The sequence below is a fragment of the Azolla caroliniana genome, unplaced genomic scaffold, assembly GCF_043228905.1.
Source record: "Azolla caroliniana isolate FFs.n. ecotype wild unplaced genomic scaffold, voAzoCaro1.0.p SCAF_10, whole genome shotgun sequence".
Lineage (NCBI taxonomy): Eukaryota > Viridiplantae > Streptophyta > Polypodiopsida > Salviniales > Salviniaceae > Azolla > Azolla caroliniana.
Window position 1 is genome coordinate 21,870,298 of NW_028230445.1, and position 70,470 is coordinate 21,940,767.

The following is a 70,470-nucleotide window of genomic DNA, read 5'->3' on the forward strand; positions in this document are numbered from 1 at the left end:
TTTAGATTTCACACTTGAATATGTGGGTTAACGGCCCACTTTTCATATCTCATCAGTCATAACAACCATGCTGCATCACTTACTATGGAAAGGGTAATACTGAAGTATTAAAGCAATCGAACACAGTTTCTTCCGTCTACCTTTCTTTATCTTTATGTGGGTTTTAATGCACAAAATGTTTTTACATCTCATTCAAGATTCATAGTTGAATGGGTGAGAGTGATTGACTCTTCTCGCCTCTCATAACAACCATAATAAAACATACACTAGGAAAATGATAATGTTGAATCATTAGATGTCTTTTTCTGGTTGAAAGCTCCAAAATAGGGGATTGTTCTCTTTCACAATGAAAAGTCCAAAACAAGAATAAAAAAGTGAACTTTCTACAAGAGAAGCAAAATTAGATGAACGGACCTTGAAAAGTGTTATAAACTAATAGCATACTTAATTTGTAATGTTAGTGAGGTATATTTGTTATAGGGGTTTGCTTGCTCCATAAAATAGTGTTAATGGGATTGTTGATTTTCTCGCCTCCCTCTAAATGACCTTAAAATGCAAATTATGAGTTAAAACCAAGACTGTGTCCCTCGATTTTCTTGAGCTACTTGGTTGGAAACATGCATGTGATCAAAATCTTCCCAAACGAGTAAAATTCACATGAGAAGAAGACAATTTGAGTTATATACATTATTCTATAAAGTGTTGGGCCACTAATTCATGGTGACCACACCCTTGAGTCCCATGACAATTCCTATAGTTCTTTTTATATGTTGGTGTCATGGGCATTCTAAGCTTGCCATGATTCATCTCTATTTCTCTTCATATCTCTCAACTCGAGCCTGTCATGAATGTGGTGTTTGTTCATTCCCTGGTGATGTCCTTTTATAGAGAAATCATTGTAAGCTTGGAGAGACTAGCTACCATTACAAATACAAACCAATAGCACTTACTTAGGAGTGGCAAATCATGAGCCCATACCCTAACAATGGTTAGCATGTCCTCTTTGACCTAATCTTTGGATTTTACTAGATCCTAATGTGTCACAATTTAGTTATTGGATGTACTGAAGAAGCCTCCATCTTTGTGTGAATACCCAAAGGATAGTAAAGAATGTAGAGAATTGTGATGAAGTGCAAGGGACAATTAGACCTATCACAATGTCTCTTAATGTGAACACAGGGAGGTATAAAAAGATAAGGGAATTAAACCTAGACCACATGAATATTGGGAAAGCATAGAAATAAAACACAATGAAAAGAAAGGGAATTAAACCTAGACCACATGAATATTGGGAAAGCATAGAAATAAAACACAATGAAAAGAAAGGGAATTAAACCTAGACCACATGAATATTGGGAAAGCATAGAAATAAAACACAATGAAAAGAAATATACAAGTAAATTCCAACATTACCAAGAACACAACCACAATCCAGTGGGAGGACATGCACTCTGGAAGACAATTTGAGCCTAGGATAACTTAAAAAGGGAGATTCAATCTCATCAGTCAACTAATTTAATAAATTAGGGCTCCAAATCAAGAGGATGTCTTATAACATTGAAATGGAAATTTTACTGGAATTGAATGAAATTGATGACGGATGCTGATTGGAAATACAACAAATAGATAAAGCCATAAGCATCATTAAGAAGACGTATCAAGAAGGATCATCAATGGCATCAATATCCCTATCTCTTCGGCGTTCTAACAAGGGCCGGTCCACTCTAATGCGTTTGCTGGGGAGCACAAGGTAGATCGCACCCGCAACAAACCCTACGACAATCGGGAGCGAGTTGACAACAAGGGAGGGGATAACAGTATTGGAAGTAATGAGGGCAGTGATTTGAAGGCAGCTTGAGACTTCGGTCCTCACGAGTGCGGACGCGAGAAATATGGCGAGCGAGAGGAACGCGTGAAGGAAATCGATAAGCCGGAGGCTGTACTCGGTCCGCAAGGTTTGTTTCGCGGCTTCCGTCAATTGGTGCTCGCACACCTTGGGCAACCAGAGGCCCCAAGGTGTGACAAGCCCATGGTAGACCTTGCCATTGCTGAGCTTCACGGAGTCGGTGAATACGAGTGCGAAGGAGATAAGGGAGAAGAGGATGAGGAGCAATAGAGTCAAGATGGTGTACACATTGACGGGGTCGTCTTGGAACGCATTCCCGCAGCTGCCGCCATTCGAAGCCAACGGAAGAAAGAACTGGAAGATGAGGTATGTGGCGGCGGGTAGAATCCTATTGACAGTGCCGGCCACTTTCACCGCGTAATTGAAGGCCTTCACAAGGGGTGGATCATCATCATCATCATCACCCGCGTGTTTCCCGCCTCCTGTGTTGGCCGGAGCCGGCGGCTGAGATGATCCACCACCACCACCACCGATGGATTTGTCACTGTCCTCCACATCTAGCAATGGCTTCTTCATGACATAACTCTCCTCCTCTCCCATTGAAGAAGGGCTCAACTCTATTATTGGATCTTTCTACCACAACCTCTTCCTCTCTTATAAGGAGTTCACTTATACATAATGTAAACGTGTGGTACCATACCCACATCTTCCTCTCTCTTGTCTCTTCCCCGACCTTTACGAATAAAAGTCAAAAGGTTCAATCATTACAAAACGTATGGGCAAAGCTATATGTAGAGCGAGCCTAATTTGTGAATTAAAAAAGAAATGATTCAGACAAACTCCATTAAATTTTCATTAGTAGAACCATACACATACTGTATACACACAACATTGTTCATTATAAATGTATTCGAGACTTTGCTCCCCCTTACAAGAAGGCAACAGCAATCTCACAACACGCAAAACACGTGCTCAAGCCCCATCCTCACATTGACATTCAGTAAAGAAAGCCACAATACAATCGCCTCCTCTTTTAACCTTAGGTAGGGATTGCGACATTAAGATTCAAAAAGCAAAAAAAAGACACATCAAAAGCAAAGTTTACATATACTTGTGGGACTAGTGCAATGAAAGAAAAATTCTTGGATGTGCAGTATGCTAGGGTGGGTAGGCTCAAGCTTTAAGATTGAATATTAGTGTGTCATGCTTGGAGAAAGTTTCTCCAACAACACCCTTTAATAATATCGTTACAAAAGCAAGACTACCACGTGAAACCGAATGAATGAATGAGATAAGGGTTTAAATGTAAGAGACAAATCAACTAGATACCATTTGCTTGGTGGATCCAATTGTGAGAGAATGCCCTTATTTTATGTAGAAAGAGACTTGCTTTAACTTTGCGCTTGAGTACGCAATGTGTTCTTTTCAACCCTAAAGCTACATATGATACGCACGTGACGTCAAACTAAAAATGCGATGAACTTTTATAGTGAATCATCGATCGAATGAGTTTTGGTGGTGCACACAACATCAAGACAAACTACTCGAGACTTGGCCCACAACTAACCTTTATGACTTAGCAACGTAAATTTTGTGAATATCATAGTGCATCGTGTTTAATCTCCGGGCTTCATGGCACATAAATTTTGATTTTCCTTTGGTGACCCACCATTGTAGTTGATGTGTAGGAGACGTACAAAAGCCCAAATGATTGCAAACTAATGAAATTTTGGGTTTTATCGATTCATACAACCTTGTGATTGTGAAAACAATAATTCTACCTCACCACTTGCTATTTTTTACTAAATGGAGTCAACATGGCAATGTAGCAACCTAGTAGAATTTGGAACAATATATATTTCAGCCCTTTAATAGTCTTTGACAATAGAGCGTGTTTTGTGTAATTGGCAATTGAATAGAGAGTGTTTTGAGGACTCGTAGCATCCTTTTGCTACTTCATGATAATGTTGCCAATGTGACTAACTACCATGTGGAATGCGTATATATTTGTCCAGCCATGAGAAAGATTATATAAACTAATCTATTTTCTCCAAGTTCCAACAAATGAAGTCAAACAATTTAGGGGAATCTTCAAATCAAAACAAATGGATGGTTTGATATAAGATATAAGGATTGATGAAGGTAGATGGAGAGTGACCCTCACATTTGCTTCATTACTTAATCAAAGTGTCTATTGGCCCCATCATTAAGCAAATATATATGAATGATCCAAACTAGTGAAACAATATTATTTACATGTTTGGACATACACCTGAATGGTTGGAAACTTATATCTAAATTTGAGAGCTAGGTTTTTTTTGTTCATTGAGGCGCTCTAGCAAGGGGCGGTCGAAGCCACGACGTTTGGATGGGAAGAGTATGCAAAAGAAACTCGCCATAAACCCGACAACTAATGGTATCGAGTTTGACATGACTAGTGTCAAATTAGAGGACGAAGTGTCGTGGTCGTCTATTACCGTATTACTTATACTTTTGAGAAGGCAATCGGAGACATTGGGAGTGAATAGGGCCGATGCTAGGAACACCGAAAGAGAGAGAAACGCGTGAATAAAGTCTATTGGCCGGAGCCGATAGTGTACACGCAAGTAATTGGTTGAGGCCGGCGATAATTTCACATTGTGTCCAGCGTTAACCAACCAGAGGCCGCCAGGTGTTGCGAACCCATGGTAGAGCTTCCCGTCATTAAGCTTGACGGTGTCCGAGAAGGCTAAAAGAAAACACGAGGCGGCACAAACGAGAAGTAGCGAGAGTGTGAACACCGCGTTAATGTTCATAGGATGTGGGCCATGGTTTAGAATGGTCATGCCCCCATTGTTCACATTGGTGCATCGGCCTCCATTGGATACAATGGGGAGGAGGAACTGGAAGAAGAGGAAGGTTCCCGTGGGTAGAAGGTTGGTTAGGTTCCCCGCGCTTTTTACCGCTAAATTGATCGCGCTCACGACACGTTCCTCCTCTTCCTCTCTCATTTCCTCGAACTCGGCATCGGTTATGGGCTCCTCTATAATCACATCACCTTGCACACAACCCATCTTAGTCGTTGACAATTTCACGGCCTTCTCATCGTGATTATCCAATAATGGCATCTTCGTGTAATCATAGCCCTCATCATCCTTGGAGCTAACAATTTCAGTCATATGCGAGGAACCCGGCCTCACCATTAGGCCGGGAAGAGCAGAATTGGTGAAAGTGTAGGCTTGTGTTTGGGTCCTTTGTCCTTTGGGACCTGATGTATGTATGTATGTATGTATGTATGTATTTGGGTGTAATGAATGTGTTTATGAAGTGTGGGTGGGTGAATATGTTTTCCTTAGGGTGTTTACAATGTCTCTTTTTCTTCACTCCATCCCAGACTTAATGTTAACGTACTCAACTTCTTTTGTTTATGCTTCAAGTCTCACCCATACGTGTTTTATTTAACAATACTCTTCTCCCTTAGGCTACGTAACAATGTTATTGTTGCTACATTTTTCTCCTAAAAACTCCTCATCATGTGGTATTCAATACACATATTTCTTTATCTAGTGGCCACCTTAACACAAATCCAAAGTCAAAGCTTCACAACTCATCGATTAATGTTCGTAGATAACTCTAAATTGAATGTATGTGGCACTTAAAACACACTATAATTGAGACATAAATGAAAGTAGTTTGAGAGAATGAACAAATTGCCCATTCAGGAGGGCCCTATATGATCATAAATGCCAAAAGCTTGGGAATGTGCCACGCAATCGTCTTTCATAAGCTCTTTATAAATCGACTAGAAATACATAAAGTCATTTGGGCCTAACTCTTATGGAGTATCCTTGTTTGAACCTAATTCCTTTATTTGATTACTTTTGACATCATTTTGTGTTCAATATAATTTCTATCATAACTACTTTTCTCTCCCACAAACTTAACCTCACCAAGAAGCTCACCAATGCCTTATTAAGCTTATTTGTTAGACGATGTTGATGTCGTTGTTGGGCACTTACAACAGTAAGCAAGTACTTAACATTCTCTTGATTCAACTATCACTTTAACTCCTCATCTAGTAAACAATGAAGTAATAAACATATTTATGTGCTTTATCGTCATGCCTAAAAAAACACACACTTTCTAGCTATGTGATTGTAGTGGAGGTACACATTTGATTTTCATGTACCCCTTGCTCATCTAATTCAATCCAAACATATATTACTAATACAACACTTGCGGGGCTATTCCTAGGGCAAATATTGCAACTAATTGGAGGGAGATCACAAAAGAGTAGTGACCTACTTATCTTGGCCATGATTTGACCACGGATTCAAGGATATGGAACAAAGAAATGAGTATGCTAGGTGATTTTTGCTATACATGTAATTCAAATTCATCAAGTGGTACAATTCCTTCATTAAGAATATTCCAAGTTGATTGGTAAAGGATAACATTTTAAAACTAGTGGCCCTATGAAGCTACTTTATTTTGATGTTCATGGCAATGTACATGTGATTTAGTAGCCTAATGGTAGTGTGCGATTTCTGAATTCATGAGTGTACATACAAGACATTATAAAATGCTAGTAAAATAATAAAAGGGAAGTATGATTATGATGCCCTCCTTCGATTGTTATTGAACATTGAAATGAATGATTTTCTAACTATCATTATGATGCCTTCCTTTGGTTGTTATTGAACTTTGAAATGAAGTTCCCAATCATTTGGGGTTGTGTTGGTTTTTCCTTTTTGTACTTGCCTTTCATTGTCCTTATTCATTTGTTAAGAAAGCCCTTTATACACACATATTGTATAAACGAGTACATGATTCTAACTTTCAACATCCCCTAAGATATTGAGCAATAGAAGCATAAAATTGAATTATAATCAATATAGGCTTTATTGCCTTATAACAATTGATTGTCAAATGAAACAATTGATTGTCAAATGAATCTCCGCCTTTTACTAAAACCTATTGTGTACATGCGTGTGATGCATTTTAAGGGCATTTTTTGCATTTTCCTAGAAGATCATGTATTGCACTCTCAACTTTTTAAATCACATCACGAAACAGAACGGAAAAAGAACAAGCCTTACCATTTGAGCACGACAAAGGAAGAACTTACATGTGAAGTTATATAAATCTCCAAACAAATAAAGCCCCAAACCAATGCAAAGGGCCAGATTAACCATAATTGGAAACTTATATTAAGATTTACCCCAAGAAAAAGCTCATTTAACTCGAAAACCAGAGCAAGCAAAAAGAAGGCCTAAGGTATAAAAAAAAAAACACTTCAAAGCGAACCAAAACTATTGCATGGGATTTATCATAGATAGGTCTTTGTGTCATGAAAAGGATTAAGACCAAGTCTAGAGCATCTCGAAATAAGAAACGGTTGTAGAGTCGCCTCAAACTTTGTACTGATGTGAAATGCCTCATCACCAAGTTTGGAGCATTTCAGCACAAGGTTTAAAACATCCTCAAACCATCTACATAGGAAACATTTCATCAACAATGCGGTAATGGTATCCAAGAGGTTCTTGAGGTTGAACACTAGCAATGATGCATTGTTGGTCCCCATGGAATGAACACCTAAGACAGCTAAAAGGGTTAAACACTCGGGTGTGTAACAAAGCGATATGTTGACATTTGTTGCAAGCAACACAAACATCCACATACTGTATCCACATTATTGGTAAAATATCTCTTAATCACGTGTTTAACAAGTCATAGACTATTTGCTAGTGACATATAGACGAACCAAATTCACATAATTAGTCTCTCCCGCTTTCTTTGCTCCAACCTCGATATACAATGGAAGTTCACTATCTCAATGACTAAATGAATAGTGGCAAATTGGCTATATGCTTAGTTCCATCACTTTCCCATTCATAACAATCAATTATAATACAATATTTTGCCTATTCTCAAGGCTTTGGGAGATGACCAGTTTTATGAAATGTTTTGCACCTTGAATTAATTGATGCAAACATGTAACTCTTGGACCAAACATAATAGACCCACATAAGCAACAATGATGCAAACAAGCACACAAGAAAACCAAAAAGAAGAGAACTCGAACCAGGGTACCAACGTCTAACACTAAGAATCATTAGGCCTCAACAAATAGAAATGCTAGGACACAACACAAATGAGGCTCTAGGGAGACAAACCCACCAACAGAAATTACCAACATGCCAATACATACAAGGCCAAGCAATATAAGAACCATATCCCAATAGGTAAGCAAATCAAGGTAAAAATAATGTGGCTCTTACTGAATTAAAAAGATGAAAAGAACCCCAACCTAGAGGAAGTTCCAAAAGAAAACCATCATCAACCTGTCAAAGACTGAAACGAGTTTTCAAAAGCAATGTACCATAACTAAACAAGAATGTGCCATGCATTAACCATAGTGCGTGTACAGAAATGGTCAAGTAGGGAGTGAAGAAAGATGTTCCCTCCTATCAAACTCTAGTCTACAAAACCAACATTATTAATGGTAACCAGTGTAAAGGTTAGTAATTAGGAAAAATGGCATTAGGAGTTGACATTAATTATAAATTGGTAAAAGAACAATATATGTAATAACAAGTGTGGCAAGATACACCAATCTAGCGATGTCTGAGAGTGTCCTTGAAGTTCCCATTCCTCTCTTGTAAGGAGAGAAAGAGAGAGTCACTAAGGCCTTCTTCTGGATCCAAACATAATTATTTATGGCAACATTACACCTCATTTTTTAGCTTATTAGTTTCTTCTTCAGCTATGCTTTTAGATAGTCCTATTGCAAAATACACCTTAATCTCTATAATCTACAATGTTCATATATTAGGTGCAATATATATATAGATTTTGGCTTTCCTAGAAACCCAAGGATAAGTAAATTGATGGATTCAAGCCATGGAATTGTTGGAGCCAAGTAAATAATGAGGTTGGGTTCTACCAAAAAGACATCATCTTCCCTCAAGGGCTTGCAAAGAATAGGAGGAGCTTGTCGTAGACAAGAGTTCGTGCAGACAAACCAAGGACAAAGTCACCATGTGCATACTCTGGCACAAAGAGGACTTCAGTGACACTTGGAAGGTCCTCAAGCAAGTGTCGAACATCCTCCTCATCTGCTAGTGCATCTTGTCCACCATGTGCCATTAGGAATCTTAGCCCACTGGGGATGCTCGATAGATCGTATGATGGCGGGAAGAAGTCTCCATAGTGAAATAGGTTTCGGAACCACCCATAATCATACATGCCAAACCTACCTGTTCGCAACACTGAAAAAAAAAAAGAATCATAAATAACGTTGATGTTAGTTTTAGGGTTTCCATTTACCAAAGCAGTTGAATGCATAGTAAGAGATCTTACATTGTGCCATCTGAGCTAAGTTCCTCATGGATGTCGTTTGAAGCTCGAATTTGTCATAGTAAGAAATCAATGTCTTGTCGATGCAACAGTTGGGACCTATGAAACAAACGAAGAGCTGATCGGATTGACAAATTTATTCACACTAATGACGAATGTATCCATGTAATCGATTCCTTAATTAAGTAATAAGATGTCACTACTTCTGCAAGTAAATACCTGTCACAAGGCTCAAAAGATCGCTGTAACAATTCGGCCGATTTACGTTCTTGCACACAGAGTTAATCACCTGCTTTCCACCATCGCTGAACATTCATTTTCAGAATGAGTTCATCGACCCCACGATTAACAGAAGATTAATCACTGATGTAATGAAGAAGAAGAGAACAACACATACTCTGAGATGTTGAACTGATGAACTCCTGCCGTGAGTAAGACCTAAAATCGACAAAAAATTAGCGACGAGAATCACTGCCTTCAAATATTTTCAGGATTGGCAAGGATGCTCTTCTGTTGTGGCAGGCGTTTTTCTGTACTGCTAAGCTAGGGGTATTCTGGCCATTTAGAATGTTATGTTTATGTATTATGATTTATCTATATAATGAATGTATAATATGTATAATGTATATGTAATCAGGGTTTAGGGTTTAGGGTATATGTACAATGTATAATGTATATGTAACCCTATATCCAGTGTATTATCTATATAATGTATAATGTATATGTATATCATATATGTATAATGTATAATGTATAATGTATAATGTATAATGTATAATGTATAATGTATAATGTATAATGTATATGTAACCCTAAACCCTGGATATAAAGTAAAGGTGGCATGCTAAGAGAGAGCCTCGGAGAAACCCGAAAATAAAATATTTTAAGGTCTCGTTGTTAACATGATTGATGTTATACCTTGTCGAGGAAAAGCCAAGCAACAGCCGCTGCAACAGGTGAGGAGACATGGTTAAGATATGTGATGGGGCTCAACATGGCCGCCCGCTTGATGAGGCCCGACACATCGCTTCGTGTGAATGCGGCAAAACCCGTCATAGTGCCCTAATGCATCCATCATCAACGTGATGTATGTGCAATGTTGTCAGAATGTCACTTCTCATAAGCACTACTACTAGTACGAATACTAATACAAAGAAATCCACCAAGTCATTCCAATGGTCCTAACAACTATTGACAATAAAACAAATTAGTCTAATACTTTAAATACCATTGTAAATACAAGGTAATCCAATGGTCCTAATTGCTATATCTATAATATAAGTACCCAGTTTAATAACTACCAATATGTAAAACTTAAATATTAAGACACTTTTCTTCTTGCGCTAGGACATAAATTGTGCTAGGGGACACGAGGAGAAGTTGGGCCACTTTTGCCCCACTAATATGTAGAACTACTATTCGATGATATTGATGATGATGATGATGACGACGACGACAATGATACCTGTGAATAGCCCACAAAGTAGATGGGTTGCATGGATTGTGTGTGTACGAAACGTAGCATCGATGGCAAATCTTGTGATACCAATTCATCCCAAGCCCAATTCCAATACCCCTACAAGTTTAAGAACACATTTTACCTTCATCTCGTATTTTAATGAAATTTGGCCTTACAAAGATTCGAGTTAATTGAGATCATCTTAGTGGAGACCATGAGTACAAATATGTAAAAACCATGTATGACCAACCTTGTGACTCGAGGTCTATTCTAGAAACAAACAAAATAAGACTAAAGTAACAAAAAGACCAAAACAACTTTACTCTTTAAAAGAAGATCGTACGCTAGAAAATTGACGAGAAAAGAAAAAACGTAAAAATAAGTGACTTCAAAGTTACATACCCTTGGGAAAACATGACTCTCGCTATAATATGAGTGGTGTAAATAATAAATGGGGAGAGACTGTGTGTTAAATTTTAATTAAAACAAAAATAGAGACCTTGGGATTGGGGAGATAAATTGATGGTCGCTAACATCCATGATCTCTTGGTCCTAGAGAAAAAATGCATGGGAAGGGCCAACTTGTGTTGGAACTCTTTTGTTCCACATTAATTGAAAATATATTACGATAAATAAAGGAATAGAAGTAACTTGTCGTCGAGTTTTCCCGCATTTCCCATCCTAGGAATCACAAACTTTTAAGCCTCGTCACTTGAGCTATATACAGTTCATTTTATCGTTACAATACAAAGGTTAGGACTTGCATCTCACAACATATTGCACGTTGCTGTAAGTGACAACATCTTAGACGAAGGTTCAGACTAGCCATAAATAGTAGGGCCTAGGTCCATAGAACATGCCTATAGGACTAGATAAAAACTTTTAAGACGATTCAGGTCTCTGCATCACGTCCCAATCTTATTGGGTCATCTAAACGGGCTCTATTTCAATGACAAGTTATCAATGGAATGGTCTATGGAATAGCATCAAGTTATCAAGCTATATATATATATATCACACACCTTCCCTTCATTCCAGTAGAATAGGAGATTTGAGGTTGTGAATCATGCATGATAAAAGGGAACAATGCTGAAGTTCCAACAAATATGTATAATGTGGCAATGGGTTTGAGATGCATAATGAGTGAGTTATAGTTAGTTAGCATGAGAGAAACAACCAATTTTACCGAGTCGGATCGACGATACGTAACATGGCCATAGCTGAATTTGGAGGATCTAGTGCTTCCGAGCCACACCACATATCCGTTATCCGCCATGACAAATGCTAGAGAGTGTTGAGGGCCATTGAGGACCCATATATCTCCTCCCTACAAATCTCATTCCATTTGCATGTCAGGATATTAGGAAACATGTATGTATTGTTACCACATTCCATCTCATGGCCAATATGCTATAATTTCATTCCTTTTAAAATACCTGCATCAAGCCATGGTAGAGAAAAGCCGGTCCCTTCACTGGGTGGACCACCTTGCTTGTTATTCGTTGAACCGAGAGCAAGAATCCATCGCTGGTAGGCACCTGAATCCGAAACAAGAGACACCAGTATGCATGAATTTGATGGGAAGGAGGGGGACCTTTTATGCATAAGGAAATAATCACTCCCTACCACTATCCAAATCTACTAAAAACCCATCCAAAATTCTAACCAATGCATTAAGCAGCATTGTAAGTTTCCACGGGCATCATCCACCCTCGAGAATAAAAATCCAAAGATGAGCTCAACTAGAAGAGAAAAATGGCATGTGGAACTAAAGGGTAAAAGCTCATTTAATTTTGATTTTTTTCTTCTTTGGAACTAAGCAGGATATTGGTTCATCTTGCCTCTGCATAAGCTCATAATGTTAGGTCCTTAAGTAGCTATTAACAACATTGACTACATACATAGTTAACATATAAACATGCAATTTAAGTTGAGGAAAGTAAGGTCACTTGTTTATAATCGGTGGTTACAACAATACCTTGAATTCTTGGCAGTTGTATGCTGCATGAATGAGGACTAAATTCTGGCAAATACCGTCCGGATTGGAGCTTATTGGTTGAGCTTGTAATTGGGCCGTTGGGGCGGCACATTGAGTGAAGATTCTATTACCATTGCAACATAATATTAACACTAGCAAAGTTATAATGAATGGCATTTGATCAAATCCTCTGACTCCTTGCTTTCCTAAAATACAATTTAACAAATTACTCTTTGCTGCAACGCATTAAATATGTAAAGGAATTTAATAGAAGAACAAAACGGGGGGGGCTCTATATTAGGATCATATTTAATGTTCTGTGTAATATATTATGATACCCTATATACGGGCATTTTTATGTATGCATAAAAGAATAGTAAAGATAGTTCACCATAAAGTCTACAGAAGAAGAAGAATATGTATGTATTATGTAGAATGTGTGTGTGTATGTGATGCTTTTGTAATAACAGATCATTAATCTTATCATGCTATAGAGTAGGGTGATATTTGTAATTTGTAAACAGTAAAAAAGAATAACAACAAAATTGCTTCTTGATAAAAATATTCAGGGAGTGCAGATGGGCATTTAATGCCCCTCTTTTAATTTCTTCCTCTGGTTTTTGACAGACTTCGAGATGTGCTTTTATTGCTTTTTGGATGGAGTCACATCCCTCATGGCAATATGTACCACTAACTACACCACACATTTTCGTGGGTCATATTTGCATCACAAGTTAAAATCCATCCTTATGGTTTATATCTGTGTACACTGTATATACATATTTTTTCACTTCACCATAGAGATCAATCTCCTTATCGAGGACACGACATAAAGGTTTGCTTGCGTGTTCACAACATTCGAAGGTTCCATAGGAAGTGCGATCTTGTGACACGTCATCACACACAACATAATGGGACAATAGAAGCATAATACACGTTTATGAACATGTATGAATCTATTTTTCTACTATCGTTACATTTTCATAAGTATGTTCGTTAGATATGTTCTCTCTCTCTCTCTCTCTCTTAGAGAACTTTAACCAAGGGGTAAGTCATATTTTTATTCAGGAAACCCATCTATTTCACTATTTCCCCAAATAACTGTTATGTATGTAAGCATCCAAAGCATGACCTTCTTGTCTCCGCCGTCCAAACTTTACCAATTAATGTACTCCCCTTTTCCTCATCTCTCTCTTATGAATGTCCTTGCTATGATAACTATTTTGTCAGGCATTTGTAATATTATATTCTTTTTGCTTTAAATAACCAAGGTATCTCTCCAATTCATTCATTAAGTTTTAGTAGAAGAGGAGGGCAAGAGTCAAGGAAGACGATTTTAAGTTTAATGAGTAGTACGAATATTGATGAACAACTTGAAGATCGTAGTCATTCTTTTATCCAACTAAACAAAAACCAACCTAAAAATATTCTTCTCATTCAAAAGTTGTTTAACAATTGGTTTAAATCCATCAATATGTTGCACGCATATCCTTATGAACCATTTTTAAAGGCTAATATTGATGGTTTTAAGGGTAACGTAAGTGGGAAACTGGTTATCCTATCACCAAGACCTAGGACGCATGGAAACATGTGGCAATTCAAGCATAGAAGTCAATTATATAAATCCCTTCAAACACATATGAATGAGAATGTCATTAAGGCAAAGCTATTATATTTTGGACATGTCAATTGGCCAACTTCAATGCAAGACATAAGGCCATCTCCATCTTAATTGCATGGGACATTGACGAGGTTTTTTGTTCATCTCTTGCTATTTGCTCAACATGCTCAATGTGGTTAAGCACTCTTAATTGATTCTTCTCCTTAATCTTTCATAGAGAGAACATTCCTTAATGATAGCTCCCAAACCAAACTCTATTGATAAACTTATGAAGACCTCAATCGTGATGCTCATTATGGCAATATAGATACAAGCATTTTCACCACGATAACATCAACCAATTTTTTTTATAGTATATCATGCCAATCACAAGAACCAAGAAACCTCATTGATATTCAAGTGTACGGCACCACTACCCAAAGCTTGTCATTGGGATCTATTGTGTCAAATTAGTGATCTCTTACCATAATGATTTCCAATCAATGTTGTTAACATATGAGGTTGTTTGTCTAATGTGCACGAGATTTAATCTTTGAATATTCTTTTTTATGGCTGCCTCTTTCCAAATATAGCATTGCAACTCTTTATAAAAACCAAACTTCCCAAACATAGCATTCGCAATCTAAAACCAAATGCATTAACCATATGTATTTAGAAACATCATGTATTTATAAGAGCTTTAGTATAAGAATTCATTTGGTACATGATTTGTTATTCTAAATTGGCACATAGAAATTGTGCCGAGATAATAACTTGATACATGACTTCTCATCTGGCTGAGATTGATTAGCGATGCCCACTTTATGGATTCCGGTCATGGCCATTGAAGAAACGATTAATTAATGTAACTCAAAAGAAAGATTTCTAGAATAATCACAAGAAATGATGCATTGAAAAATGATATTTCCTTTTGGCTAAAGCTTTCCAATTATTCAGTCTTCATTATAGACAATTTGACACAGTATAGAAAAATAGCAGGATGGTGAATGCACAAAGAAGCATCATACTTATTTTTTTGCATGCTCCCAAGAATTATACTTGACCCAATCACCGGCAATAGGACCAAGTAATGAGCTAGGAAACCCAAAAGAATCTACAAGAGCCAAACAATGTGGACGAATGCTCGCACATAGCTCTATTATCACCTTCTGAATAGCTTGAGATTGCTCTCTAGTTATGTAACCATACCTATATTAAGTGATCCCAAATATTTAAATTAGCTGAATTCAATATATAAAAAATGACTAATTGGTTTACATTCCAGTTAGACACTCACCTTAGGAAAACAGGGGTTTCATCAATAATAGTCAACACATAAAGTGACCTCAGCAAGCCCATTATATACTGCAAAAGGAATGGAATTGCAAGCCTTTAACAAAGCAGCGAAAACATGTAACCCAGAATGATGAAGATAGTGGCATAGAGATCATATGAACACATAAAAAGGTCAAAAAATACCTTTGCTGAAGGAGCACATTTCCTTTCTTCTACATCAATAAAGGTCTCAAGTACACGCCTTTCCGAATAGGAAAGTCCCAAATCCTGTGCAAGAGGATATTCCTATACAAGAGCAAAATATGAAAAAAGCAACCAGATTGCACCTCAAGACATGAAATCATGATAAACATTGAAGGCTTTAATACATACCGTTAACAATGCATGAGACAAAGGTGTCCCCTTAGAGGTGTTGTCAGATAGTGCAGCTGCTAGACGTTGTAACAGATCCCGTTCACGTAATTGAAACAAGGCAAGCTGAAATGTTATTAAAAGCAATATTGAATATTTACTCGTGGAACTTTTTTATGCTTTATGAAAATACAAGCGAGAGAAAGCGAGAGACTTGGAAATCTTTGCTCAGTAGAACAGATGTTGCCAACGAAGTTTGGAGAGTTGGATTGCTCCCATTCATATGTTCCATACCAAGTGTCTCCATCGGTTTCTTCTTCTTCTTTGCAACAAGGTACTCCCCAAGCAATGCCTTGCTCACCTTCAAGGAGAGAAGAAAAACAATGATTTAACTTTCTAAAAAGGATCCTGATGTATTCAGTATGATGACATCAATATGTTACCTATATCTATCTATGAGAGTCTTGAGCAAAAATAATCCCAGAAGTGATATGTTCCAGATATTTCATATCCATGAGATCACACTGGAATTTGATGTTATGTAGATAAGGCAATAATGGTATTCATATCCAGATTTATATGTTTCAAATACTAATAAGAAATTAGTAGGAAGGATGAAAGAAATTAATGGATTCAGCATGCTTTCAAACCCAATCAGTCCCAAGTAGAGGGCAAGAAATGAATACAAAATCCCATGGACATCCCATATTACTGTATATGATTCGGCAGCATTTGAAATTTTCCCACAAGGAAAATGTGGTTTTCTATTATAATCACAAACTAATGATGAACCACCAGTTGAAGTGATGAAAGAAACGAATGGATTGAGGGAGCTTTCAAACCCAACCAGCCCCATGCAAAGGACAAGCAATGGATACAAACCCTGGAGTCCACCAAAACTACAGATCTAAAATACAAGAGCTTTGCCTCACCAACAGAGGCTCGACAACATCTCTGAGTATGCTACCAGATCACCAGGTTTTCTAGATCCTCCCTTCTATATCATTGACCTTAATATGCTAGCAGATCGCCAGGTTTTCTAGGTCTTCGGGGGTTAATCGGATTCCCACTTATCCTACCCTTAAATCCATAAGAATTAGCTTTTAATTTTGGTCCCATATTAATATCCATATTGAATGTAGCAATGAACAAAGAAGCAAGAGAGGATAGACGATAAACAAGATATATTTAAGAGATGCAATTTAAAGGAATGGGATCTATTGCGGAGGGGCCCAGTGAAATTGATCGGTACCACTATCGCTGGATAAATCAGATTGTTCCATTAAATGATTTTTCCAAGACATGATGCTATGTTTTGGTGGCATTCACTGCATTTTCTCACTAACATTCTTGTATCGAATCTTCTCCTTCAGGACCTTGGGATCATTAAGTGTGGAACCCAAATTTCCAGATATCAACCACAAGATTTCCCTGTATTACAAGTGGTATTCACTTGATTTTCAAGGTATCCACACCTTAATGTTATTCACTTAGAAACATGGGGTTCAAGTTCTATGGGCTTTCACTGGATTTTCTCGTTACGCACTTAAATCCAATATGGAGGACCACATTTCTATGGCAATTACTGGATTTTCTCGTTTTGCACATCTGCTTGGGCTTTAGGTTCATAAAAAATGAAAAGGCAATTGTATTAACTCGACGAGAAAGAAAGAAATAGAGATATATTAACGTCTTTTAAGAGGACAAAATGGCCTACAAGACCAGACAAGGGATTACATCGTAAGTGTTGTCTCATCTTTGAGAACAGAAAATCAAAATAAAATAAATATTACTCAGTAAATATAAAAGTAAATATGATAAAAAGAGACAAAAGAATCTGGTTTTCGGCACATGGGAGATTCTGAAGTTTGATATTATAACTTTTGTCTTCGAAAGATCTCTAGCACAGGTCGATCCAGAATGGAGAGAGAGAGAGAGAGAGGTGTTAATAATTATAACCCTGTACCAAAGGTAGAGATGCTAATACTAGTTAATCATGTAATACCTGTTGCATAAGGACATTGTTGTCACCCTCAAATGTCAGCTGCACATCATATTCTGCCTTCAATTGGCCTATCCGATTCTCTGTTTTCAAACCTTGACCACCACAAGCTTCGCGACACTCCTAAAAAGGGTAGTAAAGAAATATTCTAAGCCTGCTCATAACACAGGCAAATTGGATTAATACAGGCAGGACAAGGAAAGAAACCTGGAGAGTTCTAATGCCATGCCATGAAAGCATTGCCTTGTAACTACTTGATAGAACATGTATCATCTTTGCATCGGCAGGTGTTCGATATGCATACAAACTTATCAATTCATTTCCAGCAAAACTGATACCATACCTACGATCCATTAGTCACAAGTCAGTACAGGGATAAATTATATTTAAAAATTAAATGGATTGAGATTCCATTTCACAAGAAGTACAAGCAGTTATTTAACTAATTGCTTTGAATTCAAAGCTTCATCCAATCTAAACACACCTCCACTCTCCTAATTGTTTGAAAACATAGTCCACGTAAATCAAAGCATTATCTCCATCAATTAAGACTCAGAGTCATATTGATAATATTATTCTAGGAACTAGGAACAGCCCAAAATATTAAAAATCCCCTAACACTATGAGATCAGCGCAGAGCTTTCTGGATAAATAGAAGTCCCAAAACTACATAATATGAGTATCATTTTAGAAGAAGACAGAAATTCTGAGAAGTCCTAACACTATCAGATTAAGGCACACATTTCTGGATCAATAAAGTTTCACATGCTATCGCAGAAGTATCATTCTAGAAGCAGCCAGAAAATGTGAAACCCTCCTACTCTATGAGACTAGATCACAGATATATCGACAAATGTATCTCTTATTAACTACATAGTAAAAGTATATTCCAAAAGCAGCCAAAAGATTGAAAAACCCTACCAATATGAGATCAACAGCTTATCCCTAGCTTCTACAGTCAACTTGTATATAAAACACCAACAAGTTCTCTTAAACATTTATTTCTATGAGATGTAAAGTTTACAATACGTTTTGGCAAGGAGAGGGATAAGACGGCGCTGATGGCTAGGATAATCAAGCAGCAGGACCTCTGGACCATTGGGAGTGAGTGAAAAAGCCCTTCTTGTCAAACCATAGCGGATCGCTGTTGCCATTCCAATCTGAGAGACAAAAGAAAACCCTTACTTCGGTAAATCCAATCTGAGCAAGAAAGAATGCACTTATACAATGTATTAGGAAAACAAAAGATGAATCCCTATAGGATTGCTGTTGCCAGTCCAATCTGGCAGAAAAGAAAACTCTTTACTTTGGGCAAATCCAATCTGTGCAAGAAAGAATGCACTTACACAACGAATTAGGAAAACAAAAGATGAATCCATTGAATTGTACCTTGGCAACATACGCAGCACCCGTTGCAATTGTAACACGACCAAATGTGAGAGGAGCCATGAATGCACCAAACCTCTGCAGTTCCAACATACATCACGTCATTTCATCTATTATATCATCCATTAATCAGAATGGGTCATGCACAGTTAATACTTGGTCAGGATCTTCTATCTGACTAATATAATCTCCATTTTCAGATACATCAGCAACAGAATTAAGAATATTCTCACGAGGCACACGAACATGATCAAACCTGAAAATTGAAACAATAACGCATCATTTAATCGAACTACTTAAGAAGAAATCAATGTCCAATGGAAAGTATTAACAAAATCAGCACCATATTCTTCCATTGTCTACACCGTTAAGGCCTGTCTTGTGTCCACAGTCTGCAATTCTGATGCCTGGACATACATGGCCCCTCTCATCCCTTAACTGTACAATAAACGCATGGACGCCTTCAGCCTTCCCATGAATATTTAGCTGTGAGAAGACCACAGTATGCGACGCATCCTGAATAAAATGGAACCTTCACTCAATATACATGAATTGTAAATTTTAAGACGATGCAAAACCTTGAAATTTAAATGCTTACATTGGCAGCACCACCAATCCAATATTTCTGAGCAGACTCACACGGAGAATGGATAACAAACTCCTGTGTAGAAGGATCATATTCGGCAACGGTCTCTATGCCACGAACCTATAAAGATTTGAAATAAGAACTTTTTAAATCTGACAATGTTAAAAACAAGGGGGAAACTCTGAAATATGCCAGAGTTTTTCTTTAGTAATCCAAATCCCAAGTTTCCCTCACAAATGCTCTTGGTCAACCCCGCATAGAGTAATTATATGGTCAGTTCATCCCCTTGTCCACTATTTGAGTGCAAATATGATCAAAAGGCATTATATGATCTGTTCTTTCAGGGTTGACCAACGACATTTAGAGAAATAATGGAAAACTAGGGTTTCCCCCTAAAACAATAGCCATATGCATCAATTTTTCACATTGGGTACCCACATTGCTTCCATGTCCAAGCTCAGTCATGGCAAAACAGCCTATAACTCTGAAATCTTCAGTAGGTTCTAGCCATTTCCGGTGGTGACGTTCTGTCCCAAGATGTACAATGGCACCACCCCTGAGATAATAACAAAATGAATTTCGACTAATATCATTGATAATCAACGACATAATGACTACACAAGCTCAGAAATTTAGATAAAAAATGATGTATGCAATGCCTTCATAGAAAAAACCATAGATTCTTTGTTGCAACTAACATAGCGTTAGTGGTGATGTGGGTCACATCCGGTTGACATCATTAAGAACTTACAATATACATATGCCTTATCCTTATTTATCTACCATAACAAGGTTTAGGTTCAGGTGATCTTACTCAGTCATGAGGGTGCTCAAATCCCTCTATATGTAGCAGTTGAAACCTATATATATATATATATATATAAATATCCCTCATCCTTCTTTCTCTACCATAAAATTTACTCCTGGACTAAGACCTCCCTCTCTCTTAGGAGTCCTATTTGTCTTCTTAATTATCATTTTTCTCCTTAATCTATCTATCATAATCTGCATGCATAGACTAAGAACTCCTCTCTCTCAGCTTACCACAAGTGGAAATGCACCCCAAGCTTGATCGCCAAGGCGTGGTCGAAAATATTAAGGCATTCATGCTGCGCAGCTCGAGTCAAGATGAAGTCAGGGTCATTCCGAGAAAGCCAACCTTTGAAGAGCCCTCTGTCACGGAGGAAGAGGGCTCGCTTCATGGTTATGGCCCTCTGAGCTTCCATGGTCTGATTGTAGTCTGGACTCAAAAAAGTATCTCCATCAACCTTCTTCAGATGGAAGAGATCAGAACTCGCCATCAATCGAAAGACCGCATCACGTTCTTCCACATTATGGCCATCCAGAAGCTTCCTCATTGAAAGAATATCAAACGAAGGTGGACCTGTAGAAAAGACAGAATTAGGTACAACACAATGCAAAGAGAAAGATGGAACATTTTATTTGGAGCACGCTGAAACACGCTAGACATTTTGAAGAAAACTAAAACACTAGCTTCCTTATAAGCACGAACTTAAAACCCTAGCTTATTAGTAAATTTAAAAGAAATCAGTGCAAGGAGAAATTATTCATCCATGAAAAGCATAGGCCCAGGGTTTCTATGGAAAAGTAAACGTTTTCCCTTTCTTCTTTAATTTTCTTTCAGAAAACCGTATCTCAGAAGTAAATTCGAAGATTTATGGATAGACATGAGCACATAAGATGGGTTTCTGACGAGAAACACATCCCAATTTTATTTTTATCTTTACAAAAACTAAAACAATGTCTTCCTTATAATCATGAATTAAAAAACTAAAACGTAAGCTCATCAGTCAATTTTAAAAAATACAGTGCAACGAGATATAATTCACCCAGGGAGAGCTTGAATGGAAAACTTTTAGTTTTCCCTATCTTCAATGATTTCTATGTTTCTTTCAGAAAACCCTATTTTAGCAGAAAACACAAAAGATTTATGGATGGAGCACCGACCTAGGGTTTCTAACGGGAAATACATCCCTATTTTTTTTGTTTCTTCATAAGGTAACTGTTAAATTCCTTTCTTTCTTATAAAGAAGATTCACAAATCACAGATTATCAGTAAATCCAAATCAGCGAGCATCAGAACCACTAGTTTATAAGAAAAGTCATCACCTTTCTTTCTTCTGACCAAGAATCAGAAGCGTTCGCAAATTAGAAAATTTGATTCAAAAATGTTTTTTTCTTACAAAAGCAAATCAAGAATCAAGAACCCTAGCGTATCAGTAAATTCAAAACAGAAATATATATATATATATATGTACATTACCTGAATTGGATTCAGCAGAAGTAAAGCTTAAAGAAGGTTGACGTTGAATCTGTGCAGAATTACTGATAGATTCTGTGGATATCGATGATGGTGGAGAGATATGATTGAAGATAACAGAAGTTCTCCTCCTTGTGGCGTTTCCTTCCATAGTGCCTTTCTTTTTCTTGCTTCTGATTGATGAGGGTTTGCTTCCTTAATTAATCGTGGAGAGATGGAGCTTCCAAGGTAGACAATTCTCTCCTTTTCCGATTCCGTAATTAGTGTTTGTATTTCTTCTTCTTCGACTCTTCTTTGTGCAGAAAAGAAAAGTCTTCCTCTTTCTTTCTTTCTTTCTTTCTTTATTTCTTCTTCTTCTTCCCTACCCAGAAAGCCTTCTCTCTCCTTCGATTCTCCCTCTTCTAATGCCTTCTCTATGGAGACACTCCTCCTCTTTCAGCGATTTCTTCTTCTGCCAGGTTCTTCACGCAGAAATACTCTCGTCTAGTCTGACTACTTTCCTTGTTGAGCTTCCTCCTCCGTTTTACGCAGGAACCACCATGAAATAGAATTCTCGTGCTCGCTCACGGAGGATCAACCCATAGAAGCATATATATGTATTACATATAGAAGAACGTCCTTCCTTCCTTCCTTCCTGTTCTCTCTCTCTCTCTCTCTCTCTCTCTCTCTATCGAGTCATCTGTGATGTCATTCGTCGTCGACGGCGTTCTTCTGAAGTACATAAATATAGACAGTCAGTCAGTTCAGTCGGTAACTGATGTGTTGGTTGGTTGTTGCCCACCATCGCTTATGGGCTCGGCTCGGCTCGGCTCGGCTCCAATCGGCTTGGCTGGGTTCCCCCCCCCTATTCATATGGATGGATTCATTCCTATGGCCTGTTGTGCCTGCCCACATGGCACCACACCATGAAATGGTCCGTCCCCCCCCCCCCTCACATCGGTCAGGCCCGCACTTACTTGTCATTTGTGATGAAAACGTGACATACAGTTGATTTCAAACACGTTTCTATCAAGTCTCTGCCTCGTGTCCCACCATACGGCATACGCAGTTTCGGCACATTCTGTGCTTGAGACTCACGACATGCGGTGCAATAGCAACAACAAGTAGCCAGCCACTCTTCGGTTGTCACGTGCAAAGTCGCAAAATGTTGCTTCTCACAATGAAGCCATTCGTATGTCTAGATCACTCGTGTGGTTGATTGCTCACAATGAAGCGAGATTATATTGCCCAACTATCGAGGTATGCGCGCTTACTATTCTTATCACTTGGTTTTATATAGTGAGACAATATTAGCACAAGTGCCCCGTGCACATCTATAAATTTATGCGCGCTTCTGTCCAAAGTTATTAGTATTATTTTAACTTGGCCATTGTGACGAATTATGTATAAGCACATGATGCACATGGACATATTTCATCTAAGGCTGATCTCTTTACTCTTGTTGTTATTCAAATGTACGCTAACGGTTCATGATTACCCAATAAATTAAATGTTAACTGACAATTATTTTAATGTTGAAAGAACACAAGCCATGAGACGATGAAAAAGAAGAGAAAGCCCACATATAACAAGACAAAAGAGTGCAATTTTCCTTTCACATATATTGTTCGTGGCACTCACACTATCTTGTATTTATCCATTATTCCCAATTTAGGAAATCTATGCCACAACACAAGTGATTTATTCACGAAATAGTAGAGCTAAGCCTCAAGCTCACAATAAAATTTGTCCTTAGCTTTGTCTTCCATGGCCATAACATTATTCAGCACAAACTCTAATTTTAGAAAATTACAACCTTATCCCATAAGTCTAGCTGAATATCAAAATGATCACCTTGTCATAACTTTTGTCATCATAGATATATCCCCTAAATAACTAATCTTCCACGCCTCAGTAACATTAATAAGCCACGTTAGTAGGGGTTATTCGCACGCTCAATAGTACCACAATGCCATGACTCAAATAAACCTAGAAGTCCTTCTAGACTTGAATTCAAAGAAAATATGCAACCTTCCACAATGAAGTGTGACACTACTAATGCTTAAAGAACTTTTCTCACATTTATGAGTATAAAGTTAATGAGTTGGTAAATTTTAACTAGAATGCCTTCAATGTGCATATGTCAACAATCATTCATAAGGGAAGCAACATGTATGTGGAGAAGAATGTATTCCCAAAACTACTTGAATGCCCCTCTTTGTAATATTTGGTTTTGTACTATGTAGGGGTATTTAGCCAAATTTAAATAGCTCACGAAAATTCAAAATTTGTCCTACTACATTGGGCTCATGAAACAACACAAAAAGCATGCATTCCCCTTTGATTTCCTAGTTGCCTTGTGTTATCTAACATCTTTTTCAGTATTTGCTTATTACAATATTAGAAGAAGATGAACCAAAACATTTTGTAGTTGATTAATAGATCATGATTCCTCTTATGGTGTTTTTTGACGTCATCTATTTGATCATCCCTGAGCGTACGTGGGCAACCCTAGCCCAAGGAAGGTCAAGCAAATCATTGAATGTTTATACACCCAATCTATTGAAGACAAGCAATGTTGTTTACTATCTTCTCTCTTGTGGTACCTATTACTCAATTGTGTGTTATGATAAATAGCCGACTTAAAGGACCATTTTATTCCTTTTCTCTGTTGTAACACAATATTTTAAGAAGTTTCAACGAAATATAAAATTATTATAGTTCATCAAAGTAAGATAAATGATTTTAATTCATTAGAGTATTACTCTCATATCTTATTTTATTTTATTTTTATTTCCAAAGAAGAATATACTCCATTAGTTAAAATGACATACAATACACAACTTTAGACATTACCTACTTCCATATGGACTACATCACTTATTTATCTTACACTAAATAGCCCACATGTTTGTTCTCCATGTTTGTCGTGTCATTCACGCCCCTCTATCATCTAATGGGAGGGGGGAACATCCATCTCGTTACTACGTACTGCCATCGTATATCCACTCCAATTTCTGTAGCCATCGGTGTAGTACACCATCATTTTCTGAATTTCAGCCTCATTAAATCTGAAGCATCATCTGTTCCATCAATCCGCTCATATTGGGCCCTCAATGTAGTTATTAGCATGTGCCATATTAGCTTAATAGATTCTGCTGGAGGCCGTTTGTTTGCTGAAAATACCTTGGTACATCTTGTGGTCCAAATGTTCCATATGATAATGGGTGCTAGCAACATCCATAGATCTACAAATTTATGCTTCTGGGCATTACTTCTAGGTGCACTGTTACCAACGATCACTCGAATAGTTCCATTCTCCCCTCAATTTGTGCCAAGTAGAGAGATTTCTTGTGGGCTACGTAATACAAAACAGGAAACATAATGTAGATCTAAAGAGGGCATATAACCATGTCATGGTAATTTGCATGTCTTAGTGTTGGCCTTACGAAGATTCGATGGAAGCTCTTGTATAACATTCATGTAAAAATATTTAATGGGTACTAATTCATTTAGACATAGGCTACCCTCCAAGATCTACCATGAATGACGAGAACACTGTAAACTCTCGCGTAAGAATGCATAATCAACATGAAATTTTGTAATTGCTTGATATAGTAAAACATTACTCTAATAAGTTAAAGTATAACCTTTGAGATAATAAGAGTGCTCAAAATTCAATCAACTTCATTGTCATTCATATAATAGCTTAGAAAAGTTTGAAGCAAACTTGTCATTTGAAAAAAAGCCCAATGTTACTCCTAACATCACTGCTTCATGATGGTGTCAAATTGCTTCATGATGGTGTCAAATTACTTTGCAAGGCTCCACGGGGAAGGTGCATACATGATCAAAGATAAAGAGCATCAGATTTCCAACATTAAAACATTCTAATTAGAATATCATGTCATATAATAGAAATTTCTTCAAGAATATACACTTTGAAAACTCACATGCACACATATGTTGATTATCACTGGCGTACATTTATTACATAATTTGGTTGATAATAAGATCTGTGCCGAAGGATCAAGGAAGTACAAAATACAATTAATCTAATAAGCAAACCAATACAATTTACTCAATTTGTGATCATGTACCCCATTGCCTAAGATAATAAAAAATGTCAATCCATAAAGGTTATTATAATGGGCTATCAAGAACCCAATGATGTGATCATACTCGTAAGCCTCTCTAAGGGATGGCATGGGGTCTTGTTTGTGCTTTTTCTTTGGAGGATGGGGGACCTAACATTTTAGATGTTGATACACTTGGCATTTTATGACTTTATCCAATGCTTGAAAACCAGGTACAACCAAGAATTCAACCTTCTTTTGGGAGCATGTAGAACAAAGTCTACCATCAATAAGCTCAGGGACAGCTTCCACATAAACGGGATCAATGTGTAGACCTTTGCCCACCCTCAATATAACCACATGAGGATGCAAAGAATATGCAAGCTTGTGTAATAACCATACTCCTTTGGCAGCATCAAGAAAGGAAGCAGTGAAAACCTCTCTTTCCTCACATGAGTTAAACTCGATATTCCATGCGAATTGCGACCAAAGCTCTTTTGTTTTCCTCTCACAGAACCTCCAAAAGTCTGCATTAAAGCTTGGGTGCGAACTATCCACCGCATTCCCGACCTCGACTAACTTCATCCTTTGAAACTCCTCAAGCCTTGTGGTGCAACGAGTCATTGGATTAAGGATATGCATAAGGCCTGAATCATCAAAGTTGTCATTCTCGAAACAATGGTAGAACACCTTGTTGATTTTTGATTCTAATGCATAGACAACATGTTCCTTGCGTGTGAACAAGACCTCTGGCTCAAGTTCATTCAGGGTCCGCCTCACTGAATAACCGGAGGCTTCTAATTGCTTGATAAGAGCCTTGCCAAAGGACCTTATGGCAAACCTAGCTCTAATTGTAGCCATCTCAAACAAGGAAAGAGTTATGGTGGTTCTATCTTGGGAAATCATGTTGTCATGACTTATACTATGATGATGGTGGTGGTGGTGGCGATGATGGTGAGTGTGTGGGTTCAAATCTGGTATTATGACAATGTCACTAGAATGATTGTTTATGATGATATCACTACCACTGGAGCTGCTTTTCATGTCACTACTACTAGAGTTGGTTTTCATGTGGTCACCGGTACAACATTTGCTTTTCGTGTGGTCGAGACCACTCGCGGTATTGCTGTCGGCTTTCCTTTCAAGGAACTTCCTACTTTCTTCTAACTCTTGGAAGACTGCAGTGTAATGATCTTCCTCCATCTGTTTCTCCATAGATTTCATTTGTTCAAGTTGCCATTCAAGCAAATCTATAGTATCTTGCTTATTCGCCAGCTCTTGTTGTTGCTTCTTGCTAATCTCGATCAAAGCCGCGACTTTCTTGCTAGAACTAGACATGGGGGCATGAGGAGGAGGAGGAGGAGGATCAGGATCTGATGATGAGGTATTCTTGCATGGGTTTAGACATGAGAACCAATTGGTGAGGAGACCAAATGGTTTGTTAGATTTACCAGGTTTATTACGAAAAAGCTCGTTAATGGCCATAACGTGGCATGTCGTCCCTGTTCGCATCCTGACAGACTCTGCCGTCGATTCTGTTTGATCTTCTGGGTGCAGGCTGAAGCTTTTGCTTCTTCGAAGCCTCACCCCTGCACTTGCGTGCAGATTATTGCCACCACGATTAGTACTGGCGCCAGTGAAGTCGCCGATCGGATTGGTATGGCTGTAATTATAATTACTGAGAGGTCGAAACATTTGGAACGTCGATTTGGAAGCAGACGACGAAGACGTGGAAGAAGAAGAAGATGAAGATGAAGATGAAGTGGAAGGAGATGAAGAGGAGGTGGAGCTGCTCGAATATGATGATTGGGTTGGGGCACCACCACCTCGCATGATACTCATCGAAGAATTGACAGTGTGGTTTCTGGAGAGGATAGGGAGAGGAACATTCAAATCATCATTAGTCATCTTTAGCGAGGGTAAAAATAATAATATGGAATGCTAACAGTGTTTTTTCTTAATGACAGACTCTGATATATTGAATAAAACACCTACAAGGTTGATCTTATCATATGCGCGGTAAAAATTATAGAACTAACATGCATATATAGTATGAGTTAAAATGACCAAGCTTCATACTAAAGAATGGCCTATATGATGGGGGGGAGAAGAAAAAACACAAATGAAATATTATTATGTTATTAATAATTATCACAAACGAATATTAATTAAAAAAGAGAGTATTGCCACCGCCAAAACTAGTAAGCAATTTATCACCACCATCGTCATGTTGGTAGCTTTGTGTGTAGGTAAATTTATCTAGTGACTCCTTGCCTTCTTTCTATTTTTAGCTCCGTATGAGAGAACCTTGTGATACATAACAACCTTACTATCACTTTAGGGCCCCATTACTTAGTCTCAAATGCCCTCTCGAAAGGTGAGAAAGTAGGAAATGTGTTTATACAAGGAGAATAACACACTCACGCACACTTGAGAGACATGACCAACTCTTATTGATAACTCATCTCCATTGAAGTGTTGAATGGTGCACATTTCCATTCCATGTTGGATGTTGATTGTTTTCATGAAGTGGTCGTGCAAATTCCTATGTTCATTTGGTAGATTGTGTTTATTAATATTATGCTCATTTCGAAGAGGAGATAGAAAAAGATGTATTCAACTCTCAAGATATGTACATTGATCGAGCCGTAGTTGAGAATGGAGAAGCATTTGCTAACTATTCAAAATTGCGAGGTTGATATATACATATAATACTAACAAACTCTTATCCCTAACTCCTCATGCCCAACACATTATCATGCTAGAAAACATGAAAAAAAGGACACAAGTTGGCCTTGTTGAAACCTAAGTAGCCCCATCCCTCCTCGCTCAAACATTAGCAAATTTAACATGTCAATAAATTACAATTCTATTTCCATGTGTTTTGGAAAAACAAATCTTGAACTATTGAACAATCTACAAATTTCTGTCAATCCGATTCATTGTTTTCTGCTAGAAAATATCACAAACTTATAGTATAAATGGTGCATATATTTGAGTGTTCAAATACACACAACAATGCAGTACATATATTTTGTACTGCTTAAAGACGTTGACAATAAATAGCAATAAAGGATAGTAAATGCGAATATGAGGCAAGTGGGGGAGGTACAAAAGGAGAACACCTGAATTAGGGCGACATCGGGATGGAAGTCTATATAGTATTATAAGTGTGAAAAGCGAGCTTGATGATGGACGATGATTGGGCTGGAGACATAATGAGCAGGGCGAGAATGGGTTGTGTGGAGAAAGGAAGGAGGGGATGGATGGATGGATGGATTGGGCAGAACAAAACAAACAAACAGAGGGCCAAGGGGTGTGGTGTCTTGTGGGGCGAGACATTAATAAGAAGACCAAAACCCCAAGTACATACTACATACATACCATATCATACATACTGATACATATACATATGTATACAGTATATGTATAATGTATGTGGCGAGATTAATGGCTAAAGACCAGTCCACAAAATCCTAATGAAAAAAAAGGCGTTTGTTTTCTTCATATTTTACTTACACCACATGCCTCACGTTTTCGAAGAAGAAGAAGAAGTGGTAGTAAAGTGAAGAACACTAAGACGACGACGACGACGAAGAAGAAGAAGAAGAAGAAGAAGAAGAAGAAGACGACCAGTACGCCATGGCGGGCTCCCTGCTCGATTTGCTCTCTCAGGATCCTGCCACCACGGCCGGCATTGCTGTCGCTGTGATCGCTGTTCTCGCCGGCGCGAGTTATGTCTTCCTTTCCTCGCAGAAACAGAAGCCGAAAGGTACCGAAATTTCTCCTTTTCTTTCTCTTCTTGAAATCAGAGACAAAGAAAGAAACGAAAGCTTTCTGATGAAGTTTTTCTTTCCTTCTTCTTCTTCTCGCTTCTATCGTTTTTGGGAAGTTTATTGCGAGTTTGCTTTCTTGTTATTTGCCTTTAGATTCTCCTAAGATGAGCGTTTGTTCTCCCTGAACACTCTTTGACTTTTTTTAGAAGTTCCACATCGCTAGCCTCGTTTAAGTATTCTGCGAATTCTCATGTTTTGGATCCGTTAAGACTTTGCAGACGTTCTCCTTCGAATATTCTCTGAAGTTTCTTGGATTCGTTCTAAGATGTATTTTTGTCCTCTCTGAACGTTGTCCGACTTTTGATTAATGCACATATTTGAAGTGGAGAGGCTTGTTCTCATCGAGCACTCTCTGAAGCTGTTTTTAACTCTTATTTCCTCATCTGTTGGATTCGTATAAAATGAGGTGCTGAAGTTTGTGTAGCGTTTCTCTCGGATTCCTTTAAGATGTACTATATTTTTCCGATTGAACGAAGAATCCTTTCAAGGCTTGTTTCCATGTCTCTTGGATTCATATACACGGAATTGCCAAATTTTGTTTTGGGCTTATTCCCTCATCTCTTTGAACATTCCATTGCAGCATGCTTGAATGAGGCATGGACAAGCTTCAAAGTTGTGAAGCGAGACCAAGTCAGTCACAATGTTGTCAAGTTTCGAATTGCATTGCCAACCCCTACCTCAGTGCTTGGATTGCCCATTGGTCAACATGTTATCTGCCGGTAAAGATTCTAAAACTTATGTCTTTCTTTCTTTTTGTACTCAGAGTACACAGTCTAATACACTTGCCAGAGTGGATATTAGCCTTCACAGCAAATGTGCATTGGTTAGACATGGATTCATAGTTTATTGGAAATTTGGTTTAGTATGGATTCATTTCTCTTTAGATTCTACCGTAATAACCTCACCAAAAGCTGGATCTTTGCCTTTACAATGAGAAATCCATTGGTGCATTATAGCTGCGTCGTTATTTTGGTGCAAAATGATCATTTATTCACTGTTTACTTGTTCTTTGATGCTATGAATGTAGGGGCAAAGATAAGGACGGTGAGGAGGTGATCAAACCATACACTCCCACCACTCTGGACTCAGATGTTGGTTACTTCGAATTAGTCATCAAAGTAAGCTCCCACCACCAACTTCTTTGATAAAATGATCATATAATAATTTAACACCAAACATGATTTAGTGTCAGGACATATAAGCTCAAACCTTTTTTTGCCCAACTTTTAAAATGGCTTTTCTTATTGCAGACATATCCAACCGGCAGGATGTCACATCATTTTAGTCAACTTAAAGTTGGAGAATCATTAGAAGTACGGGGTCCCAAGGTAGGCTGGCCTGGAACCTCTTTGAATACATAACGTGCACCACTCAAGTCACACACAAAACTCCATATCATGCAGTGTGAATTCCTGTGACTTGTTATTTCATTTGACGATAATCTATTGTATTCTTAGGGTCGCTTCACCTACGCCCCAGGCCAAGTGAGGGCTTTTGGTATGCTTGCTGGGGGCACTGGCATCACTCCTATGTTCCAGGTAGATGTTGAACGCGGTTGAGGTGCATATAGTGGCCAACGTATTTTGACATGTTTTTCAAGAAATATATTGCTTTTTATGAAGGTTGCCAGAGCTATTCTTGAGAATCCAAAAGACAAGACACAGATCACCCTCCTTTATGCTAATGTTGCACTTGAAGATATCCTATTGAAGGTATCTAAATGGTTTTACATTGTCTAAATGGCATCTGCTTATTTGAATTTATCCAAATGCAATGCACCAGGATTCTATTCGGAAGCCTCCTAAAGGATACATGTTCAAATGATTTTATAGGAAGAACTTGACGAGTTTCAGGAGAAGTACCAGGGTCAATTTAAAGTAGTCTATGTTCTGGAAAAGGTGTGCTTTAATATCTCAAATTTCTCATGATTAATGTGCTTGGCTCAAAGTGAGTCTCTAAATCAATGGTATGTTGGTTAATAACAGCCCCCAGAGGGCTGGACTGGAGGTGTTGGATATATTTCTAAGGATTTGATCAAGCAGCACTGTCCTCCTCCTGCATCTGACATTCAGGTGATTGGATAATGTTTAGAATTATGTAGACTTAGTGTAATTTATGACTAGACTTTTTAGTTGTGAATTATGTAGACTTTGAGTAATTTCGGACTAGACTTTTTAGTTCTGTTAGTGTGTGTGCTAAATGTGTTTAGATCGTGTAGTGTGTATGTGATAAATATTATTTAAACCAAAACTAGAGGAAATTAACTTGAGTTTTGCAGAAGTTCATAGCTTCATTATTGAAAATTTGCCCCTTTATGATTTAAGTCTTAAGCTAAATTGCAATAGAAATGACATTTGAAAATCGATAATCCAACGTAATATCCTTATTTATGTTGAAAGGAAGCTTTCATGATGATGTTTTCTGTTAATATATAAGAGATTCACACCTTTACTACTAGCCCAATCCTAAAGATGCATTTTGCAATACCAAGTAGGACGATTTGGCTGATTCAGTTGAAGAAATATGGCCTTTTAGTCTTTTAAAGCTTCATGACTTTGTATCTAGTTTAGTGGCTTGTCAATGAATAGGTGAAGCTTTCTTGGCAAAGCTTATCTAACGATCCAGGCTTCTCCTATGTTTGTAATTCTTTTGTCAAGAAACCCACAAATATATTTGGAAAAAGGTGGACATTTTTAGGCTAAGTAAGATGCTGAGAAGATTCAAAAAATTTCTTAACTGTCTATGTTATGGGGTTGTATTGTTATTTTGGCACCTTTAATGTCTTGAGTTTAGCTTTTCAATTAGTGACAATAAAATGTGATAGGGTTGAAGATTTTGCCCTTCAGTTTGTGAGGTTGTTAGGTGGAGACCAGAAGGTTCAAGAGGTGAGTATTTTTAGGTTAAGTAAGGTGCTGACAATATTCAAAAAGTGTTTATAATTTGAAGTCCATGTTATGTGATTATGTCATTGATTTGGGCACTGCTAAATTTATTTGTTCTAGCTCTTCAAATAGTGACACTATAATTTGATAAGGCCTAAATGTTTGGGGGTGTGAGAGCAAACATGCTTGGTTCAGTTTGTAAGGTTGCCTGTCAGACACTAGAAGGTAATGCAATGACATTTGTATCCAACTGTATGGGTTATTAAGTCACATCTTACGTCCAGGATACAACTGTGTGAGAGAGGAGCAAGATGATGATGATAAATTAAGGTCCATGGGCAGCTCATATGACTCTGTCCAGCAAATCATCCAAAACACTCTTATCCACATGTTTTTAGTGTCATCAGTGTTGGTTGTCCTCGTTTGGTTTTCAGTTATTAAGCTTGTTTGATGGAGATCAGAATGTCACGAGTTCAATCCCACCTCGTATTGTTGTGTCATAAAATAAAGTAGAGCAGCTAATAAGTTTTGAACCTGGTTGCCTGGATTGGTCAAAACATGGGTTACCACTGGGATACTAATACCATATGAAAGAGAGTCCTACACCTCATAGATGATGAGGGCCAAATTAAGGTAACTAGAAAACCTAACAAATTGTTATTGGTTTTTTTTCAGATACTGAGGTGTGGACCGCCTGGCATGAACAAAGCTATGGAAGCTAATCTTGATGGTCTTGATTACAGCAAGGACATGCAGTTCCAATTTTGAAAAGACAGATGAATTATTGTTGGAAATTTATTTCTATCCAAGAAGAGGAATGATTGGTAATAATTTTGGACATTAATGAGTGTCGGGATCAGCTTCTCCTGTGTGATTGTTTTTAATGGACTTTGATACCGCTAACCTTTATTGTAATAATTGCATAAAGGATCTTCGATCCACTGTTATAATTTGTCCTTGCCTAACAAGCAAAGAAAAGAATTGGATTTTATATAAACTTTGAAGGATTCTTATAATCTATGAAGCAAAGGAAGTTTGAAGTTATGATTAGATGTTATATTTATAAAGTATATAAGGATTTTTATGTATCAACGTTAATGTAGAAAGGCCTGAGCATGTATCAATGTTAGATGTTATATTTATAAAGTATATAAGGATTTTTATGTATCAACGTTAATGTAGAAAGGCCTTAGCATGTATCAATGTTTTTTCTATATGCCAAATGCCCTTCGGCTTGCGTTTATTAGACGTCTGATTTAAATTGAGTTCTGAATATGATATGGCTTATCAGATGCGTCTAAATGTGGGGCAACTGCAAACTGGCTAAGTAATGGTGTTACAAGTACATTGTTGGAGGTAGAATGTATGCTATAGTGGCAGTGCTTGAACTACAACTCGTCATAAAGACTCAATAGGATTGATTCACTTCACACAAGCCTTAAACTATGTGGAGACCATTCAAGTGCGTCACTCTTTATTTTACATGTACAAAAGTATGCATATGGTGATGGAGGCTTGAGGAGAATATGCACATTCCAAATGCTCCTTTTCTAAAGCAATCAACATCACATGTAGTGATTGTTAGTGTTGCTTAGATTTAAACACTTACTAAATTCCTCTTTTCTAATGTGATACTAATTCAATTTCGATATAACAATGTATGCTCATAGTCTATATTTAGTCTCCTCTTCCATTCTTTATAGAATGATGAATAGAAGTTTAAGAGTTTAGTAGAGCAATTGACATAAGGTGATGTTACGCTTGCATATTTACAAACATGTATAAAGGAAACATATTTCTTATCATAAAAGATATTAGTTAAAGAAATTAGAGTTAAACCTGAAAAAAGACATGTTTGCCAAGAAAGGGTCAATAAATGGTAATAATGCAAATAAGGGACATGTTTGTAAACATATTTGAGCTCAAACATCTTTGTGTATGACATTTGTACATGAACAAATGAGTTCAAACGAAAGGGAATTGCTAATACAAAATGTTAGAAATAAATGGCCTATGTTAAGCTAGAATCATGCTCATTTATTAGCAACAAGGAATTGGGTGTATTGTAACACAAAGATGTGGAAATTTTGTTGGAATTCTGGTCTCACATAATGCAACTGCCTTTCACCAACTCATGCAAGAGTGACTCTTCTACTTTCTTTTCTCCCAGCTCGTTCCTTGTTTCTTCTTCATTTCTCTCTGGTAACTCCATAAAAGAAAACCTCTTCCTCGAAATCCATGATAGAAACAAATGTTTCATTGATCTATAGTTGGACTTAAACCCCTACCATGGGTTTGAACACACACAGACACACACACAAGGCTCTAGTAGTTTGAAGAGTTTGGTCGATACGTTCCAATCCAATCCTGTGTGTCATCATGCGCTCGCTCACTAGATGGAAGGCTAGATAGTTGAAAGACTTTGTTTGTGGGTATTTTCCAATGGAATGGTGTCAGAATCTCAAGGGACATAACTTTTCAGACCATTCGGAAGGGACAGATGGGTGTGAATCTGTTTATCCTCCTACACATCTAGCATGAATATTCACTTCTAGCTTTCCGTTCGAAGTAAAAACCCCTGGTTTCCATCAAACATTGGAAGTTGGAACCCTACTTCTGTTTCTCTCATTCGCCTCTGTTTCAGCATACCCAACTATAACAACCGAAGTTACGATTTCTCATTCTGGCGTCAATGTAATCTGCTCCTGGTAAGAAAGTTCATCGATTTCTTCATTATATGTTTGATCAATGCATGCAGAGGTTTCTGAGCAACAAGATTATGTTTTAGGGAGTGCTACGTTATGGATTGGATTAGCTTTGAAGTTTTTTAATCTCTTAAAGATTCTGGCTTCGCATTTAAAAGCTGTACATTTATCTTGGAGAAGTTATCAAGCTAGAGTGTAGAGCTTTCCTCATCAATTTTGTATTCGCAGGTAAATTGGGTTCATCTCTCTCTCTCTCTCTCTCTCTCTCTCTCTATATATATATATATATATATATATATATATATATATATATATATATATATATATATATATATATATCTGTGTATATACATATTGCATATGTGTACATGCGTGTACATATGCTGCAAGGGTAAACCGAATATATGTATTTGCATTTGAGTGTGTGTTTATATTTGTTTACAAAAATGTGAAGTATATGTAGATGGAAAAATGAATACAGAGATTGAGAAAAATGTGTCGAATCTCTGTCTGTCTGTCTGTCTCTCGCCCTAGAGCTCATGACATTAGTGAAGCTCTCATGATTGTAGATAAAGAGTCATTGATGAGGAGGAAAGTTCTTTTTTTTCTTCCAATTTGCAACTAATACACGTTAGTTGAGAGAATTAAAGTGAGGATTCTACACATCCTATTTGGCCAGTGAATTGGTTCCAATTCTAGGATCCTAGGCATATTTATTAAATAATATCAATAACTAAATGCAAGTGATTCCTTTTTCGTTGAAGAATTCATTGTAATGATCCAAGTAATGCGGCCATCATCAGGTAATAATTAGCAATATAAAAACTGATGCATCCTTCTAATGCTCTTACACTAGATTTCCTTGGCAAGCTCATGAACAGTCTCCTTTTTCTTTTAATATGGTGTCAATCACATCTTACATCAGTGGGAAGGGAGAATGAAGACCCACTTACCCATTCGAAACAGTGATTTATTAAGTTTGACTCGTCAAGGTTTTATTCGAATGTTTATCAATGTGGAAACATTTTTTTTCCCATCTTTATAAGTTGTATCATTCAAGTTTTTGTATGGATATGTTCATCTTCTTCATTTAGGATAGATAAGTGCATTTTTATTGCGTTCAATTTCAAGACAAGTAGAATCTGCTTATAATATGAAAGGGATCCTCTTATTTTGTCCAATGCCTTTTAGAAGGTATCTGGTGCATGCTCCCCCTTGCTGCAATCCATGTAAGAAATATTTAAAGCAATCTCCGTTTTAAAATTGGAAATTGAACATTTGTTCAGGAATATATTGGATTTTCTCCATATTGATGTACATTTGTATCCTGAATCTACTAAGCTTTAGAAAGAGTTAATTTCCCTCCCGTGTTCTTGGTCTCTTTGGTCATCATCTGACATCTTCCACTATGCAAATGGATACTCATATAGATAAAATTATGTTGCCAAATCATAGTTAAGATTGGAGACTATGGCTTACAAGAATTATAGACTCCTGAGCACGAGTGATCCACACATTTTTTATTGTGACATGGACAGTTTAATTGTAAGAACAATCAGTATGGATACGTGTACCATAGAGGAAAGTCAGACAAAATCGAACCTTGATGAGGCAACAGATCTGTTCAATGTGTTCATTCTCAGGTAAATCTTAGGTTATCCTTCATTCTCAGAGCTGTTCAATGTGGATACTTTGTCTTTGGGGCATATGTAAAACATATAACCTTAATAGAAAACTGTGTTGCGTGTCCTCCAGAATTTCGCAGATAAATGAGAAGCATAGGTTGGCTTCAAAATCCTTTATGGGTTTTCAGCAGGAACTAGGTTAGTTTACTCTATTTTAAATTGAGTAATCTTATAAGTTTCTAAATAATTATGGATTACAACACATTATTCTATTTAAGCTGAATAGTTTGACAAGATATCAACTTATTTGGGTCTTGTTTACCGTGCATCTGAAAGATTTTTTTTCATTAAGAAGGTACTAGTTGTCAGGAATCTTCCTACTACCTATATCTAATGCACAAACCAAATCAGAACTGTTATATTAAACTTTCTCATTAACCCTAAAATCTTCTAGGACACTCAGAAACCATTATCTGTACATTATCTGTCAAGATATTTCTTTTTAAGAATTACCTCAAATTTCTGTACAGTAATTTTTTCTCAAATTACAAGGATTTTAAACCATGTTGATGTTGCTGTGAAGATGAGGCTGCATTTCTGGTTTTCAAAATCTGTGTTACACTTTCTTATTCATAATTTATATGCAGCTGTTACACAAAATCTGACACAAATGTTGGTTTTTTGGATATTCAGAGGAACTCCGGCAACCGCCTTTACAGGAATCTTCAAAGTTGACTGTCTCTCTACTTAAAAGCCATCCAACTGCAAGGACTAAAAAATATCAAGAAGCTGGTTATCGTCATGTGCATTCAGATAAAAAGATCATTTCGAAATGTAGGTCATTCTTTGGATAGATTGACAAAATTAGGTCTCGTTGATTCAGAACATTAATATTTTCTTATTGGCTTTCCATCAAACATCTGGAAAAACAGTGAATGGGTTTATCAAAGGGCTCAATGAACATATTGTAGAAGGTAATTATTCATCTGTTTGATGTCCTGTGCTGCATTACTCAGTTTTATACAACAATCTAATGTACACATGTTTTTTGAATACCAGCACGGATTTTTATCAACCAGCTTGAGGAGTTGGTTGTGAAAGTTATTGCCTTGGTTGATAATGATTTACACATCAGATTTGATAAAAGCTTGATTATTACATCAATTTGTCAGAATAAGAATGTCGAGGATCAGGTAAAACATTTATTTATTGTGATGTTAAGATTTTAGTGTGAGATGTTTATTGACATAAAAATGGTAAATCCATATGTTTATACATACAATGCACTGCATTAATGTATGTCTTCTTCGTCAAAGGTTCCTCCTGATTGTAAGCTGGAAATAATGTGGTTGCGCTTGGCAGGTTTTTACTTCACATTGAGGTTTCAGTGTAGTATTATGTATTACTAAAGAAAGCATGTTAAATAGACATGAGGTAAGAAGCATATGCGCAATTGTCTTTCTCTATATGGATACATCAGTATGGCAACCGGTGTATGTGTATATATCTAGTCTAAATATGTGTTTATGTGTCCTTATAACATAGAATTCAAGTACTTCAAATGAAAAAAATTTACTTTATTATGTTGAGTGGGTTTTGCCATCTTTTACTTCAGGATTCCTGTTCTGAAGAATCTATACTGGCAACCTGGGAGACCTCAGATTATGCGATAATAATGTCAACAATGTTGGAAATGTATGAAAAAGATCTTCAAATGCAGGTGATGACTTTAACTTCGTAAATTTTTTGTTTCCTTGCAGATAGGTCTCATTCACGTGTAAAGATGGGAAACGAAACTTGAGCAAATAATTTAAAGGTTTTTCTATTTTTAGGAGCTCATAATTTCAGATTCGAGGCTGGATGTTGATTCAGAATGCCTGCAAACTTACTCTCAAATGTGGTCACTCCGTCCCTTCATCGATGATAGAGTGATGCATCAAGTGTTGAAGTGGGCTCATAAAAGTGTTCCCTAGAAATCGATCACTGTTGAGGACTGGATATGTTGGTATTAAATCAATTTTGCATCACAATGTATTTAAGCAAAAGTAATTTGTGAGGACTAGTGTTAAACTAATAGAAAATATGATTGTTGCCTAAAACAGCCCCGTATGGGTTATCAGTATTGTCCCCATCCTATTGTTGTGGGTTCAACTTGAATCCATGAAATTCTTGTGGGCCACACGTGTATACTGCATTTATGGACCACACATGTATGCTGCTTGGGACCACACATACTACATTTATGGAACAGCTATTGTGATGTATAATTTTTTAATTCTTTTATGTTACCAGTAGTTAATCTTTGCCGGATTCTTGTATGCTTGTAAAAACACATGAATGAAAGCATTTAATTACTGAAGCTTGCAAAAGATATTTCTCATAGGTGAGACAAAAGGTCGATGGAGATTTGGAATGTTGTTGAGCCAGACGTTTAGGTCTGTGTATGGTACGGGTGTAAGCTTCATTGCTAAGCATATTGCTGTTTTGCAATTTTCACCTATGTTGGCTATTGTAAAAACATCATCAAAAAGCACAGGAGCGATGATCAATTTTTGCATTACGATAGGGGGAATCATATCCTTGGATTCCCCATTCAAATGTCACATGGTTTCTCCAAAGAAAGATAAAATACTCACAATATGTCCTAGCATTCAGGTGGGGCTACTTTCTGCTTATCGAACTAATTCTATCTGGGGATGATACCAATTGGTTTGAGAGGTGGTAGCGTTCGTGATGTATTCCTAGCATTCAGGTGGGGCTACTTTATGCTTATCGAACTAATTCTAGCTGGGGTTGATACCAATTGGTTTGAGTGGTGGTAGAGATCGTGATGTATTCCTTTGGATTGTGTAGGAATATGCGAAACCAATATCAATTGGAAGATAACAAGGATGATGATTAGAAAACTGTCAAATTTTGGACAAGATTCGTTGATGGCCGTCTTTGCAAATGTGTACAAATTCACTTCCTTGAAGTGGTCTAAGCCCTGTTGTATCCCATTCTACCACGGATATTGGAGATGATGAGATGAAGGCCAAAAAGACTTTGATAAAATATTTCTGTAGTTAGAAAAAGACACTATGTATATAAAGTAATCTCAATCACTACCGAGGATATAGTGCCGCACTACTCTAGGTACTCCGGGTGATGTCGAATTGAAGAAATCAGATCCAACTACTCATTGTTACCTGCAAGAACACTATGTTAGAGTTGTGGTATTATGTTTTGTGTTATTACAGTATTACCTTGGCTGCAAAGCGTAAGCTACATTCAGGAGCGCACCTTATCATCCTTGTAGTAGCATGAGATCACTACATTGCCATAATTCTTGGGATGTTTTTTTGTATTATTCACTGCTCCCAATAGCAAACATACACATAATGTGACTTGTAGACTGATTTTAGCCCTTTTAATAGATGGCTTTTCTTGGCTTACTCTCCAATGTGTCAACTCTATTCTCTCAGCGACAATATGCACTCTCAAACACTCACTTATTACCTTTGTATGCACAACATAAAATTGTTTTATAGGTCTAGACCTTGGGACACGTCACATGATGATAAAATCTCTCAAAAAAAGGAAAGTTTCGAAAAACTTAAATTTGTTTGGAAATTGTAAATCTTTGAAAGTATGAAACTTTTTTAGTACATCAAATGGTTTAAAGTGGGTGAGTTTATTATGACCCCACTACCCTCTCCTTCGTCCTCGTCTTAGAGACAAAGTAATAATGAAGTTGAAATGTAACTTTTCCGTAGTTTGTGGTGGGCCTCAATTTATTACAAACACCCTTTGCCTATCACAACTCAACCTTTTGGAGGTTCAAAGTTTTTCTAATGTACAAAATGTCTACTAAAAGCCACCAATTTGTCACATTGGAGTGTGTGTCATACAAAGATTGACAACAACTTGGGCTTGTCCTAATCCTTGAAGCCTTTGTGTATCTCTTAGTGCGTATTTAAAGGGACACATGCACTCACTATTTCACCCATCTATTTCTTACTGTCAAGCTATCCTGATTTCCAAAAGTAAGAACATGCCGCATGATCTAGAACTAAAATGATAGCTTCCTAAACCTACATATATCCTTATGGATCTTATGAGATGGTGAATGACATATAGACAAAAACTATGGTGTCATATTCTATAACAAATTGATGAAATGCAAATGGGGAATAGAAATAGTACATTGTTAGTCTAACTTGAATGAAAATAACATTGTCACTTTGAAAAAACATGGAGTTGTTAGCATTTCAAAGTACAAGTTGGGCACATAATCAATGGAAATGCATTTGAGTTGTAAATCCTTGATTAAAACATTTCTCGATAACCTTCTCCATATACAACATTTTATTTGAATGGATATGGAGAATGTTAATGGATGGTTTGAAGATGGGTTCAATGTACATTGAGGGCGTAAATATGTCTTTATAAAGCTATGGATAATCAGGTATGTTTGATGTGTATGCATGTTTTCAATTCGTTGTATCTATTTCCTGCCGCTACAATTGCACCATAATAATTCTAAAAATCGTTTCAGTTATTTTACTTCATGAAAATATTGCCATTGTGAAATATTTTAAGAGATGCAATAACGTCATGATCTAGAAAACAAGTTTTTTGTTTAAAACCAACCTTCCCTACTATTCCCGTGATAACCACATTTACAAATTGTTTCAATGCCATCTTCTTTCATATGTATAATACAAACTACTTTAACCTAATTGATCTCTAACACAATGATTGAGTTGGCCAGGCTATTATTGTTTAAAATCAAATTAAATGATGATTACCTAAGATAACCATGTTCATGAGCAAACAAACTCAATTTATCATGTTCTCATGTATATATTGTGTGCATAATATCTCTATAAGTACGTTATCATGTATATATTGTGTAACTAATATCTCTATAAGACATGTCACAAACTTGTTGCCCATACTATATGTATAGGTACTCTTTCACCTGGCTAACTATATATTCCTATGCTCCCCTACTTGGCCCATTGTGATCAGCTACCTCACACAATCTAATAGCTTGTTTTAACCTTACTTTGATATTTGCAATCCTTACATTACCATGACTTACACATTACTCATCACAACCTAATGGACAATTTGCTATCTTGCCTCTGATATTTTTTTTATCTTCAACTTACCATGGCTAAAACATGATAACTATATGTTGTTTCCTACCTTGCACCAAAATGTTTAATCCTTACCTTACCATGACTAACACAACCTAATAGCCAATTTGCTATCTTCCCTTGACATTCACATAACATTCTTAAAAATCCTAAGTTAAGCCACCATAAACTAACATGCTGCACACTACATGTCCGACTATATCTGAAGATGATCATAGGTTCAGTTTTATTCCCACAAGTATAAGATTTATCAGTCTTTTTCCATACACATAATTTCAAGGACAGTCCTCTTAGCAATCCTTTCAGATTTATTATTAGAAATACAGAGTAATTCTCTAATCAGGAAACTGACTTCCTATTTAATACAATGCTATTTCCAAATAATCGCATAAAAAATCTCCGCATCCTCAAGTGTAATCATCTCCCACTTGTGGATTCCATAACATACATAAGCTAGGGTAGAGGGAAGAGAATACAATGAAGTGTGGGTAATTATAACTAGTATGTGCACAATCTCTCATGACAGCCTTTACAACTTGTGATAAAAAATGAATTATATTTGTTCAACTTTCATGTGATCCCATCCAAATTGAGACTTACGGACACTGCAAACAAAAACCAAAGGATCAAGTTATTCGATTTTAAGTTTGGACATGTCTTGAGAGAGAAATGATCACTTCATTGTGACACTTAAGGAGAAGATTCTCTTATACATGTATAAATATATATATATATATATATATATATATATATAGAGAGAGAGAGAGAGAGAGAGAGAGAGAGAGAGAGAATCCTTTTTAGCATCTTACACAGCTTTTTAGATTTGCATTATGATTTATGTAACCTCTTCCCATCCATATTCTCGATAGGAATTTTTTACTTTTCGATGATGAAGTACTTCTTGCGCTATCTTGGTCCACAACACTATGTTCCTTCTCTACTTCAGAAAGTTTCAATTTCATGCTTGCCAGGTCTCTTTGCAATGCTTCAAAATTTTGCTGCACTTCTTCCCACTTATCATCGATCCCACCTGATGTGCCCTCATGTGAATCTGAGGTCTCAGGTTGTGCAGACATTAGCGCTTTCACACTACTAGGTAGGTCATTCAGGCTTGCCCCTCCATTCACTGTATTCCTCACTTGCTCAAAGAAGAGCACTTGTACGACAGTTCTTAGTGGTAAACGTTCATTCTGAGCTGCATGCATGCATGCATCCATTGACAACTTTTTGCAATCCAGAAGTCTACACAACCTTTTCCTTTCACTTTTTGATATTCCAGGATGTTTCTGTTTACAGCATTCCCCATATTTTTGTCAGATCAAACTGGGTATAATTTAATAAGAAAAAGGTGAAAGCATTATTTCCAAGCGATAAAATTTGTAAACAAATCATTAAATGGGTTTGTTTAGATAATTGATTATGCCAACATAGATAAGGGTATTGTAAGAGAGCTTTCACTCCAAACTGCACATGCCACTCTACCATTCCTCCACACAAAAGACTACATAGAACTCAACAGAAAGTAACCTGATGTCCATCCACACCACATGCACAAGCCGTTATATAAGGTGGGAAACAATAGAATACCCTCCCTCATTGGGTATTTATAAAATAACCTCAAGTTTTCAGAAGTACCAGAATATGACTAGGTTATATAAGTTGGGGAAACTGCACATGAGGTTATATAAATAGGGGAAACTCTTCGGATATTTATCAGAATAACCTCTAGTTTTCTGAAAGTACCACAATAACCCTAGGTTATCAAAACTATTTATATAACAGAGGGGCATTCCAGTAATTCTTGAAAACTTCAGGGTAATTTTTTTTCTCTAAAACAGTTTCACATACCTTCAGGTAGACATCGACTGCTCTGTAGATGCCATCATGCATTGGTCGCGCAAAGCTCGGAATAGACTTGGCTAATGAGATGAACTTTGAGATATCAAGACAAGGATCCACTGCTATTTCAGCAAGATAGCTATCAATAAGCTTTGCAACTCGAAGCTTCGAGCTATGAGTCGTCGAGGCTGATCTACGACTTTCAATCATATTTATATTCTCAGCTGATTTTGTCCGCCTCTTCTTTGGTTTTGCACTTTCATGAACAGGACTAGCCCCAGGGCTTTGATCTTGCATCGCAAATTCTTCTACTATAGACTGCACTAGATCCACATCGTATAGCGATGGGGAGGGGTCTGAAAAGCAAGGAATAAGAAGGTCGGCTACTGATGCTTCCTCGAGCTGCAACCCTACCCTCCTTATTATCTCATTCGTAGATTGGCTTGATACACCAAGAAAGCTAGCTATTTTTAACATTGTTAGCAAAAATTTACATGACATGCATCCTTTCTCTCCAGGAAGTAGGCAGATGATCCTCTCTACAAGTTGATGCTCTCTTGAAAAAGACCCATTGTAGCTTTTGTTTTCCTTCACTATCTCCTCGAAATGATGTTCATCAGCAAGAAACGGTAACCATTTTAGCGAATAAAACTCGATGGCTTCTCCTATAAGCGTAGGTGACATTCTATCAGATGCCTTGATAGCGAGTATAACATCAGAATACATGTCAATCTCAAGCTCAGCTATGTCTTCAATCCACCAATGAGCATCAACATGGGGGGTTGGCTTACCATTGTTCCAAGGTGGGCTATGTGTGGAAATCTCGGAGTAATTATGCTCTCTTACACTTCTTCCTATCCCCCTTGTTTGAGTGAAAGACCAATCCACTTTTGAAGGATTGACAAGTGCTTTGGACGCAATGGAGTTTATACATCTGCTTACCACTTGAAGCTCTTCAGCCCAAGGAGCAAGTGATCTTGCACTCTTTAAAGCAATGATAGAGTCTTTCCAACCATGAAATATATATGAGTTTAAGAAGGATTCTACCTTTGAGATAAGGTTTCCTTTCTCGGATACCTCATTCATCTCAAGATACTCAGCACCGGATCGAACCGCCACGACATTGTATGCATTCACAGTTATTTTGACTCCATAGCAAAACTTTATACATATCTCAAAGGTCTCGACACCTCCAGGGAAATCATCTATATGCACCTTGCATGTGTTCTCAACCTGCGCTTTCGAAGCCATCTTTTGTAGTTTTGCACTCTTAGACAGAAGAGGGAACTGAATTGACATTAAAAGGAGCTATGTTAGTGCCCAACAGTACATAGGAATGCACATTGCCATCTACATATACATGAAAAGTGGTTGTCTTCACATCTTCGCATGAACCAAATGATGCAGGAGAACTACTATCGGACAAAAATATGACAAGATCTTGGTCTCATTGCATCATTCCCGCCCATTGATGTGTCTATATGTGTAGACGTAGAGAAAGGACTGAAATTCTCTAGGAAATTAGGCTACATATATATGTGCGTGTATGTGCCATACTCTATGCCTATATACATACATGTATATACTCTGTATCATGTTTCACTGAGGATTTCGGATTCTATAGGGCATACAACTGCTTACTTTCCCATCAATTTGGATTCATCATAATCATCCTCATAACTATCTAAAGAACAAAATAAAAATGGGTTTTCCTACATCACATGAACTATGCAGAGGAAAGATCATGAAGTATATACCTTATGAAGGTGGAATGCAACACCATGTACAACCACGATGAAGTCACTTGGAATTTCTGAAGAAACAGACCTGAAAACAAAACAAACCTCAACAACAAAAGAAAACCGTTGCAAGGATCGCTTCATTATTCTGAATTTAAGAAGGACGAAAATATATAAAATTTTAAAAAACAGGGGAGGAACAAGGCACCTTATGTTACCCGACGCTTGAAAGATGTCTGGTTTTGAGCCTAATTTCATGAACTTCATCTCTCACAGAAGTTTACGAGACCACCAGTATTATTAGGAGTACCAAGTGGGTTTGAAACTAGAGGATGGTTGCTATAGAAGAAGAAACATAAGAAAAATGGAAGAAGAAAAACACGCAAACTGGAGGGACATGGAGAATGGATTGATGATAGGAGGGCGTACTGTTAGGAAACAGAGAGAGTAATTTCCACCAAAAAGAAGAAGAAGAATGAGGCAAGCTATGGATTGAAGAAGAAGAAGAAGAAGAAGAAGAAGTCTGCTTCTGAGGGGGAGGGAGGGGTATTAGCATAATTAACAAAAAAGAGGCCCTTTTTGTTGTTAGTTGTCAGGAAATTTAGAGAGAGGTCTAGAGAGAGATCCTCTCTGTTTCTTTCTTTCCTTCTTTTTTGCTTCTAAAAGTTTGTCATGCAGACAGATTAATTAGAGTCTATTTTGTTATTTATTGAACTATGAATCAATGAAAAGAGCAATAGATGAAGAAGAAATAAATAAAGTAGAATATCTAGACTATTATATATTAAATATGAATTAAAATAATCAAATAAGGAAGCAGAAGCAGAAATAAATATATTGAATATGTATTTTTTATATTCCATTCTATAAAAATAACAATTATAATAAAAGGTAGGATCAAGGAGACAAAAAACGAGTCTAGAAAGAGAGAGAGAAGAAAGTGGTGTTGATTAAGAGGAGAAGGAACAGAAGGGAGAGAGAGAGAGAGAGACATAATTCAAGTTCGTGCTCGCGTTCGCATTCGTGTTTGTGTCCGCATTCGCATTCGCATTCGCATTTTTGCATTTGTGTTCGTGTTCTTGTCCGTGTCCGCGTTCGTGTTCGTGTTTGCTTTCACAGAAAAACCTTCTCCCTTGAGTGTTGGTGGAAACTCTCGTACTCCTTCCAAGACACCTGTTGGGATTTCCTTGGCTCTGATATGTCTGTCCACATTTTATCCTCACAATGTGATCGGAATTCTCGTGAGGACATATATGTATATTTACAGAGTCGGGCTCCAAAGTAAGCCTTTAGCAAGTGAAAAAATAAACCTAAAACGTTGGCTAACCATGAACATCACCTCTTGTTCTTCATGTCAATGTCAATGTCAATGTCCACGTCTCCATCTATGTGTAAGTCTATGTGTATGTCTATGCCTATGTTGTCCATGTCTATGTCTGTGTTCGTGTCTGTGTTCGTGCTTGTGTTTGTGTTTGTATTTGTGTCTATGTCTATGTCTATGCTTGCGCTTGCCTTTGTTTGTCTTGTCTAATTAAAAGACAAAGGAAACAAACAGGGGGAAGGAGTATGAGAACCAGTGAGAACTTAGAAGACATCGAATTGCTTGTAAAGAAAAGACCCATGGTCCCCTCTATTTCTCTAGTGTGCTCTTACACACACATATAGACACCCTCCCTTTCTAGTAGGTACTCTATGCTCTCAACACACACTGACATTCATACCCATCAACATCCTTTTTCTTTTCCCAAAAAGCAATTTCTTCTAATAATTTCCTTTGGCCACGTTTCTATACCTCCATTTCAACCCAATAATGTTGTCAAGTGTCTACCATCCCCCTTGTACCTAGAGTTGTGGAAAAGGGTGGTAACACATCGGTTTGTGTCCAATATGTAAATAATTAGTGCCGATTCTTGATGGTTAACGCAATACCCGATAAAAATGTTCTTATGCATTCCTATTTGTTCATGGAAAATGTTCCCTCATTCACTAAGATGTTGCTTAAAATATAATTTACAAGTAATTAGTGTTGTTGATTGGTTGTTATTATATGCTTGATTAACTTTAGTATGCATTTCATTGTTAGTCACGCTTTGTTAGAAGCTTTATTAACACAAATTTAGGATGCAAACTACTTTATGTTTTTGAACTTCTTTTGATATTGCGACTATTTGAAAATTTTGAATATATATATATATATATACATAGAAAAAAATCTAAATGAATTTTTATTGTTGAGTGGCCATGTGTGTAACCCATGCTGCCACCATGTTTAATAGTTAGGCGTTGTGTGCCCATGTGTAATAGCCCATTTGGGCCTCTGTGTAAGTGGAGCATCCCCTCACCAAAAAGGTAGAAGAGGTTCCCCTACCTTCTTGCTTCTTCTCTATATCTCGTACATAATTCTTTCAAAATTCCTATAACCTCTAACCCTTTACATGGAGAGAACAAAAAACATTGCTCCAATCTATCTAAAGTGTCTCTATCAATACAAATACGCCAAACTCCGACAACAACAATATCATTTTCTACTAAATGTCTATAGATGTTTCATATTTTATCACACCTAATTTTGTATTATTTCATGCATGAAAAGGAACTCGACAAGGGACATTTTCCCAACCGTTGTTCCAATCTATATAGCTTGTTCATGTTATGGATCCCCACCACTTTTTTCCATTCCACATTTTCATACCATTAAATAATGTTGTCTACGCCCTCGATTACCTTTGCATAATCATCCCTCCCCCTTGTCATTCGCTTTGTTGTCATCTCTTCAGAGAACCATAGTTTGGTCCTCTACATAGGCTTGTTTCCATCCCATAGGTCCTAATCGTGCTCCTCGAGACATTACAAATCTATCTAATATCTCTCAATTACAAGAAATAGCTGAGCATCAACCTTCATGGTTATTCTTGATTGGCATCTCTTTCCTGCCAATATATTACATGTTCTCACATATGGTTCATGCCATTTGAGAATTGGCACATGTTCTCACATATATTTCATGCCCTTTGCAACTCACAAGATATTTGTCAGTTATCATAGGAGGGTAATATTATTCTGGTGAAAAAGAATTATACCATATGGATAATATGGTGTTTGATAACACTCACTCAAATGGAATTTGTGAAAGTTATGATGTACCTTCAATCATAAAATTATGCAATGGTTGTCAAAGTGGACCTCAAGGAACATAAACTTCGGGAAGATTGGGTTACCTAAACATATATACACATTCAAAATTTGACTCCAAATTTTGCTTTATATAATAGCATTTACTCGATAAATGGATAAATATTATTGAGATATGATTTGAGGGCCGATCATGGAAGGTCTTTAATGCTTTTAGAATGGGCAAAGGAAAGAAAAACCTTTATTGCCATAACATGGATGATAATATGCAATTGGGCATCAATCGTAGATCACACGCCATTCTACTCTTTCTTATTGGTCTCAAAACCCATTTGTAATTGTCATAGATACAAGCATTATTTTTATTCGGGTATTGTTTGAATCATTAACAATTTCCAACACACCATAAGATTGGTTATTTGTAATAGTCATACTACATTTCAAATCCTACAAATATCTAAATGCCATTTCCTCACCGGAAAAGTGTTTTAAACTCCATAACCGTTAATGGGGCAATGTCTAATATTTTTGGTTCAAAATCTTTGGTAGAATGCCCTTTGTGAATCCATTATGGAAATTAAAGTTCTCACAATCGAAAATTGGAAATTAAACCTCTCATAGTCGAAAATTGGAAATTAAAGCTCTCACAAGGAAAGGTCATGTTTCTTGGACTATAACACGTCTTTCAACTTTGGAAGTCCCAATTTATTGGTAAATGTTACACAAATGTGAAAAATGTTTGGAAAATTGCCCTTACATCCAGTTTGTTAAAACATTTGATGAAAGAATATCCTATAAACGAGAATGTTTGTGATATAGTTATGCAGTCATATTTGCTAAAGGAAAAGGTCCTTTGGAATGCCCGCCAACTTGGAAGATTTTTATCAATATGCTAAAGCATCACCACATGAGACAAATTTGTAAATTCTCATTATACCTAAGATTCTTTACTATATTATTTGCATGGTGAAAACATGAATAAGAAAAAGGGTCTAAATGCAACAAGTTGTTGTCAAACATGGGATCAAATAAGTATGAAAAGCTCTTAGATTATTCATAGTTCTTAACCAAGCTCTAGCCTATACACACACGTGAGGTTGCTACATGTTGAAGTTGATATCCATGAAATAGAACACATAATAATGTTCATGCGTCATAAGGTCACATGGGTAACAATTGTTATGTGATATTTGAATGAGCTTTGATACATTGAAGTGTAACTTTTTTTCAATGAGGTACTCATTGCCATAGGTTTTGTGACATGAAGGTTTAATTAATGACAAAACAAATGACTTACAGACCATCTAGGTATATTGCATTTATTGGCTTGAATTAGTTAAAAGTTAAAAACATATGGTATATACATGAACACATACACAATGCCACATAGTCCATGTTCACTACTACTTCCTCTAAATGAGACATGCTTTGATGTTATAGGATGCTACAAGAATGCACAATAGAATATATCTAACTAGCTAGTTGGGTTTACACAACGTTGATATTATGTAAGTTTAATATGAAGATTTAGTAGAGCAATTGTGCTTTTATTGTGCCCATTATCCATAGGAAGTAACAATAATATAATGTATAGCCATATATTATCCATAAAAAGTGATCCAATGAAGCAAGGAAATGTTATGAACAAGTAGTAATGCAAATCACATTAGTTTGATCCAATATCAACTCAATCTTGAAAAATTGGATAACAATAATAATTCTTGTTGTTGTTAATACCATTCCTTGATTTGGCATCATCATGCGGATATTCTCAAACTTTCTTTTCACATCATGCCTTTCTTTTTTATATTGTCATTGTTACAATTGACAGGGGTATGATTGTTAAATAAAGAATAGGGTTAAATTATAATAGCATTAGGGCTATTAATCAAATTATTGGATATATTCAATCCAATCCATTGTACATATATGTAACTAGCATATTTGGGTACATAAATGATGCATGATCAAGGTGTATATATTCAAGATCTACAAGGTGGTGCACATTATATATACATGATAATAACAAACACATATATCCATTTGCAAAACTATATATATAGACTAGCTCAATAATTTGATGTTATATTTGATGATTTGAGTTAGTTTAGTATAGGAGCACCTTTATGATAAATCATCACCAAGAGGTTTCCAATATCGGTGGAAACTATTGGAGCTCAAATGAATCTACATACACATTCATGCTTGTGGATGAATTTCCATTGATATCTATATATCTGTATGTATGCATGTACATATGCACATATGTATGTATTTGTGTATGAATCAACATAAATGTATGTATGCTCATATGAATCTAGGCATGTATTGTATGTACATACCATATGTGTCTTTGTATGTATGCTCGTATGAATCTAGGCATGTATTGTATGTACATACCATATGTGTCTTTGTATGCCATACACTCATGCATGGACCATGTATATAGTTTTTTTTATACATATTATATCAAAGGAATTATATTTTACTATGTACTTTCCCTAACAATCCATTCGAATTCCCAATTTGACTTGAGAATTGGGATATTTGATGGCCAATGCTCGAAAAACATTAGTGAGCCATATTTGACATGTATTTCCATCGAACAAATTTGACTACACTATCCAACAACATAATGCATCCAAATCCTCACTTTGACTCCTCATCTTTGATTTATACTCATCGGTGCCATCAACATCAATTTGTATGAGCTAAATTATTGAGCACCTTGCTAAGTGCTAAGGCATGGATCCTCATGCCTTTCCCTATTTGAAAGTACTACATTAAAATCTCACTTCCTACAAATATATTTCGCATGTTTAATCTTGTCTCCTCCTACCCATCCTTGTGGAACCACAAAGTCGTCATTTATTCGATACTTCATTGATATTATTGTATATGCGTTATGCTTATGTGTGATCCAAGTATGGATTCTTCTTTATACAACCACATAGATATATATTTATGTATGGAATCCAATCTAATTTGAAATGATTGTTTTTGAATATGTGACCATTGATCAAGTTTAGTCGTAATTAATCACAGTATGACACCCACGTGTACAAGGATCAGAATAAAACGAAACATTGCGGTTGTAGTCATGACAGACACTGAATCATTAAAGGTATGCGATGAACATTATGGCAAAGGCACATGTTGAGTTGAGTTGAAAGAATGGATATATGGGCCTACAACACCATGTTTTTCCACTAGTAGTAAGATGTTACTAGGTATTCTTTATAAAGGGCATTATGTTGAGTTGAACTATTCTGATGCTATGCTAGAGATAAAAAAAAAGCTTAACATAGCTAATAGTAATCAACAGTTCACATAGCTCTGACCTAAGAATGCAAGAATAATCATGATTTGTTTTGGGCAATATGAATTAGTGGTTAGAAACCTCAATATAAGGTAAAACCCCACCAAAATAAAATATATACAAAAATTCAATCTTCAAAAGAACCCAAAGAAAAGTTGAAAGATCTACATACGTATTTCTACAAATTGGGGAAAATAATAAAAAGACCGTCTCCAAGAGAACTTGAAGAGATGAAAGTCACAAATAGGCGGTTGACCAAATATGACACAATTTCAAATAATTGAAAATGACCAAATTTTGATCTAGTGGAAAAGTTGACATCACAATGTGAATGATTGGAAAGTACCAAAAAACTAGAACGATTTTCCAAATTGTAAGTCTGAAAACCTATGTTGAAGATTTCCTTTTAGTTGATGGAAAAAAATTCTAGTTGGACATATCCATAACATGTGATCCATTGTTTGTGATCCTTTGTGACACCTCACACAAAGAGAATTGGAGTATTCTCCTCGTCTCTAGGGAAGATCTTATTCTAAGTATAGCCAATAAGTATCTCAAAAAGAGCAACATTTGTTAAGTAGTGTGGTGTGACAAAATCACATATATGTATGGAAGTGAATGTTTTCGACCAAGAGAAATGGGGTGCAAGATTCCCATAGAGAGGTTTTGCTTGTCGTTAGGTTTGATGCCAAGTATTTGGTTTCCTAAGCAAGGGAAACACAAGTGAAGAATACATTTAACAAGACAATCTATGAAAATTTGCAATTATAAACTCACGTTACGTTACAAGTATTTAATGTTATTGAAAGAGCATCATATAAGAAAAAAGAGTTTAAACAAACTCATGGTAATTACAAAGTTTTGAACTTCACAAAAAAAGAGTTTTAATAGAGTTCTATAACTATAGACCTAGTGATTGCAAGGATTAACATGACAAGAATAAGGTTTAATAAAATATGATGCCTCAATATAGATTTCGCAATCATAGGGTTGAGACGAGGACAAAGTAAAGCAAAGCTTAACAACGTATAAGTACCAACAAGAATGGGAAGGTGCTTGATCAAGAGTTAAAAAAAGACAAGCTCATGCCATAGTTTAAATTTTATAATTTGAAGGTTGAGATAAGGAGATAGAAAAGCAAAGTTTAACAAATTGTATCTACAAGAATGGGAAGATGCCCGATCAAGATGAGAGAAAAATGGGGTTAGCATGTGCTCTAAAAAGCCCTCAATCTCTAACCATGAAGATGAAGAGAGAATTAAGAAGGAATTTGACATCTAGATGATTAAGTGAGGGAAAGGGTGTATGTTTCATAAATCCCTCACTAATTGTAGGGAATTAGTCAACCTTCCATCCTTAATTCTAATTAATTCTCGTAATTAGACTATGGAAGCCTCTAATCTCCTTTATAGGTTTGTAAGATGATACCCTCCTAAAAGCAAATTTGATCCCATGCCTCTTTTATAGCTGAACAAAGGCTTGTTGATGTCATTGCTTCTCTTCCCCTTTTTTTGCCAAATACTCCTCATATACACTTTTTACTCGACAATAGACTATGCATGCCACTATTATATGCACCCAAGTGCCAAACATAACATAACACCATCTCAACCAAACTTCACATCCTTCAATATAAGTATGCCAAGATATAGAATAGAATCTAGAGTCTAGACTATGTTCTTCTCTAGTATTCATCTTCTTTAATCCTAGAATGCACTTCATCCTCCTCTAATAGATTTGTCCCTAGGTACTCTTCATGTTGCCTCTTGAAAACCTTAACCCTTTTTCCTACAATTGGCACATTAAGTTGTTTTTTTGTCTAAATTGGCCAAATGGTATGTGGCATTGGCATTAACCTTCTATCCCAAGCATTAAACCAAACTAACATTTCAAAAACTTCCACATGGCATTATATGGTTGTCTAACTATTTTTATAGACTAGCATGGAATTACCCTCTTTTATCTTCTTGTTTCAATATGGATCGTATGAATTCATACATGTTTGTAATCATGCTTTGCCTCATATGATGATTTTGGCCTCTCTTAGACGTTATCATATCTTTCTTTCTTTCTCTTAAAGAACATGATTGTAATGAAGATGCAAAAGTTAAAAAGAAAAGAAGAAGAAAACCAAGACATGACGTGTCATCAGGTTTGTCCCCTCAACCTTAGCACAAGTCTTTATATATTAGTCTTTAGACCCCATGCACAAGGTCTTAGTAGGCACACCCACTCCCTTTGCCCCTAGAACCATAGTGTTGTGTGTCCAAACTCCATACCATGCCTAGAAACATAACAAAATGATTCCATAACACTAATATGGTCATGACATATCCAACATGTATATCGTAAACTTCAAATAACTTGGATAATGACAACTCAATCCTATTTAACATGGAAATGTTGGTTGAACCCCAATCTAGGCATAGGTTGGTTGTTTAGAGTTAATCATGAGCTTAGTTAGGGAAAACCAAACTTATGTTAAATTTAAGTTGGCATCTATAAGCCAATTTGGATCCCTTAAGCAACAAGTTGTCCAAGTCTCTTCAATTTGCACTTGTCCATGTTGCGATCAAAGTGGCATGTTCCAAAATTTTGAAACTCATTTAGGTAATCTCAAAGTAAAAGAGTGTAGTAGTTTCAACATTGGACATCAATACTCACAATGTTTTTTCATGAGTTGTATTTTATAAATGATAATATTTGGGCTTCCTAAAGCTTTGTATAATGCTCATAATTGGTAGTGATCAAAGGTGAAGCGTATATTTATTTCTAGTTCCATCATTTGCACATATAAAGATAAGTATAAGATTAAGGTTACAAGTGAAGAATGCAATCATATCAAGAAGGATGAACATCCATCTTTTGTAGAAATTTGAGATTTCGGCTGGACTATCCCCCCCCCACCTTAAAGTCCCAATCAAGGTAAATGTTTTTACCGAGATCAAGCGGTAAGTTCTCAATTTTATGCTAATGAATGTCCAGTTAAAATGGGTACTTAGATTTTTGGTATTGCTTGTAAAAACTTTGCTGAATAATAATTGCCTCATAATGTGGTGGCTGGTTTTGATGTGCTGGCTGAATTTTGTGGGCAATAAGACTGTATCAATAAGCATGACACCTACTCAACTAATAGCTAAACCTTTTGGCAATGTGCATAGCTGGATTTCACTTTAACTTTGAAGATGCTGTAAACAAGCAACCTGTTCTCCTTAATGAGAGAAGAAAGAAGATGTGGTCCCATAGATGCATATGAAGAGCTTGGGAGAATGTCCAATAAGCAATGTCACTACTCTTGACATCAAAGACCTCGGGTTAGCCCTAGCTTCTGTACATAGGATTGCCACATGTATTGCTTTAACCACCTCTTCCACAAACTCATTACCCAGTCTTGGATCCACCAATTCCAGCAGTCTTTCTTGTTTATACAATCTCCATACGTATTCAGCATTTAACACCAAACCATAAGGATCTTTGTGATAAAACTTTCCATTACATTGGAAGGCAGAAAATATAAAAATTTATCCGAAACATTAAAACTTTCCATTACATTGGGAGGCACAAAATATAAAAATTTATCCGAAACATTTTCCATCCTAAACAACATTCATAAAGCTATCCATGATGAAATGTTTATGCATACTTTGTGTTAAACCAAACCATAAAGATCTCTGTGATGAAAGGATTTCATTCTAAAATCTCTACGCCTTCCCATTTTTAAACTAAACCATACAAATCTTTGTGATTAAAGCTTTACTTTTACGCCCTATGAAGTTTCATACAAACATTTTACACCCTAAGAAATTTATCCCAAAGATTTTTCATCCTAAACAGCATTCATAGAGCTATCAGTCATGAAATGTCCATGCATATTTTGTGTTTAACCAAACCATAAAGATCTGTATGATGAAGGATTTTCATTCTAAAATATCTTTGCTTTTCTATTTTGCATTTCTAAACCATAACCATCTTTGTGATTAAAGCTTTCTTTTCACACCCTAAAATCTGCATGACTATACCATGTTAAACCAAAACCATGAGGATAATTCTTACAAAAGTTTTCCATTATAAACCAAGTTGTAGTTGTTCTAAAGCTTTTCCATTATAAATCAAACCATTATTGTTCTAAAAGTTTTCCACTATATCCTAAACAGCATTCATTAAGTTTGTGTTATAAAATAGCCATGTTGAACCAGTTTTAAACCAAACCATAAAGATATTTGTGACGAAACGTTTCCATTATATCCTGACTATGTAAAGATATCGTGGTAAAAAAAATCCGCTATATCCTAAACAACATTAGTAAAGCTGTGCCAGAAAACATTACCACTTGTAAAAGCCATTGATTCTCTGATGGAATATTCAAGGTAATATTTTCTTTTCTGCCCATAATCTCGAGCACAATATGCTGAAAATGTCTGCTTTTTCATTCAGCCTTCCAGTAATTGCAAACTGTGGTGCAAGATATCCCCTTAATCACAAACAGGTGTCTATGTTTGGTGAGATAAAAAAACTCTATTTGTTGGAACTCCAGGAACAACTTGATTACAAAATTATTGTTTAAGAGGCTAAGGTTACACTTTAAACAGTTATGCATAGCAATACATCATTTACGATGTTCCTGATTCTGTGAACCTGTAAAATTATCCATACAAAGAAACTCATATGAGTTTTCTTTCTTTTCGTTTTGTATGTGTTCAAATGTTCATGAATCCTCACAAACCATACAAAGATTTTTTAAGGTTAGTATTTTGTAGGTATTCATAAACTAGAAGTTTCTCCGATCCTTTGATCGTAACACCCTAGTAGCTTTATCACATTGCGATGTAGGACAGTTGTGCAAAGATTCATTTCATTCATGAATTCCTTTTTGACCTGATTAAATCGGATAGCCTTTTTTTTCACCATCCAGAAATGTACCCTAAAGCAATGAACATGGGATTATTGGTTCTCCATCTCAAAAACATAATATTAAAAAGTTCTCAAATTTTCCATTATGTTGGATATAAAGATAAAAAAATCCCCAACATTCTGTCAACAAACCTTAAAAAGAATACCTATTCCTAAGGAAACCCTACAATAAAACCTGTTTCAATAAAACACTCAAACATCAGCAAAAAGACCAAACCCAAGGGGGTTGTTGAGTTTAATATCTCCTAACAAAACCCTAATTCTGACAAAAGAGCCTTAAAAAGGCCTGCTTATGACAACCTACAAGAGAAGCTTAACGTGATCCATCAGTTGAAAAACTCCAAGAAATCTTAGTTACAGTAAAAAAAAGCACTAAAAAAGCTCGATCCAACCAGACACTAAAATAATCCATATAGCCTAAGAAACGCTGACAAGGGCGTAACGTAAAGCCTTAACAGTTCCTTGAGTTGAATATGGCCCATCAAACCCCAGATGTCTGAAAAATTATCCTGACGAAGTTCTGTTTACGACAAAACGCCAAAAGAATACCTGCTTCAACTACGAAACCTTGGCAACGATAAACCTTCATTAGATGGATAACTTCCGTCAAGTCACAAATTTCTGACCTAAAAAATCCTACAAGAATCCACAATTTGTAACGAAACCATAAACAATGTCACCGATTTGAAAAAACCCGTAAAATAATCACTATTGTCTAACTGGAAACGGCAAAAGTTAAGATCTAAAATCTTTATCGAAGGCCGGCTAATTCCAAAACATGGAAGAGAAAGAGAAAGAAGAAATTTCTGATCTCTTTAACATCGTAAAGAGATCTGAATCTTGCGGCACCTATCTTATTATATGTTGGGTCTATCCACTCAAGTGGAGCCCACGACAGCTACCAATTTGATTCCGGTTGAGTGTTGAATATGCTGGATGTCGATAAGGGCTGAGCGTGAATGCCGAATCGGCTTAGAGCTAAAGAAGGGAAAAAGTTATAATTGTTTATAACCATAGGACGTAAAATTTGTGTTCGTCTAGCATAACATTCGTTTTCCTACGTTGGAAAACGAATGCGAAGCCATACGTACCATACGTGCCAATCATTCGAGTATGGTAAACACCCTCGAAGAATGGTATATATATATATATATATGTATGTATGTATGTATTCCTTTTATGTGTCCTTTTTTCTTTGTGTGTGTGTGCCTTTTCATATGTTTATGTGTGAATCCAGATAGGAAAAGAGACGTTACTCCAAAAAGGTTGATAAAAAGGTGTAGACACAAAAACAACGAGAGAGAGAGAGAGAGAGAGAGAGAGAGAGAGAGAGAGCCCAGATGGATGTAGCTCAGTTGGTAAGGTTCCCCAATGGAGACCAGGTGGTCATGGGTTCAACCCCTACATTCCATAGTGGCATCTAGTGAATTAAGAGATATATAAGAAGTATATAATACAAAGGTGAGGAAGTTGGGTTTCGAACCCACAACATAGTGCTTGTAGTGCTAACAACTTACCACTAGGGTAAGGTAATTACGATAGATAGAGAGAGAGAGAGAGAGAAACAGAGCGCGATACAGAGAAAAACAACGCATGAGTAAACAGAAATAAGGATGAAAAATAGATATTTGAGAAGGAGAGGTGTGAGAGAGAACGTTGAGAACTTGTGATGGCGACATTGTCATTGTCTGAGAGAACACATGTACTGGACATTCGGCTGAATATTATTTCGGCCGATAAGCTTGATGATGAGGGTTACATAAATTCCTTTGGTGAAGGAAAATGGAAGCTCACCAAAGGCTCGCTCGTATTAGCAAGATGTCCAAAACAGAATTCCCTCTATGTAATGCATGCTATGGTGTCTGGTGGAGAGGTGAATGTAGCCGATAGGGATGTCCCCATTGAATTGTGGCACATGAGTCAAAAAGGGTGTCTAGTGGAGAGATGAATGTAACCAATAGGGATGTCCCCATTGAATTGTGGCACATGAGTCAAAAAGGACTCGAAGTGCCAACTAGGAAGAACATCCTTGTTAAGAATTAGGTAAGTAATTAAGCAAGGATTAATTAGTACCTAATTATGTGATTAGTTGATAAGTGATATGTGTGTGTGTGTGTGTGAGAGAGAGAGAGAGAGAGAGAGAGATACACTTATGAACAACACAAGATGGGGGATGAGTAAGTATATTAAATTAGCATTATCATCATCAAATACAAAAATACCCACAATGAGGTATATATACATCTCATGTGCAAAGGTGCACATGTGTGAGTAGAATATAAGTACTAATGTGTAAGTCCTATATTAAATGTACTTAGGAGTGGAGGATCTAGAATATCCCACTTAAGTACAAGGTCCTATTTAAGACGTTATAGTCAACACTTCTAACTAGATTCTATCTAGGTAACTACGAAGTTACATGGTTGACTAACTAACTAAACTAAGTTGAGCTTGATCTCTCAACAGTCCTACTGGAGATGAGAGGTATGCACTTGGAGACTTGTGTTGATTGCTTGGCTGGTGGACAACATAGAGTTGGTTTTCAACATTTGCCCCTCTCTTTGCTTCTTCGAAGCTTTCCGGCTCCCCCTCATCGGTTAGCAACACATGCTCTGCATCCAGAAATCTTTGGGGGACTCTTCTCTCTCGGAGAGGATATCTCCGTCCCTGGTTTTTGACCACCGGTTCCTCCGTTTGTTCCTTATCTGAATCCGATTCGGGATCTTGTCCAGTTCTGGTGTCTTCTTCTTCTTCTTCGGTTGGTTCGGTTTCTTGTCCGTATCCGGCTGGTTCGTCGAGTGTCATCCGGTTACCGGCTAACATTCGGATTTCAATCGGGTAAGTCCTTGTGTCCTCAAGCCGGTTTTCATTGGATGATCCGGAGTTCACCACCTTCTTCTTTGACTCCCAGTCGGCAATGGTCCTGTCTTCCATGAAGACTATGTCCCGACTCTGGAACACCTTCTTGTCGACCAAATCCCACACCCAGTAACTGAACTCATCATCGCTGTATCCAAGGAATATGCATGGCCGGGAATTCGGATCCAGCTTTCCTCTCTTGTCCTTTGCAACATGCACATATGCGAGACACCCGAACACCTTCAGATGTCGGTAAGATACACCTTTACCGGTCCATACTTTCTACGGTGAGTCTCCTTCCAAGGGTGCTGAGGGTGATCTGTTATCACGTAGGTCACTGTCATCAACGCCTCAGCCCAAAACGTCTTGGGTAATTTTGCATGTGCCAGCATGCTCCAGACTCTCTCCATCACGGTCCGGTTCATCCGTTCCGCCAACCCATTCAATTCCGGCATCTTCGGCACGGTGAATTCGAGCCAGATTCCCTTCGATCGACAGTACTCCTCAAACTGCCCTCGGTATTCTCCTCCGTTGTCCGCTCAAACCGCCTTCAGCTTCTAGTCGGTTTCTCTTTCCACTCTCGCGTGGAGCTCCTTGAAGATGGATACCACTTGGTCCTTTGTCTTCAGTGGTGAGACCCGTTGTCGTGAAGATTTTCGTCCACAAGCGGAAACCCGAGCAACGAGAGCCAAAGAGCGATGTGCAACGTTGCACACGTACATAATGTATTTGTAATAGTAATAAAGGTATAAAGGTGATGTGATTGTACGCACATCCACACGCGAGAGAGAGAGAGAGAGAGGTACTATGCGGTACATAGGTACCTAGTTGTTTGTGAGGTGGTGGGAGTTAAGGGGCCATCAATCTCACCCTCCCCCAAATCAAGGCAAATATCCCCTTTGAATGAAAGGGGATATTTTAGTCTCACTTTTGTAAGCGGTCTTCCCTCCTTGTGCTATAAAAGGAGAGAGAAGGCACCATTGTGGGGGTTGCCTATTTTGAGTGTGCGAGGTATACCACATAGGTCGAGCGTTAGGGTTCGGTTAGGGTTTTCTTCTTGGGTTTTCCTTTAGGGTTTTCATATAGTCGTTTGGTGCGGCCATGGCGGCCACCATTGTAAAGCGTTTATGTTTTCTTAATCGAACTTCTTGTTGAGTATCTTGACTCCATCTCCTTCATCTTCTTCTATCATAATGTCATATTCGTTCTCTTCTCCTCTTGAGCTAATCTTCTATTCGTTGTCTTAACCTTTCTCCTCTTCTCCCTAGTCCAAGACCGCCGTGGTCCCACCCTTCTACACGCACGCGCGTAACAACGCGACATCTTTGGTGAACCCGACGTGAAGGGCGGCAAGGGAGCAGGGAGATGGAAGAAGACTTTGACTTCGAGGAGATGATGGCAAAGATCGTGATGGAAGCCAGACGGAAGATGGCGAAGCGAGATGCGGCTCAACAAGCTGTCGAAAGGGTGGCCGATTGAGTCGGCCGGTTCAATGGGAATGAGGTCCTAAAAATTTTGGGAGCTTACAAGGTCGAGATGGCGAAAGGGGGTGTGGACGAGGTGATGCGACTAGAGTATTTTCCTCGAGTGGCGGCCGTATCGGTGTACAAGGACGTCAAGGAGCTACGAGAAGCTCACGAGTCATGGGAGTCCTTCGAGGGAGCTCTATTGGAAGCGTACGGATACGCGAAACCGAAGTGGGTATGCGGGCAACCCGATGGGGAGCGGTCGGCAACAAAATGGCCCGCGAACGGCGGAGAAGAGAGAGCAGCGAGTGAGTACGCACTACCGCCGGAAGAGAGCTCAACGCAAAACGGTTCGGAGGAGCTCGACCTAGAAGCGCTAATACGGGAGGCATGCGAGCTTGTGAAGGGGAAAATCGAAGCCGAAGAAGGGCTTATTATGGAGTCGGGCTGGAGGCGATTGGAGGATGAGGAGGACGAAAGAGAATGGTACATCGGTACCACGGGAGAGGGTGTGGAGCGAGCCACCCTCTCGACATGCGAAGAAAGATCGACCGAGGACGAGGTCGGGGACGGTGAGGCGGCGATCGCCGATTCGAGCGGACATGAGGGAGTTCGAGCATGGAGGCCCAAAACATCGAGCGGGGAGAAGATGGGCAGTGGTGCCGCGACCTTACGCACACCGGGCCTGAGAGCCGGTGTGAGACCTAGAGTGACGGGCGGTGGCGGTGGAAAGGCGGGCGACCACGACGACGACGATGTGGGAGAGGGTGCGGAGCGAGCGACCCTCTCGACTAGTGGAAAGAGGACGGCCATGGATGAGGCCGATATCTACGGAGCAATGGACGCCACTTCAAGAGTGGGCGAAAGTTTCGGGACGCGGTTGCCCGAAACGTTCTATGAGGATTTTGCGAGCATACTCGAGGCTTGCGAAATCGAGGAAGAAGAGGAGACGAGCGGCGGTGCCACGACCTTCCACACACCGGTCACCGGTCCTAGAGACTCCGGCAACCGGCCCGAGAACCGGTGTGAGACCTAGAGAGACGGACGGTGGCGGCGGCAAGGCGGGCAACTGAAATGACGAAGAGGAGGTTTGTAGCGGACGGAGGCGAGATCCCTCGACACCGGGGTCGGAGACTTCGGCGGTTGCGCCCGAGCGCGGACATAAGACCGGGGAGATGGGCGGTGGCCGTGAGGATGAGAGGCCCGGAGTGGGCACGTGCGAAAAGACCGAAGGAGAGGTCCGGAGCGACATCGAGGAGCGAGTCGGGAACTGACCCGACCGAAAGATGAGCCGGTCAGTAATTCGACCCGACCGGGAGGCAGAGCAGAAGAAGAGTGAAGCGGGTGCCGGTCAACCGGGCACGAACCGAAGGAAGCCGGCAAGACTGGGATTGTTTGATCGATTAGTAGCTGGCCGGGTACGGTTACGATGGGAGCTGGTGAGAGCGAGAAGGAGGCCTAGTGGGCACGGTGATCACGGCTTGCTAGAAGACCGAGAGCGAGAGGGACCTTCCACACCCATTCTAGAGACTTCGGCGGTTGCGGATCAACGTGAGACCGGAGAGACGGCGGGTGGTGGCGAGGAGTCAGAGGCCGAAGCAGACAAAGTTATCGGAGCGGGTATCCGGTATGAGATGATGGACGAGCGAGTCCAAGATGGCGAGCTCGGGTCGGAATGAGCTACGGTGACAAAGGAAGAAGTGGCTGATGCGGAGGTCAGGTCTACGGCGGATGAAGGGCGTAACACGAAGCATGCACTATGTTCGGTGAAGGGCCCAAGAACGAGCATGCATCCGAGAGAGCGTCAACGAGTGACCGGAAACGGTGGACTGATTGAGCCTTTGAGAGGCGAGGACTCGGTGGTGAACCGAGAGTGGGAGGAACCCTCCACACCTACCTGTGAGGCATCGGCGGTCGCGGATCGAAAGGAGAAAGAAGAAGCGGTGGGTGGCGACGAGGAGTTGGAGACCGACGCGGAGGTTGGGTCTACGGCGCGACACGAGACGCATGCAATACGGCCGGTGGAGGGCCAAGACACAAGCATGCATACGGCGGATGGGCGACAACGATTGACCGACGATGACAGTCGGGTCAAGCCTTCGAGAGGCAAGCGCGGGACGAAGGACGGCGCGGCGAAACACAAAGATCGACGACATGGGCAGAGAGTCGTATCTAGGAAAACGGAGGAGATGCGCGGAGAACAACGGGGTAACACCGGGAAGAGAAAGCGTGACGGCTTCCCGGAGGGCATACAAGGCCAAGCGGGCCAAGAGGGCGCAAGTCAAGGCGAGGCGATAACGAGAGCCTCGTGGGACACCGACACGGAGGTCGGGATGACGATACGCTCTAGTACGAGAGAGCACGGCGAAAAAGGGGAAAGAGAAAAACGCGTGATGGGGTCATCGAAGGACCGAAGCACGAGCACGCATTCGGAGGGCAACATCGACATATGGGGAAAGCCTACGGAAGGCAAGCGCGGAGCGGAGAGAGTTAGCACGCCGAGGTGTGCGGCACGCAAAGGGCGGAATCCGGCATGCGACCGGGAGCGCATCCGGAGGATATACGAGGCAGACAAAGGAAGAGCAACCGGGTCGGTGACGGCGTTCGGGAGGACCAAACGGGGAGGAAAGCACGGGCATCGGATACAGCGGGTCGGATGTAGTCGGTGGTTCAAGGACCCACGGTGGACGTGGCGGATTGGGTGGAGGCAACGACTCGGCGAACATCGTCGAGTGTGGCGGATCGGATGGTGCCGACGGTTCGAGACCATTCGGCGAGGATGGTGGGCCGGAAGGCGGCGGCGGTTCGTGTGGACGGGGTGGTCTTGCTCGAAGTGGAAGACAAAGCCGGGCAGGCCCACGAGGACGCTAAGGACACTGTCGGTCGTCGTGGCCGAAAATCTTGTGTTCTCTCCCCTATGTTTTGGCACATACCGGAGGATGTGCGGTTAGGTGGGGGCAGATGTCGTGAAGATTTTCGTCCACAAGCAGAAACCCGAGCAACGAGAGCCAAAGAGCGATGTGCAACGTTGCACACGTACATAATGTATTTGTAATAGTAATAAAGGTATAAAGGTGATGTGGTTGTACGCACATCCACGCAAGAGAGAGAGAGAGAGGTACTATGCGGTACATAGGTACCTAGTTGTTTGTGAGGTGGTGGGAGCTAAGGGGCCATCAATCTCACCCTCTCCCAAATCAAGGCAAATATCCCCTTTGAATGAAAGGGGATATTTTAGTCTCACTTTTGTAAGCGGTCTTCCCTCCTTGTGCTATAAAAGGAGAGAGAAGGCACCATTGTGGGGGTTGCCTATTTTGAGTGTGCGAGGTATACCACATAGGTCGAGCATTAGGGTTCGGTTAGGATTTTCTTCTTGGGTTTTCCTTTAGGGTTTTCATATAGTCGTTTGGTGCGGCCATGGCGGCCACCATTGTAAAGCGTTTATGTTTTCTTAATCGAACTTCTTGTTGAGTATCTTGACTCCATCTCCTTCATCTTCTTCTATCATAATGTCATATTCGTTCTCTTCTCCTCTTGAGCTAATCTTCTATTCGTTGTCTTAAACTTTCTCCTCTTCTCCCTAGTCCAAGACCCCCGTGGTCCCACCCTTCTACACGCACGCGCGTAACAACGCGACACCGCAACTTCCGGCTGTGGTCATCTATGAACGTCACGAAGTACTTCGATTCGGCATGTGACTTCGTGTCCACTTGACACACATCTGTATTGACGAGAAATGTGCGGAATAATCTTCGGCCACAACCGAAGCTTAGATCACTTGATGACAATCAAACACAGAAGAAATGGGAATGGAGGTAATTACACAAACAGAAAAAAAGAGAATGCACAGGATATTAACGTGGAAAACCCTGAGAGGGAAAAACCACGGGAGCCCACAGACTCCAAACTATCGCTATGTCAAAAATACAACAGAGAGCATAGAGGCAACGACCTCTTTCTCTCAATCTTCGCCTAGCGGCAGTTACAACAGAGACACAATCTCTGTATATCACTCACTCTCTCTCTCTCTCTTACGCATTGTACAGGAGTTACACCAATAACTCTATCATCTTCTGAATTTGCCCTAGGTCATATTTATACTAATATGACTTTCGGGTTATTTACAAATATAGCCCCAATGGGCTCTCTGGAGCATATTTACATATATGTCCCTTCCATCCGATGAGAGGTTCTCACCGAGCCTGCAACATCCGGTTCTCACCGGGTCTTCCTTGCTGGGTACTCGTCATCCGGTTCTCACCGGGTCTGTATCATCCGATTCTGGCTACTCCACATCTGGTTCTCACCGGGTCTTCCATGCCGAGTACTCCACATCCAGTTCTCACCGGGTCTTCCTTGCCGGGTACTCCACATCTGGTTCTCACTAGGTCTTCCGTTGTCGGGCCTTCGTATCCCATCTGGAGGGACCGAGATCCTAACATGTATGCACTAGCTCCAGTGGTGCATTCCATCTCATCGGTGGTCTCGACCAGAAGGAGGTTCGGTTTTACTTGCCGGCCAAGCAATCGGTGCACTTCTTTCACCTTCGGAATGAGGTTGTCTTCGACAAGTCTTCTCATCCCCTTTTGGCTCATATGACACAACCTCTTGTGCCACAGCTCACGGGCAATGTCAGATGCTACGTTCACTTCTTCCCGGCATATCCGGGCTTGCATCAGGTACAATGTGTGGATCTTCCGGGCTCGAGCCATAATTAGGCTTCCTTTGCTGAATTTCATGATTCTGTTCCGGATGCTACCCATGTAGCCTTCATCATCTAGCCGACCGACTGATATCAAGTTCAGTTGAACCTCTGGAACGTGTCGAACATCCTTCAACAACAACTTACATCCGGTTGATGTCGTCAATAACACATCTCCTATGCTGACAATTCAGCATGTACCTTCATTCCCCATTCAGACACAACCGTGATCTCAGTTGTGTAGGATGAGAAGCACCTCCGGTCCGGTGTTAGGTGGAATGACACTCCGGAATCGACAACCCATGTTGTCTCGTTGTTGACAAGGTTTGACTCATTCTCCTCAGTGATGAGCCTAAGTTCTTCTTCACTTGTCGTGATTGCCGACCTTCCTTTCCGATCCGGGCCTCTCCGGTTCGAACCGTTTCGGTCCGAACTCTTCTTCGAATCGGTAGTGCCGGTTTCTTTCTCTTTCTGGAAATGCCGACAGTTCTTTTGGATGTGCTCCAGCTTCCCACATCAAAAGTAAGTAGGCCTCCTCCTTGACTTCAACCTTGTCCCCGATTTGTCCTAGTTTTGGGGACTCCGATACTGGCCTCTTCCCCGGTTTTGTCATCTTCCGTGACCAAGGCCTTCGGATCGGTTCCGGACTCCCGGTCCTTTCGGCAAGCTTCTTCATCTATCAAGATTGATTTTACCCTTGCTAGGGACAACTACCTTCCTTCCGGCCCAACATTGCCTAATGTGACAACTAACGTCTCCCAGCTATCCGGGAGGGAACCGAGCAGGAGTAATGCAAGTACCTCATCCACGAGAGGTACTTCCAACGAGGTTGCTTGATGTATTAGCCTCTGGAAGGCATTGATGTGGTCTGCCATACTGGAGGCGTCCTGGTACTGGAGCCTCACTAGCTTTCGGAATACCGAAACCCGATTAACAACATTCTTGTTCTGGAACATGATGCCAATCTTCTCCTAGAGTTCATGAGCCTTGCTCTCTTCATTGAAGTTGTTGTACAGGCTCATGTCGATGAAGCACCGGATGTATGCCATCATCTTGTCCCCGAACTGAACGAATTGAACCGGCAACTACAGATCTTTAACCACCAACATATCCCTCATCTTCGACTTCCACACTGAGTAGTTGGAGCCAGTGAGGTTGAACATGCTGCCGAACAATTCTTCCATTTCCTGTGTTGTTTGCTTTGATACCACATTGTGAAGAATAGCGCGGAATACTGCTCGGCCACAACCGAGTCTTTAGATAAGTTTGTTTAAGGATCAAACACAGAAATGGGAATAGAGATGAATACTCATACACCAAAAAGAAAGTACACAAGATGTTTACATGGAAAACCCTAATAGGGAAAAACCACGGGAGCCCACAGACTCCAAACTATCCCTATATGAGAAAGGTACAATCAGAGACTCGGAGTCAATGACCTCGAGCTCTGTTTCTTCGCCAAGCGGCGGTTACAACAGATTATATTGCTCTGTATCTCCTCTCTCTGTCTGTTTCTCTCTTTTCTCTCTATACAACAATTATACACATACAACAACACTATCACGACACACTTTGAGTGATTGCCCTAAGTCATATTTATACTGATATGAACTTACGACTATTTACAAATATAGCCTCAATAGGCTTACTCAAAACACATTTACAAATATGTCTTCTCTTCCGGTTCTCACCGGGTCCATCCGATCCGGTTTCCAGATCTCTTCTAGTTCTCACCAGGTCCTCTTCATTCATAACCGGATCCCATCCGAAGGGAACGATTTCCCAACACCATTTGCATTCTAGTGTGGCATCATGTTGTATCTTTGTCATTTGTAACATATCCTTAACCATCTTAGAATACATGGGCGCTCACTTAAGGTTCATGCTTAAGTGTGGTTGTTTATTATCTTCCATAGCCTTTTCACAATCAAACCTATGCATACATTTGAGATCCAAGTGAGGTTGTTTATTAAGGCCTATGATAGGATTCCGGTGTCCATTCACCAAGTCAGAATTTATGTATACGATCTAAAATACCTTCGGAAAGTAGCACATAGTCAATCACACTATTTCCATTGTGTTTTCTACATGTAAAACCATTAGTGTTGGGCCATAAGGAAATACCATTTGCAATAAGCAATCCGGTACTGTTGCACATTTGTAAGAGTAACTTCCCAAATTGGTGCGAATCTTTTTCACCGTTAGAAGGGCGGCTATGCATTTGCATATCCTCTTGCATCCTTGAGATATGTGGAATGAAAGATTCTTGTGAATCAAGTTGGAAACTTCTTGTACGAGCATTCATGTCACCAAAGACAATAACTTCCCCTTTGGATTTGAAATAAGCAATATCATCTTCTAGATTGGCAAAAGGTTGATCTTTATCCAAACAAGCATAAAAGTTAGAATCTTGATGAGGAATGTAACATCCAACTACAAAAGTGGGCAAATAATTAGGTGTTTCTATTTTGAGCCATATGTAGCATTTATGTTCATCATTTTTTATGATTGACACATATTTCTCTATTTCCTTAATCAAATATGCCACCCCTCCTTTACGAGTGTTTGCCATTGTAGGGACAAACCCTATGGGAAGAGAGAGACAGAGAGGGAGGGAGAGAGAATGTACCTTTCACACGATTTAGGGCTTCAAAATCTACCTTGTGTTTGAGGAATCATGGGGCAAAGATGGCTGCGGATGAAAATGCTCATAACTTCTCGCCACAGTAACGGAATCTAGTAAATGAACATTCTTTAGAAAGCTCTTTCAAAGAGCTTTCCCAGAGCTATAGAATGTAGAAAACGATGGCCTGAGAGAGAGAGAGAGAGAGAGAGAGAGAGAGAGAGAGAGAGAGAGAGAGAGAGAGAGAGAGAGAGAGAGAGAGAGAGAGATTATATTATCGTCTTTTGAGGTCAAATATGACCTATGAGACCAAAAAATATTACATTTCATGTGATACGTGTGAAAGTGAGTAGTGACTCTCGATGTTCAAGAACTTTACCAATGAATGTTGCAATCAAGAGTGCACATTGTGGTTGTGAGAGGAATTCATGCAAAGATTGGGCTCGATCGAAGAGATGTGGAAAGCATTGTCGAATATGATCAAAGGCAGAGCATTGTATCAAAGTGTGATACCCCAACGCGCTATTTCACATTGAAATGCATGTGAGCTAAGTCGCATGGAAGCAATGGTTCGAATGGCAGATAACGGTATGGGCTCTAACATGTATTGATGTGTACGATTTCCCCGTTCCGTAAAGAATATGGTTTTGTAGTTAGGTGCAACATGTGTAGTATAATGTGTGAAGCTTGATCCTCCACATTTGTCCCACGTCATGATACATTAGCGTTGCAAGAAGGCCTCATTTATAGAGGAATCTAATGATGCATCATGAAGCAAGTGTCTCGCATCCCATGAGAGAGAGAGAGAGAGAGAGAGAGAGAGAGAGAGAGAGTTTTTGTGGCAATTGACAGTGCTAGAGAAGTCACAAAATCTCAACCAAGAAGAGAGAGAACTCTGCAAGGTCACATATCATCATATTCGCCATTTGAATTGGTGTGTAGGGTGGCATTGAGTTTGGTGTTATAGTTTTCTTTAGATCCCTAGATAGAAGGGGTTCTATAGTTTGTTGTAAGTTAGTCATGGTGGTGTTTTTTCTTTCGTAATGAAAGCCATTATTTACGAAAAAGAGAAAGAGAGAGAGAGAGAGAGAGAGAGAGAGAGAGAGAGAGAGAGAGTTGTTTTACAACAAAATTGGTATTTATCCAATCATTAGAACTAAAATAAAATAAAGTAAAAATAGGACTTAAACTTAAAGAGTTCTAGTAGTGTACAAAACGTGGTATACTCGATAAAAGGAAGTGACTTTGTGCTAAGCCTAATTTCATTTCCACCCAAGCCTCTCAAAAAGAAGTTGGAGGTCAAAGGGTTTTGGTGTGGGTGTGACCCATGGTCTCAGTGTATAGAGTGCGCCAGCCATGGCTTGTAGGCGGTGTAGCTCACGTTCCCTTATCTTCTTTATTGTTTCTACACCACGTCGAGTTGGTTTGAAACTTGGCATCCGAGGGCGTTTGGTTCTTCTTTGGTTTTCTGCTTCATCAAGGAAAAGGCCGAGTGGTGCAGGTGTGTCGA

At 38.6% G+C, this 70,470-nt stretch overlaps 8 protein-coding genes across 12 annotated transcripts; 2 read left to right on the forward strand and 6 right to left on the reverse strand.

The window, feature by feature from the left end:
- Positions 1-1,487: 1,487 nt before the first annotated feature.
- On the reverse strand, positions 1,488-2,500 carry LOC147859611 (protein DMP7-like). Its single transcript, XM_087326540.1, has one exon. It carries the CDS (start codon positions 2,444-2,446, stop codon positions 1,658-1,660), a length of 789 nt encoding a protein of 262 aa, XP_087182666.1. The 5' UTR covers positions 2,447-2,500; the 3' UTR covers positions 1,488-1,657.
- Positions 2,501-3,934: 1,434 nt separating this feature from the next.
- Positions 3,935-5,120, reverse strand: LOC147859612 (protein DMP10-like). The gene has a single exon (XM_087325892.1). It carries the CDS (start codon positions 5,026-5,028, stop codon positions 4,141-4,143), a length of 888 nt encoding a protein of 295 aa, XP_087182018.1. The 5' UTR covers positions 5,029-5,120; the 3' UTR covers positions 3,935-4,140.
- A 3,233-nt stretch (positions 5,121-8,353) lies between these two features.
- LOC147859613 (triacylglycerol lipase 1-like) lies at positions 8,354-13,033 on the reverse strand. The gene is made up of 9 exons (XM_087326079.1): positions 12,622-13,033; positions 12,080-12,181; positions 11,830-11,970; positions 10,650-10,760; positions 10,103-10,246; positions 9,582-9,622; positions 9,404-9,489; positions 9,188-9,283; positions 8,354-9,096 (listed from the first exon to the last, which is right to left on the reverse strand). The coding sequence occupies exons 1-9, from the start codon at positions 12,796-12,798 to the stop codon at positions 8,792-8,794; spliced, it is 1,203 nt and encodes a 400-aa protein (XP_087182205.1). The 5' UTR covers positions 12,799-13,033; the 3' UTR covers positions 8,354-8,791.
- Positions 13,034-15,128: 2,095 nt separating this feature from the next.
- Positions 15,129-22,525, reverse strand: LOC147859614 (acyl-coenzyme A oxidase 3, peroxisomal-like). The gene is made up of 15 exons (XM_087325494.1): positions 22,127-22,525; positions 20,887-21,226; positions 20,281-20,398; positions 19,855-19,962; positions 19,600-19,772; positions 19,413-19,512; positions 19,260-19,334; positions 18,900-19,030; positions 18,078-18,213; positions 17,874-17,993; positions 16,083-16,229; positions 15,890-15,994; positions 15,701-15,802; positions 15,519-15,586; positions 15,129-15,430 (listed from the first exon to the last, which is right to left on the reverse strand). Exons 1-15 carry the CDS (start codon positions 22,272-22,274, stop codon positions 15,250-15,252), a joined length of 2,052 nt encoding a protein of 683 aa, XP_087181620.1. The 5' UTR covers positions 22,275-22,525; the 3' UTR covers positions 15,129-15,249.
- Positions 22,526-26,315: 3,790 nt separating this feature from the next.
- On the reverse strand, positions 26,316-28,086 carry LOC147859615 (uncharacterized). Its single transcript, XM_087326321.1, has one exon. The coding sequence runs from the start codon at positions 28,084-28,086 to the stop codon at positions 26,350-26,352; it is 1,737 nt and encodes a 578-aa protein (XP_087182447.1). The 3' UTR covers positions 26,316-26,349.
- A 1,664-nt stretch (positions 28,087-29,750) lies between these two features.
- Positions 29,751-33,912, forward strand: CBR (NADH:cytochrome B5 reductase 1). Its single transcript, XM_087325981.1, has 9 exons — positions 29,751-29,950; positions 30,595-30,733; positions 31,042-31,132; positions 31,265-31,342; positions 31,472-31,552; positions 31,637-31,726; positions 31,847-31,912; positions 32,000-32,086; positions 33,572-33,912. The coding sequence occupies exons 1-9, from the start codon at positions 29,821-29,823 to the stop codon at positions 33,662-33,664; spliced, it is 855 nt and encodes a 284-aa protein (XP_087182107.1). The 5' UTR covers positions 29,751-29,820; the 3' UTR covers positions 33,665-33,912.
- A 1,471-nt stretch (positions 33,913-35,383) lies between these two features.
- On the forward strand, positions 35,384-39,456 carry LOC147859617 (FAD-binding protein). 4 transcript variants are annotated; one of them, XM_087325738.1, is made up of 10 exons: positions 35,384-35,400; positions 35,541-35,604; positions 35,685-35,829; positions 37,140-37,244; positions 37,357-37,424; positions 37,920-38,060; positions 38,159-38,200; positions 38,283-38,419; positions 38,842-38,946; positions 39,059-39,456. In XM_087325738.1, exons 4-10 carry the CDS (start codon positions 37,162-37,164, stop codon positions 39,197-39,199), a joined length of 717 nt encoding a protein of 238 aa, XP_087181864.1. In that variant the 5' UTR covers positions 35,384-35,400; positions 35,541-35,604; positions 35,685-35,829; positions 37,140-37,161; the 3' UTR covers positions 39,200-39,456. The 4 variants fall into 4 exon arrangements, with proteins under 4 accessions (XP_087181864.1, XP_087181863.1, XP_087181866.1 ...); XM_087325737.1 differs by lacking the exon at positions 35,384-35,400 and having other exon boundaries at positions 35,484-35,604; XM_087325740.1 differs by lacking the exon at positions 35,384-35,400 and having other exon boundaries at positions 35,484-35,604; positions 38,286-38,419.
- Positions 39,457-42,906: 3,450 nt separating this feature from the next.
- On the reverse strand, positions 42,907-46,459 carry LOC147859618 (BTB/POZ domain-containing protein At1g67900-like). Of its 2 annotated transcripts, XM_087325808.1 has the most exons (5): positions 46,157-46,459; positions 45,967-46,036; positions 44,219-45,496; positions 43,180-43,656; positions 42,907-42,975 (listed from the first exon to the last, which is right to left on the reverse strand). In XM_087325808.1, the coding sequence occupies exons 1-5, from the start codon at positions 46,213-46,215 to the stop codon at positions 42,967-42,969; spliced, it is 1,893 nt and encodes a 630-aa protein (XP_087181934.1). In that variant the 5' UTR covers positions 46,216-46,459; the 3' UTR covers positions 42,907-42,966. The 2 variants fall into 2 exon arrangements, with proteins under 2 accessions (XP_087181934.1, XP_087181933.1); XM_087325807.1 differs by having other exon boundaries at positions 42,907-43,656.
- Between the last annotated feature and the right edge of the window lie 24,011 nt (positions 46,460-70,470).

Excerpts from the sequence above, each read along its gene's own strand:
- LOC147859611 (XM_087326540.1), bottom strand. The coding sequence starts at position 2,446 with ATGGGAGAGGAGGAGAGTTATGTCATGAAGAAGCCATTGCTAGATGTG.
- LOC147859612 (XM_087325892.1), bottom strand. The coding sequence starts at position 5,028 with ATGGTGAGGCCGGGTTCCTCGCATATGACTGAAATTGTTAGCTCCAAG.
- LOC147859613 (XM_087326079.1), bottom strand. The coding sequence starts at position 12,798 with ATGCCATTCATTATAACTTTGCTAGTGTTAATATTATGTTGCAATGGT. Across the intron at positions 9,490-9,581 it reads CATCAGTTCAACATCTCAGA|CGATGGTGGAAAGCAGGTGA; the intron begins GTATGTGTTGTT and ends ATGAATGTTCAG. Across the intron at positions 9,284-9,403 it reads TCTTTTGAGCCTTGTGACAG|GTCCCAACTGTTGCATCGAC; the intron begins GTATTTACTTGC and ends TTTGTTTCATAG.
- LOC147859614 (XM_087325494.1), bottom strand. The coding sequence starts at position 22,274 with ATGGAAGGAAACGCCACAAGGAGGAGAACTTCTGTTATCTTCAATCAT. Across the intron at positions 19,031-19,259 it reads GTGCTGCGTATGTTGCCAAG|ATTGGAATGGCAACAGCGAT; the intron begins GTACAATTCAAT and ends TTTGTCTCTCAG. Across the intron at positions 17,994-18,077 it reads ATGGCATTAGAACTCTCCAG|GAGTGTCGCGAAGCTTGTGG; the intron begins GTTTCTTTCCTT and ends TACCCTTTTTAG.
- LOC147859615 (XM_087326321.1), bottom strand. The coding sequence starts at position 28,086 with ATGACTAATGATGATTTGAATGTTCCTCTCCCTATCCTCTCCAGAAAC.
- CBR (XM_087325981.1), top strand. The coding sequence starts at position 29,821 with ATGGCGGGCTCCCTGCTCGATTTGCTCTCTCAGGATCCTGCCACCACG. Across the intron at positions 31,553-31,636 it reads GCATCACTCCTATGTTCCAG|GTTGCCAGAGCTATTCTTGA; the intron begins GTAGATGTTGAA and ends CTTTTTATGAAG. Across the intron at positions 31,913-31,999 it reads TAGTCTATGTTCTGGAAAAG|CCCCCAGAGGGCTGGACTGG; the intron begins GTGTGCTTTAAT and ends GGTTAATAACAG.
- LOC147859617 (XM_087325738.1), top strand. The coding sequence starts at position 37,162 with ATGGATACGTGTACCATAGAGGAAAGTCAGACAAAATCGAACCTTGAT. Across the intron at positions 37,425-37,919 it reads GGGTTTTCAGCAGGAACTAG|AGGAACTCCGGCAACCGCCT; the intron begins GTTAGTTTACTC and ends TTGGATATTCAG. Across the intron at positions 38,061-38,158 it reads TAAAAAGATCATTTCGAAAT|TGAATGGGTTTATCAAAGGG; the intron begins GTAGGTCATTCT and ends CTGGAAAAACAG.
- LOC147859618 (XM_087325807.1), bottom strand. The coding sequence starts at position 46,215 with ATGAAGTTCATGAAATTAGGCTCAAAACCAGACATCTTTCAAGCGTCG. Across the intron at positions 45,497-45,966 it reads TTGCATTCCACCTTCATAAG|TTCCCTCTTCTGTCTAAGAG; the intron begins GTATATACTTCA and ends ATGTCAATTCAG. Across the intron at positions 43,657-44,218 it reads CAGTCGATGTCTACCTGAAG|AAACATCCTGGAATATCAAA; the intron begins GTATGTGAAACT and ends TGCTGTAAACAG.